We start from the raw sequence: 59,973 nt of genomic DNA on the forward strand, positions 1-59,973 counted from the left end.
CTTATAAAACCAAGCATGTACATCACATCTGTATGGTTAGATTAAAGAAAAAAGAACAAAAAGAACATTAAAATCGTGGTTCACACATTAGTTCTCATATTTTCAGTTCTCATAATCTAGTGACCATATATATATATATATATATTGACATGATAAGGCCCATTATATGCCATATGATTTAGTCTGTGTCCGTATGATCATGCTTGAGTCGATATTGTATCTGCTTTTGAATGTGGATCTAGTTTTAGATCAAGATTCATTTGGATCCTATAATGGAGTCACAATTCTTGATTTACTTTATCATTGGTACACTGGATTGGGTGAAAATTCTATTGGTTGTGTGGACAAGTAAACTAGGTTGGGGTTCAGCCCAATTACAACCCAAACAAGTTTTCTTGAATCTAGATCCAGATCCATATTTGTATGTCTGTTGCCTTATGTTAGGTCACAAAGATACAAATACAACCCAACATGCAATGCAAGTTCAATGCACATACTATAATTTGAATTTTTTTTGACAAAATAAGAAAAGAAGAGAGTTTTTTTATAAAATAAAAATGATTTCTTATACATTATTCCTGAAACATAATTTGAGATCATTAAAAATTTATTTAAAAACATAAAATAATATATGAACATATCATAGCATGTTTGGTCATGTCACGAGGGACGAACGTGCCACCAGAATGGCATCCCAGTGAGGCTGTGACATAGTTGCTACCTGTTCAACATGGTTCGGGTCCACCACCCCTATTAAAGGTATTGAGAGAGAGAGAGAGAGAGAGGCTCCCAAGCACAGAATCACAAAGAGATTAACATGGTTCAGCTATAAGGTGCCAACATCTAGGACCAACTCTCTCTCCTCTCTCACACAATAACCATGAGAGGAAGTTCACTTAATAATAATTGATCATTACAAATGGAGGGAGATTTTAACAAATTTGCTAATCTCCTATTTTCATGGCCCAAGACTTCTTTTTTGTTACTTTTATAATTTAATAAGCAAACAACTTCCTTAATTGAGTCTTTCATCTTATCAACTTTCTTATTATCTTTCTCTTCAACAAGAGGCAACATATCTTGACCACCTCTTTTTATCTTCATGAAGAGACCAGACAGCTGGATGACTTCTGGAGTCTTCTCTTTAGTTTGGATCTGGATGACGTCTGAAGTTAAGATCCACACTACCTTCAACGAGAGAGAGAGCGAGAGAGATGCTATGATATCACAACTATTAAACATAACTGCATTGGCTTAGGCGTCACTCGAACCCTCATTGAGGTTCTCAAGCAAGAACATGCATTATAATCATGTAAATGTATATTAGAATATTGTTCCTCAGAAATAAATGTACATTAGAATAATGTTATGAATTTATGATGATGTAAGATCATATGCTTTTGCAGTATCATAAACGGCATAATGTTCTATGCTGGCCGATGATGTGAACTCCACTAAAAAAAGTGATGACATGGGACCATATAAGGCCATATTGGAACGCCGAGGTGTCTGCCACTATGTGACAGACACTGACACGAACCATGACTCGATGTGACTTAGAAGTGCGAGTTTGCACTTTTTTTGAAAAATGGACACGAGGACATTGACATTGTTCATCGTGTAAATAATCAACACATTTTTTTAACACTTAAATAAATAAAAATATTTATTGTAGAACATATTATTTAAATAATAAAACATTATTTTGTTCATGGCATGCTAGTGTTGTGTTCTTGACACGATTGAAGATTGTGTGTCCATATGGCATAGCCCATCCGAATATTGATGGACTGGGGGTCTCAAGGGATTGCGTATGATCCTATAACCCGTTTTAATAGGATTTAGCTTTGTTAAATAAAAAAAGAAGTTTGACTAGGAACTCGGTTTGAACCCAGATGATCTGATTAATATAGGGGGCCATGTATATAGTTTATGAAATTTCATACAAGAGCAAGGTCCAATCTGAATTCCTATTAAAAAACATAAAAAATAAATAATTTTACCAAGTATTGACCAATTCTAATTTATGTAATCTTTACAGGACCTGGCTATGGTTTTTTCAATGATAAATCTGATTGAACGCATGTGTGAACCCAATATCAAAATCTCATAATTTGATACGGGTTTGTACCCACCCAGGTCTGGTCTGGCATGTTGACATCCCTAATTTGGACAAGCTGGCAAGCCCGACTCAGACCCAGTTCATATTTGGTAAAATAATATTTTCTTTTATAGTGAAAAATCATGGGTCTTAATGGGAGCGTGGGTCAGAACCAAGTCTGGTATGAAATTTCATAAACCAGCTCCATATACTAATCGGATCTTTTGGGTCCAACCCGGTTTCTAATCGGACTTTTTTTTATCACCCAACCCTGATCCTACAGGGTTTGGTACGGGTGGACATACGTCCATAAATGGTGTTCTTATAATTTATCCTTATCCCCCTCTCAGTCTAAGCATAATACGAATCCCAGTAACCGAAAGGGGTCCACATTCCCTTTCAAGCAGCCAACGTGAAATCTCTCTTGTTATCGGTCCACGTGAAAATCACTAAGTCCGAGAAAAATAAATTTATATGCACATATTTACAAATATTTCACTTACGTAACTAACAAGTTTTAAATCTAAATTAAAGCCATCAAGTAGGTTTTAAGAAGGGAATTACGCGCCACGGAGTTGGAGGGAGGTTTTTGCCTCCAGCCGTGCGCGTGAAGTGCCTCTTCTGTCACCACCCTTTTTTTGACGGTTGAAAGTTGAAAACCTCCGAATAAAAAACACGCCAAAGTCCAAACAACGGCACCCTGTTTGAACTCTCTCTCTCTCTCTCTCTCTCTCTCTCGAAGAAGAAGAAGAAGAAGAAGAAGAAGAAGAAGAAGAAGAGATGAGGCCATCGAAGCCGGTGTTGTTGAAATGTGCAGTTCAGAAGTACGAGTGGGGGAAGAGGTGCGAGGAGAGCGTCGTGGGGAGGATTTTCTCTCTCAACTCTGGCTCCCCAATTGAGGACAAGCCATACGCCGAGCTCTGGATCGGTACCCACCCGTCGGGACCCTCTCTGGTTTTGGCTCCCGACGGCCCTTTGCCTCTGAAGGAGTGGTTGTCTCTGAATCCGGAAGTTCTCGGGCAGAGAGTCGTTGAGAGGTGGGGGAACGACCTGCCTTTCTTGTTCAAGGTGGGTGCCCTTATTTCTTCGGTTTTGATGCTCGTTTTTTCCCCCTTCTTCTTCAGTTCTCTCGTTTTTGGTGAATTGGGTACCAAGAAGGATGGTGGCAACAAAAATTTCTTGGTTTTTTTTCCTAGTGGGTTGTTCAAGCTGGGTCTCCCTTTGTTTTTCTTCACAATTCGCTTTTGCTGTTGTTCTCTACCCTCTTGCAGAAACCGTAGCTCGAGAGGTTTTCTGCTGTAGCAATCTTCTCCTTCTACCTCTTCTAGAGAGCCATTTGAAAGCAAATCTTTGGCATATAGAGGGAGAGTTTGATTGTTTTTATTTTTTTCCCTTTCCCTTTTTATATTCGTGCTTTTCTGTTTCTGAACAGAGTCTAACGTCCTCACTTGCTTCCAAACAAAGTCTAAGGCTCAATGTTGTGGCCTGTTAAACGCTATAGTCCAACGTCCCTTCTTTTAGGGTTTGAACTAGTTTATTTAACTGGCATACCAACAGTTTTAGGGAACGAGGTTAAACCACTCTTATTTATGTGCATATTTCTTATATAATCTAATTACACTTTTGAGTCTCACTGAGGTTAAGTCTGGTATGTTTATTGACTGATATTGACCCTTCTTTGAGGCTCATATCTAAATCTGCACTAGGTGGTTGTGTTAGACAGAAATTCTGGATATTTTGTTTGTTTATATTTATCAACAGTTAGAATCTATTGTTGAATCCATTTGTTAAATTGACAATTACTGTTCCTTCCAATATTGTACATTTGAAGGAGTTATCCAACATTGATAAAACATTTTTGAATATGAAATTTCATCAATATGAAACTATCGGTTCTACATTCTTAATACAAAACTATCTGTTACACTGTATTTCCGCATTAATACAAATCATGGACTTCATGTAATGGATAAGACTTCTGTTGATGTCCTGACATGCTCATTCCTAGGAAGTTGGTAGCTGCACATTTTTTTCACACCAAAGACAGCACACCATCATCACATGAATCACATTTGCTACATTTCTATGTCTGTTTGGAAACATGGTAGTTGAAGAGGTAACTATGAAATCCACATATCATCCAAACAGCTCCAAAAGTGGATTTGTAAAGTGCTGGCCAGTATTATGATGATGCTCCCAAACAGGCAGATGGGAAGTAGCAAATCCACAGAAGTTGTTGATTTCATAGCTCCTTCTCCAGCTACCTCTGAATGCCAGATTCCAAACAGGGCCGAAAAGTTTCTACCAAGTTCAGCCTCTATTGCTCTTTATGGATTTCTTTTTTTGGTTTTTAAAATTTCCTTCACTTTTAACTATTTTAGTTGATAAAATTTTTCTTCTTTTATATATAACAAGGGATTTATGTTCTTTCTTCTGCCCGAACTACAGAATGCTCTGCCAGAAAAATATTGTTCCTTTTTGTCTAGAAATCATATGTTCTTCTGTAGAAAAGCGGTTGTTCTTACGGTTTAAGTTTTTTTTTCTACTTAGCTTTGTCCATCTCTTGATATTATGCATTTTGATGTTCATGGATTTCGTATTTTAAATGGTAATTTGTCGGAATTTATTCGTTGCATCTTCATTAGCTTCTTTTGTGCTGCACAATTTTGAAATATCTTGTTGTCCCTTTTCGTGGATGTTATAAGTCCCTTGTTATCTGGCTTGCCTTAGAACTAATAACTTCCTTCTAAAATTTCAATATACCGAATTTTACGATAAGCAGTCTGGAAATTTGCTGATAGATTACCATTTGGCAATTGATATTTGAGAGAGATTTTTCTAGTGTGTAAAAGTAACCTGTTACCAATATTTTTACAATTTTTCATCTAACTGTATGAACATGGTACTTTCCTCTAGAGAAATTTTAACAGTTGAATGCTTAATGAACACAGAAGATTGACCTTCTCATCTGTTGTCCATAATGCTGCAACTCATCATCATCACTCAACATCTATCCACAATATAGCAGCTGTTATAGAAAAATCAATCCATTTATAAAACTGTATCATATTCCATCATTTCCTAACAATCTTTCAGCATTTTTAGTTGCCATGGAACATTGAAAATCGTGCTATCCAGTTGTTCTAGAACCTGCAGAGAACCATAAAAGGATCTTTCTGTAGTTGGATTTCACTGTGATTTAGTTTTTTATGAATCTTCTATTTTCCTCAATTGGATTCAATTTTGTCATCGATTATGGTTTTTAGCTTTCTTCTTTTGAAACTTATTACACTTGCATCCTCTTTCTTACTGCGGTTCTTGAATTTTTTAATATACTGTTTGAGCTGGTCATTTTTTAACTTTGTTTCTATTGATTTTTTTATTTTTCTAAAACCTTCTTCCCAATGGATATTATTCTGGTGTTCTATGTAGTCTTTCTTCTCTGCATGTTTTGTTAGATGGTTGCTTTGCATTTAAGATCTGTTACATCCCTGAAGCTCAGTCTTTTGGTTTTGGAAAAAAGCTGCTTTTTCATTTCTCTTGAATGTTCTTGTAATGAAATGAAGGTGTTCTCACAAAACACAACCCTATAAGGTTTATGCACAAGAGGCAAAAGAGTTACTCACACAACCCAACTATGGGTTGAAGCACAAAAGCCACCAAGGGCCAAGAGAACACATACAAAATGGTAATTTTTCTGTGTAGGGAATGCACACAAAATGCATAACATACAAGGGACCAAAGGTCCCATATTTATACACTTCAAGGGAGTGAGAGACTCCCTTTCTAGTCGTTGGGGAGCTCCCAACGGCTATATTGCCAAGGATTAAAAATCCCTTGACAATATAAACAAAGACAAATAAAAAATAAAAAATAAAGAACAACAAAAATGTAAAAAATCAGTTCTGCCCCTAATGGGCAGTTCCTATTACAAGGGTCAAAAGACCAAAATACCTCAAGAGGGTATATTACCTATTACAACCACAATATATATATATATATATGAACATCATGTACTACATTTTAACAGTTCCTATCATGTATCATGTGCTTCTCGGAAATTTTCCTTTTGCCTGGCACATAAATTTGGGCATCTGCCTTTTCTCATTAGTAGGTTCTTTTCAAACTATCATACCCTATTGATTTTTTTTCCTCTTCTGGTTGTTTTCTTTAGATTCTTTCAGTTTCCAAAGCATTGTCAATTCAAGCTCATCCAGACAAGGAATTGGCTCCTGTTTTGCATAAGGAGAGACCAGATATTTATAGGGACCCAAACCACAAACCTGAGATGGCTCTGGCACTTACAGAGTTTGAAGCCTTGTGTGGGTTTATTAATCTTGAGGTAATTCATCAATCAAATTGATGATTTTTATCTCTTTAGCTTTTTTAAATCAGTATATATGCTTAACTGGATACTGTATAGGGGTATTTTTTTGACAGAGATACTGTATAGGGTCAAAGTTCAATGATTTGTGTGAGTTATGTGGGTATTGTCTAGAAAGCATTTGTTTGCTTCTCTTGATGTTATGGTTCTTATAAAAGTTTAATATGTCTTGCATATTATTTAGTAAGTCCTTGATGCATTGTAATCTTGTCTATGTGTCCTTACACCATTTTAGAGTCCTTTTAGTTGTTTAATATTATGAAACCTGACTAATGTCATTCTATCATGATTAACTAGGAAGGTTGGACTTTGGGTGAATTATCTAACTGAAATAATCTGAGTTGGTAGAGTGACAGTATCCAGGGTTTTATAAAAAGTGCATAAACAGGATGATGCTAATAGCTGTGTTGAATTAATAGAACAAATGTAACCATCTGATAATGTGTATCTGATGCAACACAAATCAATTAACTTTTGCTAAGAAAAGGTGAATGGTGACATATAAGGATTATAAGGTTATAACCAAGAATAACCTTGGCAGTAAATGTGAGACTTAGAGATAGATGGTAAGAAAATGGGTGAACAGAAATTCAATGATTAGGTGGTGGAAACTTAAAAGTTTTGGAAATAACATGGTGTGTTTGGTTGAAATATAGATTAAATAAACTTTGGATTGAAATGTTAAAATATATTATGCAAAACAACAAGTGAGGTTCTTGGATATTCTCAAGGAAAACACTGTATACATAACGAAACATGGTGCTGGTGTCAAGAATTCCAAAATATATTAAAGATAAAGGGCGTATGTAAAGAGTGACAACAGGTAGAAATATGATTGATGTTAAGAAATATAATATTGCAAAATAGGAAATTAAGAAGGTTGTAACTAAAGATAAATACAAAATATATGGTGAACTCATAGACGATAGTATCAGCCTTCCAATATCAGGCAAAGGAAAACTAGGGATCTTGATTGTGATTGGTGTATGAAGGTTAAGGACGAAATGGTCTTGGTGAAAGATGAAGAGATTAAGTATAGTTAAAAAAAAGTGTACCTTATTAGATGAAGAGTAGTGGTAAAGTAAACCGGGAAGGAAATCCTGACCAGGGAATGATAGATAAAGAGAACAGTGAAGAGATTAAACTGCAATATAACGGATGCAGAAAAAAAGGCATTGAGACCAGTTATTATTCTCATACAAGCATAGATTTCATTAGGTAAGATTGGACTGATATGGTTTGTTGGATTATGTTACAAGATTCCAAGGACCTGATGTGACGTGGGGCAGGTTGACGTGGCACAACGACAAGATCCCAAGTTTTCTCAAACTTACCTGAATGGTAGGTTAGGATCTGTTCTCAAATCCTTGGATCTCCCTTGGATTTGAGATTTGAGAGATTGAATCAAGTAAGCATCCTCACCTTCATTATGAGGATCCATCTCCTTGTTAATCATCTTCTTAAAAATAGGAAATCTTTGCTTTTTCTTTGATGAATAAAAATCACATGGAGCTAGTGTCAATGCAAAGATGTTAATCAATTAAGAACGAGTTGCTCTACCCATTCTCAGTGCAGCATAGGCAATTAGCCTATAACCAACAAAAATTGCAGTCAAAGCAGCCACATCTAACCCCGTATTATCAAGCCCCACATGCTTAACTGCTGGGTAGTCTGCAACCCTACGGAGGATGCTCTCTTGTGAGGGTGACCCACTACATGCATAGTACTCTTCACCCGAGTACTGAACTCCAAGCAGCAGTTTGTAGTAGTAGTGGCTAAAGGAGACAAGGTAGCCACCTGGTTAGTGTCCATGAGGACCCCAGAAGATGGAAAAGAAGAAGAGCAGACCCACCTGAGCAATGACACCAAATGGGATTAGTATTTTAACTCATTGATTTAATTAAGTGAAACAATAATAAATTACAAGGGACAAGTACCTGGTCTTGAATATAGGAAACTTTGGAATGCTTCCACGAGGCCAGACAGAACTGAGACAAAGAACACCTGGGAAAGCCTTAGACCGGAGAAAGATTCATGCTTCCTTTCCTTCAAGCTCCTCATTAATAGCACACTGAACTTCAAAGGTAAGAGGCATCCTCATCAATAGCACGCTCATGCTTCCTCTCCCACCAGCTTTTGCTCCAACCGTTCTCCAAACCTGCTTTAGCTCATTCAATTATATGATACATCCCTTTTAACTCCTGCTAATCAGTTTAATGATGGGTGCATGATGCATCCTATGGTTGTACTGTTATATGTTATAACATTAATGGAATGTATCAACTTGATAGGAAAAGTAATTAAAAGAAATGTTAATATACTACTAACTCTAAAGTCAACTTACCCCTACATGTGTGAAAGATGGTGAGTAGATTTTGGTTGCTTCATGAGCGAAGCAGAAGAGTTATGTTGGTCCAACAGTAGTTATTATGACGAAGAAGCTGTCTTTAAGGCAGTGGCTAGGTTTTTGTTATATGACAAGATGACTGACTGCTTAATGTTAGAACCAGCGTGGTGATCAGGCTACTCCATGGCACTGAAGCTTGCCGAAGCCATCTTCAAGTCAGGTGGAACTCCTATGAATTTGACAAAAGCTATTTGATTCTAAGGTGGGGAGGAAGAGAGTGAATTGTGTTTGTGCATAGTTGGTTCCCTTGTAGGGTTTGCTGCCAAAGCATTAATTGGTCAAACAAAACAAATTAGATGTGCTCGTGGTGCTAGAATTGGTGCTTTTAGTGGTGCTGTTCTATCAATTGAGATGCTTGAATCAACAGCTGTTGGTGGACATTGGTCCTTGGTGAGTTTGCCATTAGAAAAAACTATATCTGAGTTGTTTAAACTTCCAAGCTGAACAGAACCGCGTTTACGAACTCCAACACTCCCACTGCTGTAGAAACTAATAGATAAGTTGGAATAATGAAATTGATCGTTAAGGTTCACTACCAAGTAATAGAAATGATTGGTGGCACACATGCTGGAGACACACCTGTGTTGCGAGCTGGTCTCGCAACTGCCCAAGTTCTCATGCCTCGGCTCACCACAAACTGCGCACAACTTGCACTGGTGGCTCACAGTTGGTTAGCTCTGTGCACAGGGAGATTTTACAGTCCTGTGTGAAAAGAAGTCGTCTTTCATATTTTGGGTCTGGATCTGGTTCAGATCTAGATCCAATACATGTTCATTATGCACAGGACTGACGCATATTCACTAATGGCTACATTGTAATTTAGATCTGTTGTAAAAGGGTATTTTAGTACCCTAATCTTTGTATTAAACCATAATATAATATGAAGACTGATGCATCGATTTCTGTGTGAGGAATCGTGGTTTCTACAGCAACATACTTTCTCCCTTTCGTTCCCTTCTCTCTTTGTGTGATTGAATATTGGATTCTCTGAATTCTAACATGGTATCAGAGAAGCAGATTCAGTCTTGGAGATGGTGACTTCTTTATGATCATCAAAATCGAGATTCTTGCTTCTTCCTAAGGTAATCCATTTTCATTCTTTCCCATCCCAACTTTTTCTTCCTCTTGTCGTCTTTGCCAAACTTTTCTTTCTTTTCGTTCTTCTTTAAAATTCCGATCCAGATCTCAATAAGGCTATTTCTAAATCCCGAATTTGTCCAGGTTATCTTCTGAAATCATTTCTTGAAATCGTGACTTTTCTTCTTTTCCTATTTTCGTTATTTCTTTGGATTTATTTCATATTATTTAACCCTAGTCTCGTTTGCAATCTTTGTCCTCCTGGAATAGTTTTTCTTTTCTTCCTTCTTGATCTTATCATTTTGTTGGATCTCTTTTGTCCCATCATGATTCAGATACACAACGTCTTAATCTAAAGTGATGTGCGCAATATTGGTCGAATATTGTTCAGATCTGCTTTTACAGCAAGGTCTGGTTTACTGCCTCTGGTTTAAAGATTGTCAGTGATTATTAAAAAAAAAAGCAAAGGAAGAGAGGCAACAAATTTTATTTGAGATTAAAATTCTGTTATGAATCCCTTTTTCCTTTGTTTTCATTCATTCTTGAATTCTTATTTTCTCTCTCTTTGGAATATGGATTCGTTTCCTTCTCAATGTGGTCTTTCCTCAAGTTTTCTCAGTCAACCCGTGTCTGAGAAGCTGAACAACTCTAATTTCTTACCCTGGAAGAGGCAGATCATCCCGTTCATAAGAAGTCAGGATCTTTCTGGACATCTGGATGGCTCTATTCCAGTTCCTCCAAAGTTCATACCACAGGAAGACAAGAATGGTAAGGGAAAATCTTCTATTTCATATGTCAGAAATCCAGAGTGTGTAACCTGGATGAAATAGGACCAGGCGTTGGTTGATATTACTTCTACACTGTCACAAAAGGTGCTTATGGCAATTCTAGATGACTGTTTGGCTATGCAATTATAGGATAAACTGGTTCAGACATATTCGCAAGTTTCTCAGGCCAGGGTTATGTTTTTAAGGAGAAAATTTTAAATGTTGAAAAAGGACTCCATGACTATCATGGAATACTTGAACAAAATGAAGACTATTATAGATCAACTAGCCATTGTGGGTTGTGCAGTAAGTGACAAACATATGGTGTTGCAGACTTTGAGCGGGCTGGGGCCCGATTATCACATGATTGTTACTTCTTTATTGTGCTTACCTGATTTACCTACATTTGAAGTTCTGTGTGCCAAACTCTTTCAATATGAGATGACCTTAAAAGGATTTTTTGAAGAGTCTCATGTTCACGCTGGAGCACAAGATGTTCTTGCCACAGGGGTTGCTTATGGACGAGGACATGAAAGTTATGATTTTTGAGGAAAGGGAGGTCAAGGAAGGAATGGACAAGGAGGTGGAATATTACCTACACCCGACATACCTCCTAACTCACAGAGGCAAAAGACAATTCCCACCTATTTTCTATGCAACAAAAGGGAGTATATCAAGGCTAACTGTTAGTTTAACCCTCAAAATAGAGGAAAATCAGTGCAGACAGATGCAAGGAAAGGGACAAATAATTCAAAGACCACTAGATATGTAAAGGAATTGTTATTGTCTGCCTTAGCAGAATTAAACCTAAAACAGAATGATCAGGGTACTTGGTATGTTGATTTTGGGGCAACGACTCATGTTACTGGTGATGCTGGTAAGCTCCTAAATCTTGTTCCTTATGTTGGTAGAAATTCACTGGAGATGGATTTCACAATTTTATTTCTCATATTGGAAACTTTGTTATTCCTATGTCAAAATCCCCTCTCAGTCTCAAATATCCTTCACGCTCCTAATATCAAGAAAAACATTGTCTCTGTTTCTAAGCTTGTTGATGATATTAATGCTTCAGTTGAGTTTACTCATTTTTCTATTCATGTCAAGCACCTTCGCACGAGGGAAACGTTCGCTGAAGGAAAATGACAAGGCAATATGTACGTCTACCAAGAGGATCCTTTCACTCACGTTCGCTCTGTTGAGCCCATCTTAAAGCTCACCTCATCGTCCTCTTCAGTGCTTCCTAAAAGTGTTTTTAGTGTTTCTAAATGTATTGAGCCAAATCTTTGGCATGGTTGTCTAGGTCATTGCAGTAGTCGTTTTATTGAAAAGCTTGTCTCAAACAGTCTCATTCTCAAGTCAAGTTTAGGATTAAGTGTCGATGATAAAAAATGTTCTAATTGTCTTTTGTGTAAGAGTCATGTTCTACCTTTTCATTCTATTAATAAAAGAGCTTCAAGACGTTTTAAAATTATCTGTTCTGATGTCTGGGGTCCTGCTCCAGTTACCTCTATGTCTGGAATTAGATATTTTCTTATATTTGTTGACAGTTATTCTCGTTACACATGGATTTTCTTTATTAAATGTAAATCTGAGACTTTTAAGTTGTTTCAGAATTTTCATTCCCTTGTTAAGAATTATTTTTCTAAAAATATTCTCTATTTTCAATGTGATGGAGGGAGGGAGTTCTCTTCAAATGACTTTATTAATTTCCTCTAAACTAATGGAATAAGTAGGCGGGTGTCTTGCCCTCATAAACCTCAACAGAATGGGATTGTTGAACGGAAGCATTGCCATATTGTCGAGAGTGCAATGAGCATGATGCATAATTGTAATCTTCCAGTTACTTTCTAGGCAGAAGCTTTCCATTTGGCAGTTTATGTGATAAACCGATTACCTATGACTATTTTGGAAAACAAATCACTCTACTTTCTTTTGTATAGAGTTCATCCAAATTATTATGATTTGCGTGTGTTCGGTTGTGTATGTTATGTTCATGTTGACAGTTCAATGCGGCATAAGTTTCAGGACAAGGCCTTGAAGTGCAGATTATAAGGGATACAGATGCTATGATCTTGTAAGTGCATCAAGATATCCAAAAATATTGTTTTTGATAAACTAAACTTTGATCATCATGCTAGCACTCCTTCTGGAGTTGAGATTTATCACCCCTGGTTGAATTTTGAACTCTTTTCTAGTACTGATGATGTTTGTCCTTCAGAATGTATTCAAAGGAACAGGGAAACCATGTCCGATACCGAATTGATTGCTCGAGAAAGTATGACATCTGAACCATTCTTGGCACCCGAAAGGTATAAAGGCATCGTTTATTCTCGGCGAGAAAAGGAGGTACCCCCCACTTCTAACCAGGAGATGAATTCCCCTTCTATCCTGCTTCAACCCTTGATGTCAGATCTATTCGCTCTCGACATCCGATTAAAAGATGGGTAAGTTATGAGAATTTCTCGATGGACTTTCAACTCTTTTTAACTTCTTTGGGTAAGGAAGATCAACCCACAATCTTTTATCAAGCCGCAAATTTCAAAAGATGGATCAAAGCCATGAATGAAGAAATGGAGGCTCTTTATGAATGTGGTATTTGGGATATTGTTCCCAGACCACATGATAGGAATGTAGTTGAGTCTAAGTGAGTGTACAAAATAATGTACAAACCGGATGACACTATTGAACAATGCAAGTCGAGACTTGTTGCAAAGGGTTTCACACAAGAGCAAGGACAGGACTATGATGAGACCTTGAGCCCGGTTGTGAAAATGGGCACCATCAGAATTATATTATCCTTAGCTATTGAACATGTCAACTTGATGTAAAAAATGCATTTCTATATGGGGATTTGAAAGAGAAAGTGTACATGGAGCAGCCCACTGGATATGCAGAAGGAGATTCTAAGGAATACATGTGCAGGTTAAAGAGAGCTATATATGGTTTAAAGAAGGTATCTTGCTCTTGGTTTGACAGTTTCTCCCTTGAAATGCAAAAATATGGTTTTAGTCGATCTTTTCTTGACCACTCTTTGTTTATATTCAAATGCTAAGATGTAGTTATCCTGTTATTGATATATGTAGATGACATTATCATTACAGGTAACTCCAATGATCATATTGAGCAGGTTAAAGAGCTCTTGAATCACAAATTTAAAATGAAGGATCTTGGTAAACTACGATATTTTCTTAGAGTTGAAGTTGACAAGACTACTAAAGGAATGACTCTCACCCAACATAATTACACCATTGATGTTCTCAGCAAGGCAGGTATGAACGATTGCAAACCTTTAGGCACACCATGCGTTCTCCATCAGAAACTTAGTTCTCAAGATGGAGAGTTGTACGAGGATCCTATGGGATTTCGCAACATAATTGGGATGTTGCAGTATCTCACTTTTACTCGGCCTGAAATTGTTTACTAAGTTAATCAGGTATCTCAGTTTATGCATGAGCCGCGTGTTGGGCATATAGAAGTTGTTAAACGTATTCTTCGGTATTTGAAGGGAACTATCGGAGATGTTCTTCTGTATAAAAAGAGGATGAATGAACAACATGCACATGAACTTGTTGTTTACGCGAATGCAGACTGGGCAGGAGATCCAAATGAACGCAGGTCAGTCTCAGGCTATTGTGTTTTCATTGGAATGAACCTAGTTTCTTAGAGTAGTAGGAAACAAAAAACCATTGCCAGGTCGAGCACAGAGGCTGAATATAGATTAATGGCAGCTGCCGCAGCCGAGGCAACATGGATTAAGCACTTGTTGACAAAAGTAAGAGAATCGATCTCTTTTCTTGTATGACAATCAAAGCGCCATCAATATGTCTTTTAATTCCATTTATCACAGCCATGCCAAGCACATTGAAATAGATCAACATTTTGTAAGATAGAAGGTGGAAGAGGAGATTGAACCTGAGTTTGTTCTGACTACTGATCAAGTTGCTGACCTTTTTACAAAGGGACTGACCAAGGACAAATTTTGGATGTTAAAAGGCAAGTTGCTCATGGTTCAAAACCATGTACAACTCGAGGGAGGGTGAAAAGAAGTCGTCTTTCATATTTTGGGTCCAGATCTAGTTCGGATCTAGATCCAATACATGTTCATTATGCACAGGACTGACTCATATTCATCAATGGCTACATTGTAATTTAGATATGTTGTAAAAGAATATTTTAGTACCCTAATCTTTGTATTAAACCATAATATAATATAAAGACAGGTGCACCGATTCCTGTGTGAGGAATCATGGCTTCTACAACAGCATAGTTTCTCCCTTTCATTCTCTTCTCTCTTTGTGTGATTGAATACCAGATTCTCTTAATTCTAACACTGTTCTACCTCAAATGCACACAGACACTGGATTAGCACAATTGCCACACACGACTTTTGGCACGACCACAGGCAGCACGTGCAGGTGAAGCGTACACAGGCGTGCACAGGCGTGCACAGGCGCTATCGGTAACACACGCACGTAGGCTCAAGCAGGAGCGCGCACAGGTGCTGCGTCAGTTAGATGCACACGATGCTATACGCGCACAAACGTGCGGGCGGCTGATACTTATAGGCGCGCGTCAAGTCTGGCACAAGAGTAGCTTGGCACTCGCCCGATAATCATATGTCACAAGCATCATACAACATGTATCAAGTGCACTTAAGAACTACAAGTTCTAGCGTCAGTTTGCCGATGCACTTAGCTGATCTTCGCTTAACGGCATGTGAGCTCAGCTCATGCATACGTCGATGAGGCGATCGAAGTCACAACGCGCCTTGCACACAGTCCAGCACAATGACAATCTTTCAGCAACAAGTGACGCCGATGCAACATGTCAGCCTGTCGCAAGCAGCACATAGACTGCACGGTAGTGTCACACAAAAATTAATCACAATGAGCTGTGTGATTGCACTTAGCTGGACGTGGATATTACAATGAACAATGTCCAGATTCGAGAAAACTGTTGATTTTGCCTTTGTTCATGGGTTTTGTTGCTTGGGTTTGTTCTTAATCTGGCTGTGTTTGCCCTAGAGAGTGATTGGAATCAGTGTGAGTGCATATTTTGTGATTTTTGTAGAGTTTTGATGTTGTTTTGGGTGGTTCTTTTCTAGCGGTAAAGTGTTTCATGCTTGAAACTTGGGTCTTGAACTGTGGGTTCTTTGATTTTGCTGCATAGTGGTGTTTTTTTGTTTATGTAATCATATTTGTGCACTGTTGGGTTGAGTAGTTTGGCTAGCACGTTGGGATTTTGCTGTGTGGTGGTGTGCTTTATTTGTGTGAGCATAGTTGTGCACTCTTGGGTTGAAGTATTTCGACTTGCACGTTGGGATATTGTGCTTGTTCTCTTGGTTGGTTGAGGTTTTATTATTGTTTCATATCTATAGAGCTTGTCTTGCATTGATTTCAGACTTGTGAAGCTTTTTAAATTATGAAGAGTAGGTTGTATGTGACATGGAGGAGGGGATTTAGATTGTCCTAGTAAAGGTAGATGAGACTAATTATGCATATTGAGCTGATTTCTTAGGAGCAGTGGTTGTGGGAAAATGTTTGGGAGGTTACTTAAATGGTTCGAAGGTAAAACCCAATGTTTCAGATGAGGGTTTTGATAAGGCTATAGAGGAATGAGTCATGAACAATGCGAGAGTCAAGGCATGGATTCTTGGGTCCATAGAACAGAGAATTGCCATAAATATAAACAAGAGAATTGGGCAAGGCATTATCAACTCACTCAAGAGTCCAGAAGTATGCTCCAAGGAAACAAATCCATTAAGGAATTTTATTCAGATATGCAGAGAACCTGGGATGCTCTTGCACTTGTGGAGGGCCAAAAGAAATATGAGAAATATACAAAGTGTGTGTCTTGTACATCATGTCAAACCTATCTGAAACTTCTTGATTAGCACAGGGAGACTAACAGAGTTGTTGAGTTTCTCGTGGCTTTTAGACCAGAATTTGATGGAATGACGAGTGTCATTTTGCATCGCTCTCACTTACCATCTGTAAATCAAGTCATTGAACAGTTACTTGAAGAAGAGGCTAAGATGAAGTCTCTTAGATCATATCCATTTGGGGATAGTGTCATGGCTGTATCTCGATAGATGGGTGGTAGATTTGGTGGAAGAGGTGGTGGTAGGATTGGGGGACGAGGAGATTTGGGATCTGGTGGAAGAGGTGACCTTAGTTTTGTTCAGTGTCACCATTATAAAAACTTTGGGCATATAAAAAATTATTGTCCTGTTCTCAAGAAAAAGAAAGATGGGGCATATGTAGTTTCTTTCGAGAGTGAGGGTGTAATGCCAAAGGATGAGGAATCAGTTGGTCGATCACTTGCTAGCAGTGAAGTGATAGGTGGTAGGAAGCTTCAGAGGTTAGAAACAAGTTCAACATGAGATCCAGCATCAGATTCAATAATTGCATCTTCTTGCTTAGTTAGTCATAGATCCTTCTTCTTCTGCCGCTCCTGCCTTCTCTTATAGTATTACTTTCTCGGGTATCTTAGGTCATCCTTATGGTTGGCTAATAGACTCTAGAGCTTCATGTCATATGACACCTCATGATTCTGTCCTAGCCAACTGTCGATCCTGCAATGGTATCATTCTCACTGCAAATGGTTTTTCTATGTTTGTTTCAAGTAGGTTCAATTACTTGTGATTCTTATCTTGATAGTAAATTCAATCTTCCTCAAGTTTACCACGTTCCAACTCTTGCTATGAATCTTATTTCTGTTGGTCAAATTACCAAACTTAACTGTAATGTTATCTTCTCTTATGTTGGTTGTGTTGTGTAGGATCAGTTGTCAGGGAAGAAGATTATGATTGGCCATACAAAAAGAGATTTATACTACTTGGACTGGATTGATATGAGGAAGCAAAAGGAAGTTGGAATTGGTTATAGAGTTTCAGTTATAGATGAGCCTGTTTTGTGACACCAGCGACAGGGGTATATTTTGAAATGAAATTGGGATCTTCGAAACACGAGCTTAGATTAACAAGAGCAAGTGTCAAGAATGACACTAAAGCATAACCCTTAAAAAGGGTATAACTGGAAACAAAATAAAAATAAAAATGTATTCTTTATTGATATGAAAAACCAATTGCTTAAGAAGCATTGGAGTAAAATACAAGAGGGGCTGCACCCCTTTATATACACAGCTGAAAGAGGACTCAATAGAGCTGTTGGGCACAGTCCAACAGCTCTATTGCTAGTCAAGTCTGGACAGGACTTGACTAGCAACAGTCATTCTAGTTCAAACTGAACTAGATGACATAAAGACAAAAAATAAAAATAAAGGAAAAAAATTACAGAAAAGAAAGAAATGAAAAATGTATATATATATATAATAATATAATATTATTATATATACATATATGTACAGTTTTACATTTTAACACTCCCCCTCAAACTTACGGTACAATGAGCGAAAGTTTGTCTAAGAGAAAGTGAAATCGGGGAGCAGCGAGAGGCTTTGTAAAGAAGTCTGCTAACTGATATTCTGAAGTGACATATGGCAGATCAATTATCCCGTGTAGATATTCCTCTCTGACGTAGTGACAATCCATTTCGATGTGTTTGGTGCGTTCGTGGAATGTTCTGTTACTGGCAATGTAGATCGCACTTTTGTTGTCACAACACATTTGTGAAGCCTTTGTTGCTTCAACTCCCATGTCAGCAAGCAGTCGTCAGAGCCAAACTACTTCCATGGTTGTGGTTGCCATGGCTCTGTATTCAGCTTCGGTGGATGAGAGAGTTACCTTCTGCTGCTTTTTACACCTCCACGAGATTAATGATTCCCCTAAAAAGACACAAAAGCCAGTGGTTGAGTGTCTGTTATTGGGATCACCTCCCCAATCAGCATCAGTATATGCAATTAAATCAAGAGAAGAGGAGGAAGATAAGAAAAGTCCTCGTGAAAGAGAGGACTTGATGTATCTGATAATACGCATGACTGCTCCCATATGAACAGAAGTAGGAGCATGTTGAAATTGACTTGCTGTATGAACAACATGTGCTATATCTGGTCTGGTAATGGATAGATAGGAAAGTGCCCCGACAAGCTGTCTGTAAGGAGTAGGGTCTGCAAGAAGTTCTCCATCATCAATCTTCATTTTAACATTAACAACTTCTAGAGTGTCGACTTTCTTATCATCAGTAATACCAGACCTGAAAACAATATCAAAAGCAAATTTAGTCTGAGATAATAAATATCCTCTAGGAGAATAAGCAACTTCAATGCCTAAAAAATATCTCAACAAGCCCAAATCAGTCATTTCAAAATGAGATTTAAGAAGTGTTTTGATTGTTTCAACTCCCTGTTTATCGCTTCCGGTGATGATCATATCATCCACATAGAGAAGAAGCACAATGATCCCTGCATCAGAATTCTTAATAAACAAAGCAGTGTCAGTTAAACAGAATTGAAAACCAATATCAATCATAACACGACTAAACCTATCATACCAAGCTTTTGGTGTTTGTTTAAGTCCATAAAGAGCTTTTTCTAAGCGAAGGACTTTACCCTTAGGAATACTTAGACCAGGAGGGGGTTCCATATATACTTCTTCAACTAGCTTTCCATTTAAAAAAGCATTTTTGACATCCATTTGAAAAATAGACCATTTTTTGATAGAAGCTAAGGCAATTAAGGTTCGGACAGTAGTCATACGAGCCACCGGAGCAAAGGTTTCTTCATAATCAATCCCATATTCTTGGGCATAACCTTTGGCTACTAAACGGGCTTTATATCTTTCAAGAGTACCATCACTCTTGGTTTTAATTTTATAAACCCATCGACATCCTATAGTTTTCTTCCCTGGAGGAAGATCTTGAATATTCCATGTAGAAGCCTTTTCAAGTACATCTAATTCAGCTTTCATGGCTTCTATCCATTTGATATCATTTTTTGCTTGAAAATATGTGAATGGTTCTTCATATGAGTGAATTAATGCAATAACTGCCCTATATGTGGGTGAGAAAGACTCGTATGATACAAACTTTCCTGGAGGCCTCGAGATTCGGGTTGATTGTCTAGTTGGAATGTTAGAATATTTCTCAAGTGCACATGGAGGATTAGACTCTTGTCGCCTGGAATATTGAATACTAGTATCTCTATGAACTTCTTCATTTTCAACATTAAGATCAATAATTCTTTGATCATCATCAAAGTTACAGTCAAAGTCATATTCATTAGATGTTGATGTTAGATCTAGCAAAAAGGAGTACTCAATGACGTCTTTTAATTTTCTAAAATCAAAGAAGCTCTCCTTTTCAAGAAAGGAAACATTTCTAGACACATATTGTTTATTATTTTTGAAGTCAAAACATCTATAACCTTTCTGGTTTTCAGCATATCCTAAAAAGGCACAGGGAATCGCACGAGGGGAAAGTTTATCATTTTTGTCAGTAAATATGAAACATTTGCACCTAAATATTCTTAGTCTAGAGTAGTCTGGAGAAATGTTCATAAGTTTTTCAATGGGAGTGATATTTTGTAACGAAGAAGATGACATCCTATTAATGAGATATGTGGCAGTTAAGGCAGCTTCTGCCCAAAAGTCTTTCGGGACTTGATTTGCTATTAATAAAGTCCTAGTGGTTTCTATAATATGGCGATGTTTTCGTTCTGCCAGTCCATTTTGTTGAGGTGTATAAGGACAAGATCTTTGATGTGTGATGCCATGCAATTTAAGATAATTTTGAAAATCTGTGGATAAGAACTCTCCTCCTGAATCTGTGCGAAAAATAGTAATATCATTTTGAAACTTGTTTTTAACCATATTATGAAAAGTTTGAAAGTATGAAAATACTTCAGACTTATATTTGAGAAAGTACATCCATGTATGTCGGGAGAAATCATCGACAAAAATAACATAGTAAACAAATCCTCCTTTAGAAATTACTGGTGCAGGACCCCAAACATCCGAGTGTATTAATTCAAGTGGTCTTGAAGAGAAAAAGGTTCTGTTCTGAAATGGTAATCTTTTCATTTTGCCGAGAATACAATCTTTACAATCAAATGATTCAGAGTTACAAAATTTTCCTAGATTTGGAAAATGTTGGATTTTGGCTATATGTGGGTGACCAAGTCTCTTATGCCACAGTTCCAACTCTATTTTTTGAATATTATAACAAAAAGCTTTCTTTGGCATTTCCAAAAAATCCATGTAATAGAGTCCTCCTTCTCTATGGCCTTCCCCAATCAGCTTGCCTGACTGGCGATCCTGTACCCAACAACCATGAGAAGAAAAAGAAATATTACACCCATAATCAGAAATTTGAGATACAGATAAAAGATTTAAATTTAATTTGGGAACATGTCTAATTTCTGGAATAAAAATTTTTTTTGTTTTATAAATTTTTTCAAAATTTCCTATTCCTTCTATTTCAAGAGAAGTCCCATCAACAGTAAAGACCTTTGACACACTTGTTTTATTTTTAACACATTTGGATAGACTTTGATTATTTGGGGTCATATGAAAAGATGCACCAGAGTCAAGAAGCCAAGAAATTTTACCTAGATCAGAAAAAGATGAGGCTGCTGCGCCGGTTGAAGCTTCAGATGAGGAAGAGGCACCTTTGATGAGAGGCTGAAGAATCTCCATTAGTTGGGCCAGGGAAACTGGTGCATCCTGATCTTTAGGCTCCGATCCAGCAATTGCAGCTCTTTTTTCTCTCAGCTCCTTAAGTTTGGGACATTGTGGCCTGTAGTGTCCCGGTTCATGACAGTGATGACAAATAACTTTCTTCTTATCATAGTCACCATTTTGTCGGTTAAAGTGAGGAGGCCTATATGATCGAACATGATTCCCTGGTCTAGACACGACTAAAACGGAATCATCTTCAATTTTTAAAGAACCTTTCCGGAGACGATTTTCTTCCATTGTTAACTCTTCAATAGTTTCAACAATAGAAGGAATTTTTCCCCGGTGAAGTAGGGCCGATTTAGTGGTTTCAAATTCCGGCCTTAATCCAGTGATAAACTGGTAAAAATGTTCGGCATCGAGTTGTTTCTGACGAAGCTCGATGTCTTCGGCACAATGCTACTTTGGTTCTAAAAGGGAAAGTTCTTCCCAAAGTTCGGACAACCCATTGTAATATTCACGAATAGTTTTGTCTCCTTGTGTCATCATTCGAACTTTTTCTTGGAGGTTGCACACGTGTGCAATATCTTTAAGGGAATACATATTCTTAAGGTATTCCCATGCCTTATCGGCATGATCAAATTTGGCAAGACTTGAGCATTTTTTAATGTCAACGCTATTGATAAGCCATGACATTATCTTCGCATGAGATATTCTCCATTCTTTCCATTTCTTCTCGTATGAGGCAATAACCTTGATTTTCTCTTCTTCCGATAGAGGGACCTCTTTATCTCCCTCCTTTTTAGTAAGAGATAGCTTAGGTTCCGAATCGGAACCATCCACAATCCCCCATAAGCCTTTTCCCCATATATGATGCTTCATGATTGAAGCCCATGTTACATAGTTCGTATCGCTTAGTTTCATAGGCATGATGGTGACTTTATCATTGTCATCCATCGATTACAAGGAGAGAAAGAATAGGGATAGAAGAGAAACAAGAAGGAAAATGAAAAAGAAAGAAAAAAAACAATACAACAAGATGTGAAATCTTCTCCAATGAAGTGATAAAACACTTCTCTTCAAGTGGCGAACACTTTTGCAAACGGGCACAGAAACCGAGGCATCTTTTCCTCAAGATTTAGTACTTCCGCGGCTCTGATACCATGAAATGAAATGGGGATCTTCGAAACACGAGCTTAGATTAACAAGAGCAAGTGTCAAGAATGACACTAAAGCATAACCCTTAAAAAGGGTATAACTGGAAACAAAATAAAAATAAAAATGTATTCTTTATTGATATGAAAAACCAATTGCTTAAGAAGCATTGGAGTAAAATACAAGAGGGGCTGCACCCCTTTATATACACAGCTGAAAGAGGACTCAATAGAGCTGTTGGGCACAGTCCAACAGCTCTATTTAGAGCTGTTGGAATGTGTCAGTCCAACAACTCTATTGCTAGTCAAGTCTGGACAGGACTTGACTAGCAACAGTCATTCTAGTTCAAACTGAACTAGATGACATAAAGACAAAAAATAAAAATAAAGGAAAAAAATTACAGAAAAGAAAGAAATGAAAAATGTATATATATATAATAATATAATATTATTATATATACATATATGTACAGTTTTACATTTTAACATATTTCTAGCTCTAGGTTGCAAAGTTTAGTGTCCTTAGGAAGTTTTGAAAAATCCAAGTTAGTTGTGTCAAATCATGTTAAATTGTGTGAGTTGTAGATTGACTAAGAGGCATGCTTTGTCCTTCTTGTCTAGTGATAAGGAATCTGAGAGTCCTTTTGATCTGGTGCATTCAGATGTATGGGGTTCTCCTATTGTGGCTAAAGGAGAATTATCCTATTTTGTAACTTTCATAGATGACTGTTCAAGATTTACATGGATATATTTTATGAAAAATAAAAGTGACCTTTTTTAAATCTTTAAGAGCTTTTGTACCATGATTGAGAATTAGTTTGCAGCCAAGATTAAAATTCTTCAAACTGACTCTGGTGGTGTATATATTAGTTATATATTTAAAAGGTTCCTGCAAGAGAATGTTGTGGTTCATTAAAAATCTTATTCCTACACTCCTGAGCAAAATGGTGTAGCTGAAAGGAAAAACAGACATATCTTGGAGACAACAAGCGCTCTTCTGTTTGGAGGAGAAGTACCAAAAGTGTTCTGGGTAGATAAATCATATGCCTTCTTGAGTACTTAAAGGCATATCTCTTTTTCAAAAATTATATGAAAAAGCTGAAAACTATGATGTGTTGAAGGTGTTTGGTTGTGTATGTTTTGTTTTATTAGCTGACAGATACTGAGATAAGTTATCTCTTAAGGCTATCACGTGTTGCTTTCTTGGTTTCATCGATGGGTAAAAATGATACAAATGTTATAATCCTGTTGGAATGAAAGTATATCTCGACATGTTTTTCATGAGAATGTGCTATATTTTAGTCAGTATGGAGAAAAAATAGAAAATGTGACTGACTTGTTCTTTTTTGTTCCTTTTGAAGAAAAAGGTGTGTGAGAGAGGATGGAGAGTTGAGGAGAGAAGGGGGAGCAAGTCATGGCTAGAGAAAATAGGTTTGGTCAAATTTACTCAAGGTGACATGAAGATGTGATTGAAATCCCATTTTTAAATCAAGTGGAATAGCAGGGAAGTGAAGAGGCTAATCCCGATCCTATTCCTGCATTAGCTGATCCAGGACAACAAAACTTAAAGTTGTCATCTTTCTTCTCTACTTCTTTCTAGGTACGATAAAAGTTTTAGACCTTCTATGCTCCCATCTCGTTTTGTATCCTATGAGTCTTTTTGCTCCTCATCATCGTGCATTTTTAGCCTTAATCCCATTCCTATGTTGAACCCGAGTCCTATGCAAAGGCAGTAGGAAAGAAGGAGTCACAAATAGCCATGGTTGATGAAATGAATGCAATTGAAATAATGCAGGCATGAAAACTAGTCAAAACTCCTCCAAAGGAAAATGTTATTGGTAGAAAATGGGTGTACAAGGTAAAGACAAAGGCAGATGGGTCGGTGGAGATGTATAAAGCCAAGTTAGTAGCTAAAGGATACAGTTGATGTTTTGAAATTGATTTTGCTAAAACATTTGCTCCTGTGGCTCATATGACCACAATTCGTACACTACTTGCAGTGGTTGCCATGCAATAGTGGGTGTACAAAGTGTTTCTTGTCAGGCTATCGGATTGATAGTTTGAGTGCTTTCACTTTCTGTTGCAAATATTTCCATGTTAATAGGTATCGATTTTCTTGTTGCCCTGCAGTTTAGAATTAACTTTTAATTACAACCTCGTTGTCCTTTTCTATTTAAACAATTACATTTATCGCTTTAGGACAGGTTGATGGTGTAGTCCATATGCTAGTCAGAGCAGCATGTCTAAAGTTTTGTTGCCATATGTAGTGATCTATGTGCCGTATATACATGTTTTTTAATAAAGTTCTTCACTTTATTACATCTTTTCTCAACCGCCCATATTTCAAGTAAAAATTGTCATAGAAAGTTCTTCACTTTATTACATCTTTGCTCAGCAGCTCAAATTTCAAGTAAAAATTGTCATAGATAGTGTTCCTTTTAATTAGTATATGGTAGGATTTTCTATATGAATGATGTGATCAAATTTGATTTTTGGTCTTGCATTTCTGGAAGTTTGTGCAAGCATGCACCTGTTTTGGTACCTATGAACATAACATCGTTAGTGTTCATAGTTTTCTTATCTGGTTCTTGGGGTTTATCAGTGTTCTGCTAAACGGCAGGTTCACCTCCATTTTATCAGACATATCAGATGTATTACTGAATCTCAAGCAATACACACACACACAGACAGACACGCTCACTCTTAAACACACACATGTGCTTGCAAGTACACTTTCTTTTGCACACACATACACACACACACACTCTTCCTTTGTGATGATGCATTCTATTTCTTATTTGCAGGAGCTTAAGAGTGTGCTTAATAGTGTACCTGAGATTGTACATTTGGTTGGCGAGAAGCATGTACTTTTAAGCATTAAATCCACAGACACAGAGAATGTGAAAGCTGTCTTGCGATCAGTCTTTACACAACTAATGTCGGCTAGACAGGATGCAGTTTCAGAAATGGTGACCAAGATGAAAAGCCGCCTGAATGATGAAAAAAAGGTTGCAATGTAATTCCTATAATTTTTATTATTACACACACCACAAAACAACTCCAATATTTTGAACAATCTCATGATATCTTTTTTTTCCATAAAATATTTCAATATAATTTTGTGAAAATCTAAAAATATAACACATTCATATATTATAATATTACTACGAAAAAATTTCTATTCTAAATAGCAATTTTCTTCATTGCTGTTTTTAAATCTTAAAAGATTTTTTTAGTTATATAATGGTATTAAAAAGATCTACACTTTATTTTTTCATTTTATTAGTTTTCCTGTTAAATTTTTTTATGATCTTAATATATATATATATATATATATATATATATATATATATATATATATATATATATATATATATATATGAAAAGTGGTAGCTGCCTAACACTTTTTGAGCCTACCACCCGCCTACCACCAGCGAATAGGGATTTTAGGGTTGTTTTTCGCAAATCTGACCCTGCAGATGTGTTCGGCGTAGTCGATTTGCTAGAAAATGATACTTGGATAATGATTTTTCGATAAGAAAGATGAGTTTTAAGCATTTAATATTTTAAAAAAATTTAGACCGTTGATCTTTAAACATTATAAAAACCTAACTGTGTGTCAGAATCAAACGATCCAATAGTCGATTCTTATAAAATCAAGCATGTTGATCACATCTGTATGGTCAGATTTTAGAAAAATAAAAAAATAAATCATTCCAAAGCCCGGTAGGCTGGCGGTAGGCTCGAAAAGTGTTAGGCAGCTACCACTTGCTATATATATATGGTGTTTCTATGGTGGTGCTGTATAGAGTTACCGAAAGCTTCTTAGATAGGTGGGAAGTTCGCTTCTCGGAAACTTGCTTTGGAAGCACGATACTCGTCGCTTCCAAAACTTGATGAGAATCTCGATTCCCCCACGCTTCTCCTATTCTTTCAACGCGCATCATTTGTTCTTCTTATATGTTTTTTCACTCTACTTTTCATATTTCTTATGTGTTTCTTTCCATGCTTCTCACCCACTTTCATGTGCTTTCTCTAAATTGGCAGTCATCATTTATAGATTTTGTTAAAAATTTAATTCTTACACTAAAAAATCATGAAATTTAAGTGGTCACTTTTATTTTAGTTTTCATTTGCATTCCATTTTAATTCCCATTCAATTCTTATATTGCTTTTTTGTTTTATTCCTCGCTTCCCGCTTCCTATACATTTTAAAATGCATCACTTCTCACTTTTGCTTCCCTTATCGTTTCCTGCTTCCGCTTCCTCATCTGACAACCTTGGTCCTGAGCTTATGGTGCTACACACTTGATTTACATAGATCTAAGCTTCAAAAGCAAAATCTAACCGTTAGATCATGTTTAACATGTTTTATTTATTATATTCAGGTGTTAAAGTTGACTCAAATATGACGTTTTATACCATTTTTAAACCACCCTCATTTTCATGAATTGTTAGCCGTTGATTTTCACCATCTCCAAAATAGAATCTTATAGTGTATTAAACATGATAACACTTTCTAATGTACTAAATAAATTATGTTAAACACGTCTCTGCAGTTAGATTTACCATTTGGTGACTAGATCTGTGCAAACAAGAGTTTGTACCACTATATGGTATCACAGTACAGAATCACCATATATATATATATATATATATATATATATATATATATATATATATATATATATATATATATATATATATATGTGTGTGTGTGTGTGTGTGTGGATTCGATTTTTTTTCACCTTACCTGACTAAATGGGTTCGGGTAGGCCAGTTATTCCAACCCAGACCCATACTATTGACATCCTTATTTGTATTAGCTGGCATTCTGATTGTCCATAGACTAGTAAAAAGTTCACCTAAATTTTTCAAAGGCGCTTTAGTATCCGAATACTGGCAGATGCTACATCTGCTATTTTCCTTTGGGCCCTGTTTGGAAACTAGTAGCTGGGATGGGAAGTGGCATTTCAGGAAGTGACAGTTGGCAGCTACCATGCTTTAGTGTAAATACAATGCCACTTCCCATCCCAAATGCATTAACTCCCATTCCAGCTACCAGTTTCCAAAAAGCCACCAGGTGGTAGTTTGACCAACTTTTTTTGTCAAATGCATCAACTCTTATCCCAGTTCCTAGATTCCAAACATGCCCTTGGTGTTGCCAGTAAATACAATGCTCCATCATGTTTTTTTTCAAAGATTGTCTGGTTAGGCATATAACCTTCTGTTGAGGTTTGAATAAATGTGTGTGTCCTCTCTTTCCTGACTTGGAGCATAGCTTTTTTGCCTTGTAGGTGAGGTTTTTGACAACTAAAGAGCAGCTTGCTTTACGGCTAGAAGAACAATATCCCAACGATGTTGGGGTTTTATCTTCTTTCTTTCTGAATTATGTGAAGCTTAATCCTGGCGAAGCTTTGTACTTGGATGCAAATGAACCTCATGCTTACATTTATGGTGATTGCATTGAATGCATGGCAACATCAGATAATGTTGTTCGAGCAGGACTAACACCCAAATACCGTGACGTTGAAACTCTATGTTCTATGCTTACGTATAAACAGGTGAAGTATTTTATAACATATTAAACGTTAATGTTATCAAAGTTCCTCTGAATAATAAAATATTGGTAATCACCATGATGCATAGATATACACTTCCTCCTGCGTGTAATTGCATGTTTCAGTACATCTTGTATAATTTTCAAATTTGGCGCCATAATCTGACTATGCTGCTAGTGATGAGTTTCTTGGCATCTCCCTTGTGTAATCTGATCATGCAGGGTTACCCTGATATCTTGAAGGGTGATGAAGTAACAGAGTACACAAAGACTTATCAACCACCATTTGATGAGTTTGAAGTCGACCATTGTTGCCTTCCATTTGGAAAGTCTACAACTTTCAACGCGGTCCAGAAACCATCTGTTTTTATTGTTCTGGTTGGCCATGGATCAATGAAGATTGGGTTGAAGGATGAAGTTTTACTACAAGCAGGCAATGTTTTCCTTGTTCCTGCAGACACAGAGATCAGCTTAACTGCTAGTGTTGATAACACAGAGGGCGGTGATAAGTCTGGCGTATTTCAACTGTATAGAGCTGTAGTTAACAGAAGGTTTATATAAGAGGCACATTTCCTTACCCGTCCAATTGTCCTGTGGTCTGTATATGAAATCTGTTTCCAGTCTTTCCATGTAATGAGCTTTTGTAAAATATATATTCAATGAGTTTTGCTGAAAGCCAGATGTATAACTATACTTAAACGTCATATATTGTGACCATAATCTATACTACTTATAAAGGAAGAAAGAGGGGCATTAGGAGACAAATATACTTTTCACCATTTTAACAATTTGTAAACGACAAAGCTATTCACATTGGGTTTCTGGTCATTTTTTATTTGTTTAATTTTAGTTTTATGTAAACTGCCCCCGTCACTAACAAGATCAATGTGTAGTTTAATTAATTTTTATTTGTTTAATTTTAGTTTTATTTGTTTAATTTTCTGATGCAAAACCAACAGATATGGTGCGAGTAGGTCCAAAGTCCAAACCTCTACTTGTTGGTTCATTTAGGTCTCTGTGTTGATATCTGCCATTTTAATTCTCTGGGACGTTAGGATCTGACTCGTTTACTTCTCAAAACGGCATCAACTAATATCATGGTATTGAAAACAGGCTAATGACAAACACTTACCCCATGGTTCAATAATTATTATAATAATTTGTTTATATGTATTATATTGCTTCAAAAGAAATATATGGGTAAATGTTAAAAAAGATGGATAGCAGTACATTTGGATTTAGTAGCCATTTTATGGAAATGAAATTATTGTCCGATTTGTTTACCAATTTGTGCTATTTATATTCACAAGATAGCCAAGTGCATCCAGGGCACACGTCATAAATGCTTCTGCTTTGGTGGGATTCTCATATCCCACATGATGCAATGACAGGATATCGACTTATGCAGGGACCTATGGTTTATCTTTGATTATCAATCTAAACTTTCTAGTAATTTTTTTTCGCCGATGTAGCAATTTGTACTTGAAATTTGTGACCCATCCATTAGGACAGGCCATCTTTTAGGATTAGTGGGAGCGTGATTTTTTTTTTAATCATAGATCTTTGGTACATTGTGAATCTTTAATTACGAGTCCTTTAAAATTATGAAACTTTGTAAGAAACTTCTTGAAAATGGAAAGCTCGCATCCCCTGATAAGAATAAAGCCTCCTTAAAATGTATCTCTCGTGGTGATGTGTGTCGCTGCCCATGACGGCTGTAGTGTATTTTCATTTTTTAATTTTGTTATGATAAAGTGTACATATTTCATTAAAATACTTAAAGTGTATTTTTTCAAGTAAAGATCACAATCTTAACTATATTTTAATGTCATTTTATGCTTGTTTCTGTGTTGTTTCTTACATGCTTCTTAAATGTTTCACGCTTATTTGCATCCAAGCATTTCTTCTTTCTTTTTTTGAGAGAGAGCAATAGGGAAAAATTAGTATTACAGAAGAAGAGAGGTTTCATGATAATAACCAAAGACAAGTGCCAATGCACAATACATACCAATGTTGTCAGTGTCGGTGGGTATCGGCCTGTATGGGCTGATACCAATCGTATCGGCAGAAAATCGATACACATCACCCTTGAATCAGCTATTTTTTAATAAATGTAAAAAAATACTAAAAATTAATTTTTTAAATATTATTTTAATGATTTTACCATGTGTGACGTTAGGATTGACACATTATATTTTTTTTATTATCTTTTTGAACAATACATAACTAAGTACCCAGTCTTCTCACCCCAATCCAGGCAATACTCGAATCCGGCCAGACCAGTTTGGCAGCTAGGAAGACATCCAATTGGATTGCCAGCATCACTGATTTAATCGGCACACTATTACCTCTAAAAAGTATGCTCTTTAGTTCTTTCCAAATCCTCCACCAACCTGACATGAGCCACCACTTGCAAATGTTTTTCCACTTGGGAGAATGCTTCACAAATTCTAGGCCAAGCAGCAATTGCCTTGAACATGATTGCTGGGTCATCTCCCATTTGAGATCACCCCAATCTGATTTAAAGATTAGTTGGAAGGAAGAACAGTGCCAAAGTAAATGGCTTGCTGATTCATTGTCACACAGACCCACATAAAGGGCAGATATTAGCGATGTTGAATCCCATCTGCTGCATCCAAGCATTTCTTCAAACTCACTTTTTGACCAACTTGGGGCTCCGGTTGTTTGTTAGGAGCAGTTAGTGCACATCACCTTGTGTTGGGACATTACAGGTTCCAATCCCAATGGTATGGTTGTATAACTGGTGGGGGTCTAACTAACCCCAGTTTACCTATAAAAAGAAAAAACTTACTACTTCTCTCACCTGCTCCTTACTTAATAACCGTGACTCGTATTCATCAAGCTGATATGACACATCAAGTTATCATGGTCTATATTTTTTTAACTTCTTGCCCCCTATAGAATTGCTTGAGTTTCTATATAGAATTGGTTTTGTCGGTAATCTAGAGTTGAAGGCAAGATGGTTTTTTATTCTCTTTAGAGATCATTACTCTAGTACACAAGTGCCTGTAGCATTCTTTAGATTCGCCAAGGCACTGTCAGGAATCTGGTGTTAGAGCAGAGATGAGAGGTGTGATGAGAGTAGAGATGAAAATGAGTTATGGGAGTAGTGTTGCAAACTGGGTCTTCGCCAGGATGTAGTTGAAATGGAGAGATGGGAGGCCATCTCTGTTCGTGCCTTCGATCCCACCTCCCAAATCCAGTCTCCAAACAGCTGCTTCAGTGAGTCCATGTCTCCCCTCCTCAAATCTGGCACTCAAACACAGCCTAAAAAATGTTAATGATCTTAAGGCTCTGTTTGGGGGCCGTAGTTGAGCGCAATGATGGGGGATTCATGGAATCCCCATCATCTCCATCGATTGGGAACACCGTTTTGGGAGGAGAGAGGTAGTTGAGAGCTGCATTGAGAAGGTGTCCACATTAAAAAACAGCAGATTTGAACATCATTCTTGTATGGATGTTGCTGCCAAATCCACCGATTTGGTAACCCCTGTCATCACTCCTCCCAACTAGGGGTGTCAACGGGTCGGGTTTCGTTCGGACCCAGGTGAAACCAGACTTGGACCAGATTTTTCGATATGGTATTGGGTCCAGACCAGAGTCTTAATCGGGTCTTCTTATTTATCGCCATACCCGAACCCTATAGGGTTTGGTTTCGTGTCAGGTCCGAGTAAACCAGGCCGCTACTCCCAACTACTGCTCCTAAACCAGCCATGACCAAGTGTCCTACAATGCCCTCTGAATGTGATGATGATCCAACGGCTCTGGACATGAACAATGGTAGATGGAGGTATCCATTGACCTGAATTACAGGACCAGTTCAGTTACGAAGTTCCCTCGATGGTCGCAGTGCAGCAGATACCCTCCTACGCTTCACTAGCGATTAAACACACTGAAGATATCCCAAACCTGAAACCATCTTCATATCCCACTAGGAACCCTTTTGTGTATGATGGCTCACAGAGAGACTAAAATGAGACGTTAAACATCATTGACATCATCATGTCTCATAAATGGGTGACGCTCAAATCGAGGGTGGTTGTGATTCATGGGCCTATGCAGCCATCATAACTACCGCCGGTTGAACAGCACACATCTCCAAGATGGATCAAGTTTCACTTCTCCTTCCATAGGAAATAAGCAAACGTAAAGTGCATTCCTCCCACACTCACACCAGCCCTTGGCAAAAATGGTCCATTCTAAGCTCTCTAGTATGGACACGGCATGGACCACATCAGAAAAGTCATAGCTATATATAAGAGGTTCTTTCTGTTTCTGTTTTTTTTTATCTAATTCTGTACGTGTGTATCATAATTTATTTCGTTAAGAACATGTTTTGAATCGAATTGTTTCTATTAAAATACGTAATTTTAATATTGAAAATTTTTGTTGCAAATATAAATCATTGAGCTTTCGATTCTTTTAGAAACTTATCCTAAGAGATTCCCTCTTCAAACAAGTGTTTTCCACTAAATAAACTATAGATATCACATTCAACAAAAGATATTGTTAGTCCATGAGGACAGACCAATTACTCTCTCTCTCTCTGTCTCTCATTTCACCCTTCTTGTTTTTTCGAAGAACACTAGATTAATTAGGCTTTTGAATTAGGGTTTGATGGATGAAGACTTTTAAATTAGGGTTTGATTGATTACAGCATTTGAAATAAAGTTTGATTGATTAGGAATTTTGAATCAGGGATTTTTAATTAAGTTTGATTGATTAGGACTTTTGAATTAGGGTTTGATTTGATTAGGGCTTCTTATATTTAATTTCTTCCAAGATTTTATTGATAATTTATTTATTTATTTATTTATTTTCCAAAAAAAAATCCAATAAAAACCTAACAAAAATAAAAAAGTAAAAAATCTCACGAGAAATCATTTTATGTGTTTGAACTTAGAATGTGATTTTTTAATACACATTTTTTGAATTTCTATTTATGTAAAAATTACTCAATTTTAAGCAATTTTTGGTATTTTGATCAAGTAGAGACCCATATTCGGGGCTAACATACACATTTTTATATAATTTCATAATTGGATCCTATATGATACAAAGCATTTGTATATCAAAAAATAAGAATTCCTATTTTTTTCTAAAATTACCTCTATTTTAAGCATTTTTTGGTATTTGATCCAATCCGAAATTCATATATGGAGCAGTGGTGGATGCCAAAACATTGTCCATGGGACACATCATTTTAACATTCATGCATTGCGTTTGTATGGGTGCACGGATGTGTGTGGGGCCCGCACTCGGTGTATCCGTCAGTTGGGGATTCAAATGCCCCCCTAAAGTTTCATGCTAAACATTATCTTTTAGAAAACTCAATGTGATATTAGATCTCAAGTTCCCTTAGCATTGAATCTTGAATTTGGATCATACAATTGTACTCTAACTTGATTTTCAAGGAAAGATCACACACACATATGGGAATGAAAACCTCCCCACTAGAAAACCTACCAAATCTGCCAATTAAGAAACATTTTATTAGATTTTTTATGTTTTTTCAAAATTCTAACCTTGCAGATGTGATCTATGTGTTTGTTTTTAAAGGAATCAGTTCTTGGAGCATTTGATTCCGATGCATGAATTGGTTTTTATAAAGATTAAAAAATCAATGGCCTATAATTTTCATAAATTTTTGAGATTCCAAATACCATTTTTTTTGGATCCAAAATGCATGATCCAGGTGTCAATTTCTAGTAAATCAATCATTTAAAAAAACATCAAAAATCTGATAAAATATTTCTTAGTGGGTAGATTTTTATTTTCCTATATATATATATATAATAGGGTGTATCATCAGACACATATTATGTGTCACTTTTTTGTGGTGTTTTCAGACCCTTTAGCGGCGGTCCTGGACTGCCTAAAGGTCTGGATTCTGACCAGACCTTAAAGGGGTAAAACCACAAAAAAAAAATACACACGAACGCACCCGACCTTGTCTGATGTTACACCCGCTTGTGTATATATATATATATCCATTTTGTTGACCTTGTTTATAAAATTAAAACTAAATTAAACATGTATAAATTATTTACTGACTTCTATTTTCACTTATTTTTATGTTTTTTTATGCATCCTTTTAAATGCAAAACTTTTTTAATAATGTCTTAATTCTTTGACATATTTAAAGAACGTCACAAGTACGAAACCCACAGATGACGTCTCTTGCCATAAGGCCGAAGCTGGGTGTACTGCCTAGTGGGCAGGGGGGACCTCATGGGTTTTACTAACTGAAATACTGAATGCCTGCCAATGTGCGGTGGAGGTTCCCTTGGACAATCCACAAAAAAATATTGACATATTTTTGCCGTTTCCCTTATTGCTAACGATGGCCAGCAGCATAACCATGTTAAGGGATCCTTTATATGTCAAAACACCTAGGCTGCAGCAATGGATCCTTTATATGTCAAAACACCTAGGCTGCAGCAAAACCCTATGGGTTAAAAATACGGTACTTCTATAATCATAAAAAGAAAGAATCTCGTTTTAGTACTGGATGAATGAGCACTGCTGTGTCAAACTTGGTTAACAGGCTCCAATGGATTATCAAGTTTCCACTGATCAAGCTTCAATTGCATGTCTTTGTGCTTCTCGTTTTGATTTGATCATTTGAAATAGAGAATATTTCTCTCCAGCACTAAGAAGGAACTTTGATTAATTGATGGAAGCCATCTACATGATACACACTCTCGAGCAATCTGAATGACCAGGATTCTCTGCGTCCGTGTTTGAATGCCGTGATTCTCAAATTCGAGGGATCATATTTGAGAACCGAGGATCTCTAGTCCAATCACCTGAGGTGGGGCTAGATCAAGTGGAATCGCATTGCACAAATGCAATGTGCTGTTGCACCTGATCACCCTCCATCTTCTGTCAGGCTTCACATTTGCAAGGGCAGATCAGGTGCAATTACATTGCACACTTTGAGTGTACTGCAACACTTGACTGCCCTCCATCTCTGGGGGTAAAGCCTGTCAGCTGTGGGGTCTAACCGAGGATGGAAGTCTGATCAAGTGCGTGCAGCCAGACTGTACAACAACAAATGGAGAGCACTCAAGTGCAGCGGCACATAGCAATGTGATTGAAGATGTATCATTTGAATGCTTGGGATCTAGGTGTAGGCTCCATGCCACATTACTGGATGCCTAAATCACAGCACATCGATGGAAAGGCACGAGAAATGATGCATTTCTGTGGGCCCCACAGCAGCAACACAAACATGTTGTCTTTCCTCGCGGAACGGATGCCTCAAAATCAACGGAGGACCCTCTCTTTCAGTAAAAACATTTCTCATTGGCCACACTTTGAGTGTTCCCTCTATCTCCGGGGTAAAGCCTGTCAGCTGTGGGGTCCTCCATATGATGGAGGGCAGATCAAGTGCAGCAGCACACTAAAGTGTGCAGTGTGATTGCACCTGATCTGCCGTACATGTCTGCAGGCTGTACAACAGCAGATGGAGAACACTAAGTGCAGCAGCACATTGCATTTTTGCAATGTGATTGAACTGTGTGTTTCTCATGAAATATGTACCTAAGAATTGGAGATACATCATTTGAACGTTTGGGATCTAGGTGGACTCTTTGCTACATTGGTGGATGCCTAAATCGCATCACATCGATGGAAAGGCGCAAGAAACGATGCATTTCTATGAGCCCACAGCAGCTACACAAACATGGCCTCGCAGAAAGGGAGCCTCAGAATCAAAAGAGGACTCTCTTTCAGTAAAAACATTTCCCATATAGAAGAGGGGGGGGGGGGGGGCTGGGGCAATTTGCTTTCCATGGATACACACTCCGTGGCATCCATGCGTCTGCGGTGTGCGTGTATATATACAATTTATTTGTATGTATGTGCATGTTTTTTTGTTGATAAATGTACATTTATCATGTATATATGCATGTATGTTCCATGTGCATCAAACACCATCCAAGAATGGATGAAAACAACCTCTTATGCACATGAAAATAGATGCAAATGATTTCACATAACAGGTAATGAGTAGGGTTTAGATCTGGTTAAATTCGAAATTGGTCTGACGCGTGCCCATAAAATACTAGTGCCAATATCCATGTCAACAGAGGTTGACATCGATTAAGCACCCTTCCGGAAGTACCCATGTTATAATGACATGGCAAAAAACCATTTAGTTTAGCGAGCAGATGACTTTAGGCATCACTCATAGTCATAATCATGTTAAACTTGGCCGTGGCGTTTCTTATGTCAAGTATATTCATATGAGAACTCCACACCCATATTGGACACCACAGAGAAAACGGAATGAGCAAAGGTCCAGAGTACTTGTCCACACCAAATGAATTACATCTAATGAATCTGAAATATTTGAAACGTGGCATTTGCAGATGAATTAATTACTAGGCAGAACAACATAATAGTACACTAGAGAGCCAAGCACAATACAGAAAGTTTTCTTCAAAGTGGTGCAATTATTCTATACATCCTATTAACTATTAAAGACAGATTCATTATTTTGAATAAAAAGGCAGTACCACAATGCCATGGGACTGTTAACAGTGAAAAAACTGAAATCTTTTTCAAATCTTTTATGAAATGCAGATACTGCTCAGACACTTGACAATCAAGTAAAGATCCTCCATTGATGTGTAAACTTCAAGCTTCCACAAAACATTGCTTTCCCTTCTAGTCTTGATTTTTCTTGATTTATACTAACGACATCTCGAAAATAACTTGTCGACGTAAAAATCAACAAGATTCATAAGTTCCATGTACCAACCAGTCTCTTTCACCCTTCATCCTGAGGCGCTAATCTGCATACTGTAGCTCATTATCAGCTGTTACCAATCTTTCCAACATGGTACTGCAAAAGTTGCAACTTTGAGTAACATTCAATGCAGTTCACCTACATGGTGAATTATTCTCCCTTCTAATAAGTAACATCATGAAATAGTCTTCTTTAATTAGACATTCTTTATTTAAAGGCAACCTCTAACTCGAAATGGAATACTAGTATACGAGAATAGCACTCACTTTCCTATTAGTTAGAAGGGAAGCTAGTGCTCACGTGAACGTGTCCAGAAGGAGAAGATGGTGATGTTGCCATAATAGGATCAAGACACTGCATGTTATCTGAGGCCACATGTGGCTCATAGACATCATGGTATGAGCCAGATGTGAAATAAGGGGCATTTATACTGGCTATATTATCAGTACCCTCATTCTGACTTGTTATCATGTTACTGTATTCATCTATGTCCATGATCTCACAAAGCTTTGGCATCAACATAGAGCTAGATGGACAACATAACTGATCAGAAGAAGCCCCAAAAATCTCCGAGTTGTTGTCTTGAACATAGCATGCAGGAATTCCATCATCATAATATATGCTTGACATGTGACTCCCGCAACTGAAAGACCATGTTGATGGTGCAACTACCCATTCTGCACTGTGGTTGGTAGCACAAACTTCATGAGGAACAAGATCTTGATTGATGGATGGTGAGAAATCTGATGCAGTGATACAAATTTGAACATGAGAAGGGATCAAGAGGTTCGATGTGTTCGCCGCCATCGATTGAATCTCATTAGAATTATCCCTAGATTCTGATTTATCACTGTTTGTTAAGGCTACTCCATTTGCAACCAGCTTTTTTTTTATGCAGCAGTTCCAGAAGTTCTTGACCTCGTTGTCCGTCCTTCCGGGCAAATGTTTGGCTATCTTAGCCCATCTGTGAGACAGGAAATGAAAAATGATCTTATAATTTGAATATAATACTCGCAGATAATAGGAGGTGATGTAAATAATTACAAAATGAGGATATTTTGTCTCAGAAAACAAATGTGATGGCAATAATATATGGAAAAAACAGATAAAGTTTGTCAGACAATATGATAAATAACCTATTTCCAAGTGTTCTATGGAGCTCAATGATGAGAGACTCTTCCTGGGGAGAGAAGTTTCCTCTTTTCAGATCAGGTCTGAGGTAATTAATCCATCTTAACCTGCAACTTTTGCCACATCTTTGAAGGCCTTCCATACACAGGCACACAAAAGAAGGATAAGTAAAGATACTAAACACAAAAGATATACAGGTTTGAGAGAGAGAGAGAAGTGGTTCCAATGAGTCATGCACCTGCTTGTTTTGGTACAGAACTCCAGCAACCATGACCATAGGTGGAGATGTAATTAATGAGCTTCTCATCTTCCTCAGGAGACCAGAGTCCTCTCCTGACCTTCTGCTTACTGCAGCAAGAATGGTGGCCCATACTCTTTACAATTCTTTACTTCTGGGCTGCAGTATCCTCACCAGGAAACCTTCCTGAAATTGCCCAACAAAGGAAAAGCTAGAGCAGGATGATACAGCAGTTCATAAGCAACAGGGACCAGCTGGTTGGCAATGGCTAGCAGTATCATAGAAACCAGCCTATCGAAAGAAGTGGGCACCCTCTCTGAATTTAATGAGGGTGTTGCCTCATGATGCCCAGTGAGGGTGAGGGTGAGGGTGAGGGTGAGGGTGGTGAAAGTAACGTTTTAGAGCTATGTAACAGGGACACGCCATTTTAGCTAGGTGTTCATGGTGATTCCGCAGGATATGCTCGGACTCAATGACTTCTTTTTTTTTATAATGACACGTACACCAGCTAGTGTGAATATTATTTTAATAGTTTTCGATAATATTTTGACAAAATTTTATTTTTATATATTAAAATATCAACAAATAACCCTTATTGATTAAAATGTAAAAAATCCGTGTCATTATGTTCTATTTACAAAAAAAAAGTTTGAACTCGCTTTAAAGTGTTATCTTTTTCCAAAAAGGATCCCAACATAGGATGGGTTCGATCCTAGCGATCCAGGTAAGGCATTTGGACTGCTAGGATTCGTCCACATCAAGGTGAAAATGTGGACCCATCGTAGCCGTTGATTGGAATGGCTAGGATCCGTACTCATCTTTTTTCTTATAAAATTATACAAATCCACCAAGAATCTTTTAATTGAGAAAAAGCAACTCTTCATAAAAAAAGAGAGAGAAATAGTAACTGATTTTGTGGTCCCTCGCATGCATTAATTCAGTGGCCCCACAAGGAGCATTGGAAAATAGAAGCTTCAGAGTGACATGCGATGATACTTGGATGGACTGTCATTGATTTTGAGAATAGGTACTGTAGAACTCATTAATTGTTGGAAGAGTCTATTAATTTCAGGTGAATGTAGAGATACATGAATCTTGAATGGTGTCCATGGCATGATGTGATACGTCACCAGCTTCATCTTTCATCACGTATGTTAAAAAAATTCTTGCAAAATTCACCATGTCTCTTTTACTAGTTAACTAGGCATCCTCATGAGGGAATGTGCCATGGCATATTGATGTGATGCCTCACCGGCATCATCTTCATCATGTCACGTTAAAATTAATTTCTTCCAAAATTCACCAAATCCTTCTATTGGTTTTGCAGTAGGCACAGCAAATACGGGAGTTCTTTTTTGTGGCTAAGCCAAGGACAAAACGGTTTCATGAGTGACCACATTTCAGTTAGTAAAACTCTCAAGGTCCCCTTTGCCCATTAGGACTTCACTGAAAATTGTGAACAATACATATATGGAAAAGTGATTAGGAAACTCTTTTCTAAGGACAACAACACACTTGAATTGCTAGCTAGAGTACCTATTGATATATGTGGGTCATTATCATTAAAAACACTTGAAAGAAAATCATATTATTCTAGATATGGTTTTATTTGCCTAGTTTCTAAAAAATCCGAAACTCTAGAATTGTTTAAAGCATATGAACATGAGGTTAAAGAGTTGTTAAGAAGAAATATCTAAGTAATTAGATCTAATAAAGGTGATGAATATAACTCTGATAAGTTTTTTTACTATTATGATAACAATATAATTCCTCATATAATTATGCCTTATACACCACAACTGAATTGTGTAGTCAAAACAAAGAATATGACCCTAATGGATATGACCATATTCTTGTTGGCACATGCAAAGCTTCTCAAAAAAGTCTGAGGAGAAGCTATAAGCACTTCCATGTATATTCTTAATAGAGTACCTTTTAAAGATATAGCGCTTACACCTTATGAGTTGTAAACTGACAAGAAGTCAAATCTAAGTCATCTGCAAAGGTGGGGGTCGCCAACGCATGCATTAATTCATAATTTGTTGAGAGATGAGCTAAATAGTAAGACTATCAAATGCATTTTCATGAAATACCAAAAGCGATAAAAGCATTATAAACTATATAATCCTGATAAAGTATTCATAGAAAGCAGGAAAGTGAAATTCTTAAAAAATAAATAATATAGCTTTGATCCTAAAGAAGATGAAGTCTCTCTTGACATCTTAAATGATTCAGGGGTACCTAATTAAGAGTTTGAGCATTTTAATCCAATTGTGTATGACAAGCAGTCTTCACAACATTAATTGGGCAAAAAAGGTTAAGAAACTCCTCAATTATATTTAAATGATTATTATCTTTTCATGAGTGAAAAGTTATTTTATTTCATGAACTTGGATGAAACTCTTGATAATTTAAGTTATAGTTATGCAAGTGCCTTAAATGATGAATTAAAATAAAAAAATAGTTATGCAACAACCAGAAGCCTTTGGAATTGAAGGTCAAGAGGATAAACTATACAAGTTGAATAAATCCTTGTATGAGCTTAAACAGTCACATAGGCAATGGTATTTGACTTTTTATAAGGTCATAACTAAGTTGGGTTATGAGAAAAATAATTTGGACCACCCTCATACATATTTTTTCATTGTATTAATATTCACATGTCTTAACCTTAAATGACATAAATATGCATCAACATTCATTGCACAGTCAATATAACCATAAGTAGTCATTGCATTATTTATTGAAGGGGTTACATTAAGACGAAAGATACCATGACCTAACATCATAGTGACCCATGAGGTTTACTTTTCTAAGTTTTTCAAATATGACCTTATCGGTATAAAAATGAATTTCGAAACCCTTTTTGACAAAATCTATTGCAGACAAGAGATTCCTTCTCATGTAAGGTTGATACAAAACATTGGTTAATAACAGACTTGTCTCATTTAATTGTAGCCTATAGGTCCTAATCCTGATTACATTAACTGTTAGTTCTCTTATACACTTTTTGGTATCTTGGCTTCAACTCCTTTAATTCCACAAGTCTTTTGTTTTGCCTTTGAGATTATATGTCGTGTTGCCCATGAGTCAATCCACCAACCTCAGAGATCGCCATATGTGATCAATGACTCAAACATCATGTAGATTACTTTACATTTTTTTGCCACCTGCTTTTTTGAATTTTTCTTCTTTGACTTGTTTGGTCAATCCTTGAAATGTGTAGGTTTTTCATAGGAAGGCATGAGCCCTTTGATGTAGCTCATGAATTCTTATTATGCACTTGATGCCCCTTGAAATTCTTTTTGGAATGGACCCTTAGGTTTGAACCCACGATAAGGTTTTAGGAAGGAAGCTTGTATATTCATGAATTCTCCCCTCTTATCTTTATTCTTTTGCTCTTACTCAAGAGCTAACTGCAGTGAAAGCTCGGTGAGGGTGAGGCTCTTCTAGTTTAACCTTATAGATACCAACACTATTTTTCATGATAGAGGGAGACTAATTAGTATGATAGAGATCTGTATCCTTTATGAAATTTCATTTTCAGTTATAGCCAAATCCTTGTCCATCACCAACATACGATTCACATGGTCAAGTATGTTGTAAGACTCATTCATCTTTCACTAGTTGTACTGCTCCAGGAGAAGTTGAATATGAGTCACAAAAGTCGTCATATTTTTTCTTGATTGCTCCATCATCTTTCTGGTGGTGTCATAATCTTTGAATACCCATATGATATCATCTTGCATGAACGTGAAGAGAGTTGGTCATCCTCAACGAATTTATTAAATAATTTTTCTTCTTCTTTTGATGACTTATCAATGAGTGGGGGTTTTGATTCATTTAATACATGCAAGATCTTTTCATGCATTAACAAGTATTTCATCTTCCTTCTCCACATTTCAAAATTTGTTTAATTTAGTTTCTTAATTTTGTATGGTTCAACCATAATTATTATGTTTGTCATATGCCTAAACATAGATAAATACTTAATAAGATGTTATGTCAACTAGTAATTCTTATTAGTGTATCCCATAAAAATAATCAATTTAAATGTTTTATGTCTCTAATATAGTTCAAGAATGTAACATGAACCTCTAAATATGCCAAAAATACAAAAAAAAATGTTAAATTTCATACAATTTCATCAAAATAAAGCATTAGGAGGTTTTCAACAATTTAAAACCACTTTTCTATAATATCAAAAAAGTTAGAAGCCTGTTATGAGCCAAATAATAACAAAAAACCACTAAAACAGAAAATCAAACTCTTTCGGAGTTAAACAAAAAAGTTAAGCCACTTTTCTATAATACTAAAAAATTCAATAGGTTTGATTTTATAAAATTGATAGATAGAGGCTTTGTTACAAAAATTTTCAATGAGCAATTCTATTTCTAGAATTTCTAAAAACAAAACCACTGAACAAAAATACTCAGAGGCCCTTAAAAAAAATCATTCACAATATTGTATATTGAATATGAAAATAGTTATTAACCATAAATAACATAATGTTAAAAAGGACAAATATGAGAGGGGGGTTTCTCGACCCTTCTTCTCCTCAAACAACCGAAAGGTGAAACCCTAGCTACCGTTGTGCCTATTTTTGGTGATGATTTTTTAATGGAGTCAATCCAGTCAGCCAATGTTCTTCACCCAGCCGCTACAAATCAACGAACATTTTGTTTGATGGGGTTTATTCAAGCTGATATCACCTACTCAACAATGAGAGCAGACTTTTCTAGTGGAAGAAGGAGAAAACACGACAACCCGAGCCAGACTGTTATTCAATGGTTATAATCAGGTTCTCTTCTCATGATATCTCAAAACATAATGAGAAGTGTCTTTGACCCTTTTTTTCTTTTCCTTTTTTGTTGTTCATCTTACCTCTTTCAAGGGTTTTCTCTTTTATCAAACAAATGAGTACTATGCCGATATTGGTGGTTCTCAGTGTCTTAGAGCGATTTCTTGGAGGTCTTGCATCCTAGCAACCCTTAACAACTTTTGGTGGCCCATGTAATTTTTCTTTTTTTGTTTATCGTGCTTTCCTTTTTTTGTAGGAAAAGAGCGCACTCTAGTCACTGGGTGGAGACATAAAAAAAATTCGCAAAATTCTTAAGGATGACAAACATAGAGATTTGAGGAAAGAATCCCTACAAAAAGAAGCTTGAAAGCCTCATTTCAATAATGAGACTACACACCCAGTCGGTGGTCCCACACGAGACTACACACACAAAGTGTAGTCCCACAATCCCACATACAAGATGCCACCTCATATAATGCAGAAGATCATATTCGATGAGGATCTTGAAGAGAAGACCCATACCAAAATGAATTGAAGGATGACCAGTAAAAAAAAAACCCAATGTTTTTCGAGTCCAACTTATATTGGTACCCTCATCGGTCTCATAAAGGTCTTCAAGCAGGTTACGAGACAGACAACTCTAGCACGAATGAGTCTACTAGATGTTGAATTCTCAAAACCTCACATTTCAAAGTCGGGTCTAAAGAAAGAGAAGTGTTAGAATATCGATATCATCATCAATCTCGTAAAGGTTCTCACACGGGTTACAAGATGGGCATCTCTAGCATGGATGAGTCTACTCGAAGACAAATCCCCAAGACCTTGCATTTCAAAGCTCGATCTAAAGAAAGAAAAGTGTTAGAACATCATTATCTTCACGGGTCTCGTAAAGGTCCCCATAGGGTTACAAAAAAGATAGCTCCAGCACAAATGAGTCTACTAGAAGATGAATCCCTAGGACCTCACATTTTAAAGCTCGATCCACATAAAGGAATGTGTTAGTGTAGGCAAGAAAGAACATAAAGATGATGGAGGAGAGAATGAGAGAGATCCAAGAAAGTTTGGAGTATGAAGAGGCATGAGCCAACAGAAGGGCCAGGAGAGCCCAAGAGTCAGATTATAAGAAGGTTTATAGCCAATGGAGTGAGTCTTAGGTGTCTAAATGAGAGAGAAAAGTACACAAACCCTAATTAGATCGCTCAATCCAGACCACATCATCAAAATCAGACAAGAAGATCAGGTCTTTGGAAGGTTGGCTAAACAAGAAAAGCCTCCAAAGTGGCGTGTTTCAGTCATGCTGAAGCTCCTTCTGGGCAATTTTATGTGAGACCCTTCTGGATGAGTCTTACCCCCCTTGAGGATAAAACCAAATCTATTTAGGTTGGATTAAAGTCCAAAAAATCCTAGATCCATATCCCATGCAGAATTCATATAAATGAGGGTCCCCTAAAGTCTGGATATGAACATTTAGAAATCTCCTGTATGAGTGCTAGCCTAGAGAGAACGTCTATCTAAGCCTTGCCTGCACTCTGTCTCTCTCAGTCTGAGCTATAAATTATCATACCTAAGCAAAAGTGTTGTTGAAGCCAATATAAGAATTCTTAAACCTACACGAAAGTGCGACAGAATTGAGGAGGAGCATAAAAGAACTAAACAGACCTCAATGTCCAAAAAAGGTATTTTCTAGATCAATCTATCTATTCCTTTTGATTTAATATCATTTGTTAATTAATACTCATACATGTTTAATATCTTTGCATATCTAAATCTGTCGTGGTGAGTTTCGAACTGCGAAAATTGAAAGAACTGCCTTTGTTTTACCTTTTTCTTGAAAAAATGATGGCCAAAGCTTGAAATGAGGGTCCCCACATCTTTTAAAAGCTTTAAAAATGGATTTTATGAAATTTGGGTAAGTCAAGTCTTTCTCCTATAAATTTTTTATCAACATCGAGAAACACTCCAACTGGGTACCTATCGTACCCTACCCCTTTAAGTTTTCACAAATAGAAACTTGTTCTTTGTTTGTCAAAAAACAGATTTTCAACTAACCTTTTTCATTAATTTCCTCCATGTTTTCTAATTTTTGATGGAGATTAATTTTAATTGCTATGCAGGGACACCGAAACTGTTACGAGCACTAACAAGGGAAACTGCTTTGCTCTGATGCCACTATAAAGTCTGATAGGCATGCAGAAAGGACAAACTTGGGGTTGAACTTATGTATTATTACACAACAAATCAGCACAAACAAATACTCAATCTCTTGCCTTTAAGACGATTCCTCTATTGTCCAAAAATTAGTAACTTATAAATTTGTTATAACTTACTTTCATTGTTCTTTAAATCCGGCCCCAAGAGCCATTTTGTATACCTAGAAGGGGGTTGAATTGAGACATGTCCAATGAAGTGTCCCTTCAACCTCAAGGGTCACAGCCCTTGAAACAAACATGTAGAATGTAGTTTTTGTAACTTGTTTTATCTTTAATCTTAATGAATGTTAGTGTTTGTATTCTATTAATTGTATTATGCCTTGTTGGCCTTACCGTTGGGTGGCCCTCCCAACAACGGTCTTATGGACGCAATATCCTACATTGTCTACATCCGGTCCAATCCAAGGTTAAGGACAAATATTTAACTAAACCTCTCAAATGATTGCTTTTATATTGCTTCACTAATGTCGGATTCTCATTTTTTTATAAAAAAAAAAGATGAGCTCTCATTTTTAATATAGAAGTAAAATGCTTTCATTGGAAATGTTAAGAAGATAAAATGAATTTGTCATAGTTGTCAATGGTTTCATATACAAACTAACAATAGCTATGTTCATAAGATATTAGTATAACAAACAATATGGTTACCTTGGGGCCTTAGTTTCATTGTGTACCGTCTTTTTATTGAAATGTCTAGTTTTGGTACATTCCTCATATTCTTTTATTTTTTTATTGATATTTATAAAAAAAACTCTGATTCAGGTGGTGAGACTCAAGAGAGATTGATGCTTTGCAATAGACCACCCCAAGTGGTTAAAAATCTGCGACCTTCTTTTTGCCCACCAGGGAGCCTGTTGCTTTGGCCTTAAGGCAAGAAATGTGTACCTCAGGTATTGAAATGACATCCTTCAACTTGAATGCCTTAAGCCAACTCACCAAACCAGAAGTGAAGAGCTCTTGTGAGCACTACTCATTCTCATAATTAGTCTATTTAAAATTAAAAGCTACTAATATGTTTCCTTATCACCCTACTGAATTGCCTTTGAAGAGAGACATACATTGGCATGGAAAGTAAAAGATGGGAGCAAATGTAGCATTCAGCTTGCATATGATAAAGCTACGATTATCAAGGAGCAAATGTAGCATTCGGTTTCTACATTCAAGCCCACGGATTATCATACTCCAGCTCATATGATAAAGCCCACGACTATCATAAACCTCAAGCAGATGCAGACCTCCTTAGCAGCATACTATACAAAAATGAAAAGCCTATGGGATGAGCCATCCACATACATGACTAGTTCGTAATGTACATGCGGAGCAGGAAAAACCATTTACAAGCAACAGAATCTGGAAAGACTAATGCAGTTTCTCATGAGACTAAATGAAAGCTATAGTGCCATAAGGAGTCAATTGTTATCAATGACACCATTGTTAAACATATCAAAGGCTTTTGCACTGCTAGTGCAAGAAGAAAGGCAATGTGACCTTAGGGTCACGGTTAACCAAGAATCAGTGGCAACTATTGTAAATGGATCCAATACCCAGATCAACATGGATCCAAACAAGAATCAACAAAATTGGATATGTCCAAAATATGATCATTGCAAAAAACTTGGCCATATAAAGGCCAATTGCTTTTATCTCCATGGGTTTCTTAATCGATCTGGCACACCCTCCAATGCTCGTCAATAGAATCAAGCTAGCGCTAACTCTGTATCTTCTGAGAGCAACAAATCTTGCCTTGTTCAAACCTCTCAACAACTTACCCAGGAACAACTCGACCAAATAGTTGTTGCAATAAATTTAGGTAATTCCAAACTAGCACCTGTGGTCAATCTAACAGGTAATCTCAATACTCCTTTTATCGGTTCCATATCATCCAAAAGTTGGATCATAAACACGGGTGCAATAAACTATATTACAAATTCCTTATCAAACCTAATTGTTCCTGCACCTACCATTTTTTCCATTGGATTACCAAACAGATCTTCTACCCATGCGACTCACGTGGGTAGTGTTCAATTGGCACCAAACTTTCTTCTTTCAAGCGTTCTTTTTGTTCCAGACTTCAAGTTCAACCTTATTTCTATGAGTAAATTAATTCACGAACTAAAATGTGACATTTCTTTTTATGATGATCATTGTGTTTTTCAGGACCATCTCTCTTGAAGAAGATTGGTGTGGGTAAGCGACATGGTGGAATCTATGTGTTTGAGATCGGTGATAACTTTTCTCTGAATAGTTCATCTTTTGACCCCAATATTTGGCACTTGAGACTTGAACATCTTTCCATTTTTAAATTGCAAACTCTTATAGATTTTAATAATTTACATAGTTGTGTTCCCCATAACCATTGCGATATTTGTCATATGGCCAAGCAAACCTGCCTTCCCTTTCCTAGCAGGTCAATTTCCTTGTCAAAACTTTTTCAAATTATTCATTGCAATATATGAGACAGATACCAAACTACCTCTTTATCCAGAGCATAATATTTTTTGACCATAGTGGATGACTATTCTAGAACCACATGGGTTCATCATATGTAGCATAAATCAGAAACTATAGTCCAGATAAAAAAAAATTCTCGTTAGTTGAAAATCAATTCAATAGTAAAATTGTAAGTTTTAGATCTGACAATGAAACTAAATTTTTTTCAAATGACACAAAGTCTTTTTAAGAAAAAGAGGGTTGACCAACAACATAGTTGCGTTGCAACCCCTTAACAAAATGAAGTGGTTGAACACAAGCATAGAAACTTACTCAATGTTGCAAGAGCTTTGAGATTTTAAGCCTCTTTGCCCCTTAAGTTTTAGGGAGATGTGTCCTTACAATTGTGTATATCATTCATCGCATTTCCTCCAAACCTTTAATGGGCAAAACACCATACGAGTTACTCTATAGGAAGAACCTCGTTTATGATTATTTTTGCATTTTTTGATGTTTCTGTTATGCTCATAACATACATCATTCACATAAATTTGATAATCGAGCATGCAAAGGGGTTTTCATAGGATATCCATATGGTTAAGTCGGTTATCGCGTGTATGATCTTGAAACAAAAAAAAAAATTGTTAGTCAAGATGTAAAGTTTTATGAAAATATTTTTCCTTTTCAAGATCATAACACTCTAGATAAAGAGAAAGACTGTGTTCTACCCATATCCATATTCGAGTCTCAACCTTATGAGAATCAAGAACTCATTGGTGTTCAAGGCAATGAGATCAATAATTCTAGTCTCCATAATCCCAATCATGAACCTCTCAACCATGGAATCCTTGAACCTCCCCAAGTCCATATCCTAATATCTGAAAGAATCTGCCAACCACCACCGCATCTCAAAGACTATAGCTATTACATAGTTGCCCCCATACTACAATCAATCGATACGAGAAAAAAGGTTCACAACACGGATCATGAACTATCCCAAGTCCTAGGTTATGAACATTTTTTAAAACAACATCATTTTTTTCTAAGTGTCATTTCTCAACATTTAGAACCCAAAACCTTCTCTCATGCTATGAAGCATCAATGTTGGTGTGATGCTATGACTTCAGAGATTAGGGTTTTGGAAGAAAACCGTACTTGGTCGATTGTGGACCTACCTATGGATAAACACCCCATTGGTTGCAAATGGGTGTATAAAATCGAATATCACTCTGATGGATCCATTGAAAGATATAAAACTCATCTTGTGGCAAAGGGCTACACTCAGATTGAAAGACTCGATTATAACGAGACATTTACTCCTGTTGCCAAATTGGTAACTGTACGTTGCTTGATAGACATTGCAACGATAAAAAATTGGCATCTATATCAAATCGATGTCAACAATGCTTTTCTTCATGAAGACCTAGATGAAGAGGTGTATATGGACTTACCACCAGAGTTTTCCATTAAGAGGGAGCATAAAGTTGGTAAGTTGCACAAGTCATTATATGATCTCAAGCAATCCTTTAGAAACTGGTTTGCCAAGTTGTCCACTCATCTTATTCAAGAAGGATTCTCACAATCTAAAGTTGATCATTCATTTTTTTTAAAGGCTACTAATGGGGGCACACATTTTTTTCTCATTTACATGAATGACATTATCATTGTAGGAGATGATGTTACATACATCGAGAAATTTAAATCCTATATTAATAAAAAAATTTAATTGAAGGACCTTGGATGACTCAAATATTTCCTCAACATTGAAATTGAAAGATCCAAAAGTAGTATTTTTTTATCCTAACAAAAATATGTTCTTGATATTTTACAAGATATAGGTTATCTTGGGGTCAAGCCAAGCCAGTTTCCCATGAAGCCACATATCAAACTCAATAATAAAGGTGGAGCATTGTTGGAAGATCCAGGATCGTATCGACACCTCATGGGTCACCTTTTGTATTTGACTATCACCCAACCCAACATCATATTTGCGGTCAACATTCTCAACCAGTTCAATAGCAATCCACGACAACCTCACATGGATGTTTCCATGTGAGTCCTTTGTTATATTAAGAGTTCTCCAGAGCAAGGAATTCTGATGCCATCCACCAGTAAGATTCAAGTCATTGGTTATTGTGATTCTGATTGAGCCTCTTGCCCAATGACTTGTAGATCAACATCTGGGTATTGCATCATGATTGGAGACAACCTCGTTTCTTGGAAAACAAAAAAACAATCCACGGTGTCTAGATCATCGGCTGAAACTGAGTATCGATCCATGGCTCTAGCATGTTGTGAACTTACATGGATTAAATATCTTATGTTAGACTTCGAAATTGATCATTCTCAACCCATGACACTGCATTGTGACAACCAAGCATCACTTCATATTGTCGTCAATCCAGTGTATCATGAGTGTACTAAGAATATTGAAATTGATTGCCACCTCGTGCGAGAAAAAATTCAAAGCGAACTAATTCAAACACAATTTATTCCTACACATTCTTAATATGCAGATCTTTTCACTATGGTGCTTGGCAACGAGCATTTCTCTCAACTCAAGACCAAGTTGGGAGTGCTCAATCCTCACACTCCAACTTAAGGGGGAGTAAAAGACGGGAGCAAATGTAGCATTCAGTTTGCATATGATAAAGCTACGATTATCAAGGAGCAAATATAGCATTCAGTTTTATATTCAAGCCCATGGATTATCATACTCCAGCGCATATGATAAAGCCCATGACTATCAAGGAGCAAATGTCACCCAACTCATATGATCAGCCATCGAGAATCAAGGAGCAAATGAAGTCCACGATTTTCATTTGCTCCAGCGCATATGATAAACCGACGAGAATCAAGGAGTCAAATAAAACAGTTACTATCATTTCTTCCTTTATTCTTTGAACAAACTAGAGAGATAAAATTCCATTTTCCACATTCTCGTTTTCTTTCCAAAAGATTTGAATGCACTTTAAAAGCTAGACAAGTTTATGAGTAAATGGTAACTTATATGGCAAAACACATTTTCAGGTAGTTAAGAAAGAAAAGAAAAAAATAAAGTCACAATTGGTTTGTTTCTCTGCGACCTACTTTGTATAGTTGTGTCTAGAGTTTGTTTTGCTTTGGTTGAGTCTTGATATAAAGTGTCTAGTCACTTGTAGCTTTCTCCGAGCTACCCATGTACTTTGGTTCAGGTTGATAAATACCTTGAAGGGTCAACCCGTAGATCTGAACTGTAATGAGCCCTCGGGCAAAAATGTGAATGAATGCAAATGCGTAGAGCTTTCTTTTGTTCTCCCTCGTTGTAATTGATTTCAAGTGATTATAATTTCTCTCCCTCTCTATTCTCTTGCTTTCTTGCACTCTCAGTTATCAAAGCTTTAACAATGACAAATGAGTGATCGGAAGGCTTGCGGCAGTAAGGAAGGACCGTTGCACTGCACTGACCTATTGAAGTAGGCCCATGACAAGTGGGGTTAAGAGCGAACCTTAACACTCCTCGAGCATGGTTACTATTGGCCGCAAATGAGAGACAATATGGAGAAATATGTGCAAACGTGCCTCGTCTGCCAACAAGACAAGGGGACCAACCAGAAGCCTGTTAGCCTCCTTGAGCCTCTACCTATCCCAGAACGTCCTTGGGAAAGCATTTTCATGGACTTCATTGTTAGCTTGCCAAAGGTAGATGGCTTCAACTCCATTCTGGTGGTGGTTAACCGTTTCTCTAAATATGCTACCTTCATCCCAGCTTCTAAAGAGTACCTTGTAGAGAAGATGGCAAAACTGTTTGTCAAGCATGTGGTGAAGCACTAGAGTGTATCAAGAAGCATTATGAGCAATCACGATGCTCGCTTCATGGGCAAATTCTGGCATGAAGTGTTTCAGCTACTCAGTTCTGATTTGCTATTTTTAATAAGTTTTTACCTATATACTGATGGTCGGATGAAGCACATTAATAAAATATTAGAGCAATACCTTAAGCACTTTGTTAGCGCCAATAAGAAGGGTTGGGTAAAGCTCTTGGATGTGACCCAATTCTGCTATAATCTTCAGAAGAGCGAGTCTTCATGCTATAGCCCGTTCGAGATAGCCATAGGACAACAACCACTGACCCCTCATACTCTAGTCGTGCAAGAGAAGGGAATGCTATCATTTGCCTATCAGTTTGTTTGAGATTGGCACGAGCAGGCCGAGCTGGAGAAGACATTTTTGCACAAAGCAGACAAAAGGATGAAGAAGTAGGCAGACAAGCATCGACGTCCTGCTGGGTTCCGTGTTGGGGACTAGGTGTTGGTGAAATTCTACTTGGACCGTACATGCATCTTTCATGGATGACACCGCGGACTAATCAAGAAGTACACAGGATCATTCACCATCACCAAGAAAGTGGGCAACCTAGCATACAAGTTGGACCTGCCCCCAAACTTTAAAGTGCACCCGGTGTTCCACGTGTACAACCTGAAACTATTCCATACAGACGAGGGGGATCTGGAACGTAGTGTGCCACAACGCGCTCCTATCTTGTAGATGGCCCCAACAATACAACGGACCAAGAAGCATCTCAGCAAGATCCTTCTCTACAAGGTCAACTACTTGGGTGAAACAAAAAAGTATCTAGTGCAGTAGGAGGAAACAACGAAGTTGACGTGAGAGCCAGCATTCCAAATGAAGAGCCACTATTCAGCCGAAGTCAGGGATTACCACAAAACAAATGGCGTTGAGGGCGGTGCATGACTTGAAGGGGGGAGTTTGTTCCCCTGCGACCTACTTTGTATAGTTGTGTCTAGAGTCTATTTTACTTTGATTGATTCATGATGTAAAGTGTCGAGTCACTTGTAACTCTCTCCGGGCCACCCATGTACTTTGGTTCAGGTCATAAATACCCTAAAGGGTCATCCCATAGATTTGAACTGTAACAAGCCATCGGGCAAAAATGTGAATGAATGCAAATGCGTAGAGCTTTCTTTTGTTCACCCTCGTTGTGATTGCTTTCGAGTGATTGCGATTTCTCGCCCTCTCTATTCTCTCGCTTTCTTGCACTCTCAATTATCAAAGCTTTCGCAGTGGCAAGTGAGCGATTGAAAGACTTGCGATGGTAAGAAATGATCGTCACGCTGCACTGACCTATTGAAGAAGTAGGCCTGTGACATGGTTGCTGCAATTATAAAATATCATTGGAGCTATCACAGGCTGAGAAGCGAAGGCCCCCGTGACGTAGCTTCGGGCAATCACACACCGAAGGCAGGCCTTTTAAGCGCACAAGCAACGCACAACACACGCGCACGATGCACAAGCACAAGAGAGAGAGAGAGAGAGAGATGCAAAATGCTTCTTTATAGATACTTGAAAGCAAAGTACATCAAGAGGGGAAGAGAGGGTCCGAATACACGGGGTTCTTAGGCCATAAGGCCTTGTGGGGCACTCTAGAGTGCCAAAGAGGTATACACATCAGAGCAAAAAGGTGAAAAACATGGCGGTCCGGAACACGCTCCCCCGCCAAAGTTGGCACCGTCCTCGACGCCAATTGTTCATGGTAGCCTTTTACAAGCTGTCGATGCTGAAACATGCTGCTGGCTTTCTCCCAGGTGGCTTCACATTCTGGCAATCCCTTCCACTGCACTAAGTACTTTTTGACTTCCCCTAGATAGTTGTTGGAATGGTTGAGGATGATATCTGGATCTCTGCCTGGTACACTAACTGTTGAAGGAGCTCGCTGTGGAATCGGAGCACGTTGAGGCATGCTCCGTTGAGGATCGCCTTCATCTTCGTGGAATGGCTTCAGGTTGCATATATGGAATACCGGGTGCACTTGAAAGTTTGCTGGCAAGTCCAGCCGGTACGCCAAGTTTCCCACATGTTTGATAATGGTGAAGGGGCCATCATACTTGCGAATAAGGCCTCGGTGGTGGCCCCGAAATATAGCTGTGCGGTTCGGAAAGAGCTTGGCCAACACTTTGTCTCCAACTCGAAATTCTGCTGAGCGACGCTTCTCATCTGCCCATTTCTTCATGCGCTTGGTTGCCTTGTTTAGATATGCCTTCGCCAACTCTGTCTGATCTTGCCAGTTCCTGACAAACTGGTATGCATAAGGTGCTTTTCCACGTCCTCGCACAGCAAGGGAGTGCGGAGTCTGCGGCTGTTGTCCAGTTGCAACTTCAAATGGACTATGGCCGAATGACTCGCTCTTTTGAAGGTTGTAGCAGAATTGAGCCGCATCAAGTAAATCAACCAAATCCCTTTGGTTGGCACTGACAAAGTGCCACAGGTATTCCTCCAGCATGCTGTTTATTCTCTCTGTCTGTCCGTCGGTTTGGGGGTGGAAACTTGTGCTGAAATGCAAGTTCGTCCCCATTAAGCGAAACACTTCTCGCCAAAACTTGCCAGTGAAGCGTGCATCACGATCACTGACGATGCTCTCTGGAATTCCCCAATGCTTAATTATGTTTCGCACGAATAACTTTGCAGTATCCGTGGCTGAGCAGGTGGCCGGGGCAGACACGAAGATAGCATACTTCGAGAACCTATCCACAACCACATAAATCGAACTGCAACCTTGTGCTTTCGGCAAGCTTACAATGAAGTCCATGGTTATGCACTCCCACGGGCGACTCGACACAGGTAGGGGCTCCAGTAGTCCACCGGGTCTCTGATTGATGGGCTTGTCTTGTTGGCAAATCAAGCAAGTCCGCACATAGTCATCTACGTCATCGCGCATCTGCAGCTAGTAAAATGCACGTTCCAACAATGCCAAGGTCCTCTGTTGTCCTGGGTGACCCGCCCAAGTAGTATCATGGCACTCGTGCATCAAGCACCTCCTCAAGGTATCTTGTCGCGGAATATATAGACGATCGCCCGCAGCGCTGAGCAAACCATCCTCTAGCCAGAATCTCCGCGTCTTTCCTTCCTTTACCAATGCAATCAATTGTTGAGCCATTGGGTCACTTTTCGAAGCTTCTCGCACTTGTTCAAGGAGATCGCTCGTCGGTTGGCTCACACTGCCCTCCCAAGCGAGCAAAGCTGCAAGTTCCACCTTTCGACTCAAGGCGTCGGCCACAACATTGGTCATGCCTGGCTTGTACTCGAGGACCATATCGAATTCTGCCAAGAAATCCTGCCAACGTGCTTGCCTTGGACTCAGCTTCTTCTGAGTTTAGAAGTAGCTTGTCGCAACATTGTCAGTGCGCACAACGAATTGTGATCCCAAGAGATAGTGTCTCCATGTGCGGAGACAATGCACGACTGCCAACATCTCGCACTCGTGCACTGTGTATCGACGTTCAGCGTCGTTCAACTTCCTACTTTCAAATACGACGGGATGTCCTTCTTGGAGCAACACCCCACCAATAGCAAAGTCAGACGCATCTGTCTGCACTTCAAAGGGTTGCCGACAGTCAGGCAACTTCAGCACTGGCTCCCTTGTCAAGGCATGCTTTAACCCATCAAAAGCCTTCTGGCAGGCATCAGACCATAGCCATGGTCTATCTTTCTTCAACAGATCTGTGAGCGCAGCCGCAATCTGTGAGTATCCCTTGATGAAGCGTCGGTAATAATTTGCAAGCCCCAAGAAAGAGCGCAACTCAGGAACCTTAGAGGGCGGCTCCCATGCTTGAATAACTTCAATCTTCTTGTGGTCCATTTTGAGAGTGCCTCCTCCAACAATATGCCCCAGAAAATGGACTTCCTTTTGACCGAATAGGCACTTCTCTCGCTTGACATACAATTCGTGGTCCTTCAAAGTCTGAAACACAATCTGAAGGTGCTGAACATGCTGCTCCATCGAGTCGCTATACACCACTATGTCATCCAAGTAGACGACGACAAACTTGTTGAGGTGCGGGTAGAAGATCTTATTCATTAGGGTCGAAAAGGTAGCGGGCGCGTTCGTCAAGCCAAAGGGCATGACAAGGAATTCGAACGCCCCATATCGCGTTACACAAGTAGTCTTTGCCTCATCCCCTTCTGCAACTCTCACTTGCCAGTAGCCCGATCTCAAATCCAACTTAGAGAAGACCTTCGCCTTTCCAAGTTGATCAAACAAGTCTGCGATCAAAGGAAGCGGGTACTTGTTCTTCACCGTCATTTTGTTCAGTGCTCTATTGTCGACGCACAACCGCTTCGACCCATCGTGCTTTGCTTGAAAGAGCACGGGCGCTCCAAAAGGAGCTTTGGATGGTTGGATGATTCCTGCTTCGAGCATATCATCCAATTGTCTGCGTAATTCCTGCAACTCAGGAATTGCCATGCGATAAGGAGCCATTGCGGGTGGCCGTGCACCCGGTATTAATTCAATCTGATGATCTACCTCTCGCCTCAGAGGTAGCTTCTTCGGCATCTCGGCGGGCATAACATCACCGAACTCCTTTAATATTGGCGCTAAGGACTCTAGGACATCCGCGACTTTTTCTACCTCACTTGTAGCCCAGATTGTGACAAGAAAAGTCTCGTCACCACTTTTCATGCCTCTCTTCAACTAGAGCGCAGACACCAAACACTCACAAGGCTTTTCTGTCATCGCAATAACCATACAGGGCTGACTCTCATTCTCAAAGCTAACAACGTTGAGGTGGGGCATCGGCACTGCCTTGTTGCTTCTCAAGAATTCCATCCCGATGATGACTTTAAAATCATTCATGGGTGTTACTGATAGCGCGATCCTTCCTGACCAGTTGTGGATCCGCACTAGTACATCCCGAGCAACGCCATAGATGGCTTTAGCCTCTGAATTAACCGCTTTCATGCGGCTCTCTTTTTGTTTCCACTGTAATCCCAACCGTTCTGCTTCTTCACGCGAGATGAAATTGTGCGTGGCACCCGTGTCAACCAATGCCTTGGTAAGTCTTCCGTTGAGCAAAAGTTCCAAATACATCAATTCTTTGCATACCATCGGTTCCACACTGGTTGCGACCTTTACTGCATTCATCATCTGCATTGCGCCAACTGTTGGCGCTTCTGCAAGTTGATCCTCTTCCTCACCCTGAACAGCATTCGCAACTCGGGGTGCACGATTATCTCCATTCCCTTGACCGCGGTTTCTATTGGGACATGTATCCTGCCAATGATCCCCATGGCAGATAAGACTGTCGCGGCGACGATAATTACCACCTTGGAAGTTATTCCAATTCTGATTATTATTTTGGCCATCTTGACGGCCATGATTCTGCTGGTTTCCCCGACCAGCATTTTGTCCTTGATAATTTCTTCGATTGTCCCTTCGGTTGTTGCGTTCATTTCCCTGCTGTCTGCCTTGAAATGCAGGGTCATTCCTATCCAGCTCGGCAAGTTTCTCTGCAACCGCAAGCGCCTCAGCTAGTATTGCGGGGTCATGCCGGATAAGTTCTTGGTTTGCCCATCCTTGCAACCCGTTGTCAAAGTAAAACAACCGATCCTCATCATCCATTCTCTCCACTTCCAACATTATCGAAGAGAATGCCTTGACATAGTCATGTATTTGACCCTGTCTGTTTCAATGCCAATAACCTTTTGCGGGCCATTTTCTCTTGATTTTTAGGTAGAAAGTAGTCTCGCATTTCCTTCTGGAGGTCTTCCCATGAGGTTATAGCAACCAATCCCCGTCGAACATCACCTAAGCGACGTCTCCACCAAAGGGTCGCTTCATCCGCAAAGTACATTGTTGCGGTGCGCAGCCTATCTGCGTCCTCTTCTATCCTCGCAGCTTCTAGAAATTGGTCCATCTCGTAGATAAAATTCTCGAGATCCTTTGAGTCCCGCGTGCCTTTATACTTTGCGGGCTCAGGTAGCCTGTAACGTGGTCTCTCCACATATGTCGCAACACCGCCAGCTGGGGCAGTTCTCAACTGCCGCTCTAACTGTTTATTCTTTCGTCGAACAACATCCAATTCAGCAGCCATGATGTTGAACCGACCCAAAAAATCATCAAATCTGGTGGAAAAGTCCTCCACCGAGTAGTTAAGTTTAGTGGCAAGACTTTCCACCGAGTCTTCCACTCCCTCTACTGCTGTCTTGATCTCTGCAATGAGATCTCTGAAAGCAACACAAGTTCCATTAACCAACTTCTCCATTTTGGTCACTGACCCAGTCAGCTCCGCCACATCGCGCGAGATGGCTGACACCCGATTATCGGCCATGAAGTCCTCTTCAGCAGGAACCACACTGCTTGAAGGAGTCATGGCAATCTTCTTCGGCGCCATTGTCACTCCCAATGTCGACAAGGCTCTGGTACCAACTTGTCACGGGTTGAGAAGCGAAGGCCCTCGTGACGTAGCTTCGAGCAATCACACACCGAAGGCAGGCCTTTTAAGCGCATAAGCAACGCACAACACACGCGCACGAGCGGAAGCAAGAGTACGCGTATGCACAAGCACAAGAGAGAGAGAGAGAGATGCAAAATGCTTCTTTATAGATACTTGAAAGCAAAGTACATCAAGAGGGGAAGATAGGGTCCGAATACACGGGGTTCTTAGGTCGTAAGGCCTTGTGGGGCACTCTTAAGTGCCAAAGAGGTATACACATCAGAGCAAAAAGGTGAAAAACATGGCGGTCCAGAACATGAGCAATGTTTTATGTAATATGCTTTCTAAAAACCCAACATGACCCTATGTAGTGCTATACCAAAATAAGAACTAAACAAATATATTATCAGCAATTGTTTAGTGTTTTTTCAACTAAACAAAAGAAGGGACCGGAATACCACAAATATATTATCAGCAATGCTTCATCAGCTTATAAATCAGTGTCCTTTTAAGTAAAAAGATGTTTCTACAAGACTATTGGGTATTATATTCAAAAGCGACAAGAGAGTAAATGCTGCATGCATATAAGAAATTATAAAAAGGAATAAGTTCAAAGTTGGATATATCAGAAAAAATTTAAGAGTTGTACCAATAAATAAAAAGATTAAAAACCGCTTAAGATGGTTTGAACATATTAGGAAGAGAAATATCCTTAGGCTAATAAAGAAAGAAGTATAATGCAAATAAAAAAATTTATAAAAAGCTGTTACAATTGAAAAACTTGGAGGAACGCAATAAGAAGTGCAATAACAAATTTTAACATGAATAAGGTACCATTTGGATGACATTCAAAACCAAGTTGGTGTCAAGGTTTTTTTTCTTTTCTTTTGAATGAGTGTCCTGCTCTTGAGAGCCTCGACCATGAGAGTCTCCCATCCTCCTTCACGCCCTCAGCCTCCTTTTCGTCCTTATTTTCATTGTTTTTCTTCCCCTCATTTCCCTGCCCTTTCTTGTGCATCTCACTATCAAAACCTATATGGGGATGAACTTACTCTTACTCTTGCCCTGCCCCGTCCTCATCCCCATCCACGATCCCTGTTATTGAAATTATTAATATACCTTTATATATTATAAAATCTTTATTGAAATTATTAATCCACCCGAGAGCCTGGTACTCCTTATTGGTGGCTCTGTTCACCGGATAAGAGCGTCTCGGTGTCATCATTTTACTTCTCTCTATCGGACCATTCCCATCAAAATGCATATCGGGTCAGGACTCAGGATCCATCTCTCGGGCTCGATGCTTTGCTTGGTTGGTGTTCATTAAAGGCATCCTCACTCATGATAACTTTTTTTTTTTGAAAGGCAAGCTAGGGTTAGGCAGACCTCCTACCAGTTATGCAACGATACCATTGGGATTTGAACTTACAATGTCCCAATACAAGGTGACATGCACAAGCTGCTCCTACCAGACAAGTGGAGCCCCCGGGGGTCACTCATGATAACTTGCAAAAGAGGGAGGACACCAGCTTGCAAGCATTTGTTACTTGTGCAGGGACGATCACGAATCTGCCCCCCATCTTTTTAGGACATTTTTTAAATTCTCTTCGCAGATTTCTGATATTAGGGTTGCAGATTCATCCTTTACCCTTTACTAGGATGCTTCTCATTGGACCTACGTCTCTACAACGGTCCAGCAGGTGGAGGTGCTGGCTGTTAACAGCAAGTCCGGATCAGGTGCAATCACATGGCACATTTTTTGTGCCTTAGGCATCTAATCACCCTCCATCAGGTCATGGGCCCCACACCTGACAGGCCCTATCCCCAAGATGGAGGGTGATCAGTTGCATAAGGCACAAAAAATTGTGCCATGTGATGGCACCTGATTAACAGCATGGTAGATCGTTTAAAAGGAGAGGAATGCAAGAATTTTCAAGGGCACCGCGTCCTCAAGTATTCTTGTGGCAAGGCGTATCGTATCACACGTGTACTTCATGGTGGCCTAACTAAGATCTTGCATGGCTTTAGCTTCTTTTTTTTCGTAGCTATGATGTCTTTCGTAGATTGTCTGTCCATCTCTCATTGGCTCAATCGCTATCTACGTAATTACCTAATTAACTAGATTAATAAAATAACTTTTTCCTCTAAAAGAACGA

General features: G+C 38.3%; 2 protein-coding genes across 2 annotated transcripts; one reads left to right on the top strand and one right to left on the bottom strand.

Annotated features, from left to right (window-relative positions):
* Positions 1-2,881: 2,881 nt before the first annotated feature.
* LOC149834196 (mannose-6-phosphate isomerase 2-like) lies at positions 2,882-28,785 on the top strand. Its single transcript, XM_090009303.1, has 5 exons — positions 2,882-3,169; positions 6,276-6,443; positions 25,265-25,468; positions 27,758-28,024; positions 28,243-28,785. The coding sequence occupies exons 1-5, from the start codon at positions 2,882-2,884 to the stop codon at positions 28,579-28,581; spliced, it is 1,266 nt and encodes a 421-aa protein (XP_089865429.1). The 3' UTR covers positions 28,582-28,785.
* An 8,284-nt stretch (positions 28,786-37,069) lies between these two features.
* LOC149834197 (uncharacterized) lies at positions 37,070-38,298 on the bottom strand. Its single transcript, XM_090010017.1, has 3 exons — positions 38,166-38,298; positions 37,933-38,062; positions 37,070-37,760 (listed from the first exon to the last, which is right to left on the bottom strand). Exons 1-3 carry the CDS (start codon positions 38,296-38,298, stop codon positions 37,070-37,072), a joined length of 954 nt encoding a protein of 317 aa, XP_089866143.1.
* Between the last annotated feature and the right edge of the window lie 21,675 nt (positions 38,299-59,973).

The sequence above is a fragment of the Nuphar pumila genome, chromosome 6, assembly GCF_984573655.1.
Source record: "Nuphar pumila chromosome 6, dmNupPumi1.hap1.1, whole genome shotgun sequence".
NCBI classification, from domain to species: Eukaryota; Viridiplantae; Streptophyta; class Magnoliopsida; order Nymphaeales; family Nymphaeaceae; genus Nuphar; species Nuphar pumila.

Excerpts from the sequence above, each read along its gene's own strand:
- LOC149834196 (XM_090009303.1), top strand. The coding sequence starts at position 2,882 with ATGAGGCCATCGAAGCCGGTGTTGTTGAAATGTGCAGTTCAGAAGTAC. Across the intron at positions 3,170-6,275 it reads ACCTGCCTTTCTTGTTCAAG|ATTCTTTCAGTTTCCAAAGC; the intron begins GTGGGTGCCCTT and ends TGTTTTCTTTAG. Across the intron at positions 28,025-28,242 it reads CTATGCTTACGTATAAACAG|GGTTACCCTGATATCTTGAA; the intron begins GTGAAGTATTTT and ends CTGATCATGCAG.
- LOC149834197 (XM_090010017.1), bottom strand. The coding sequence starts at position 38,298 with ATGGGCCACCATTCTTGCTGCAGTAAGCAGAAGGTCAGGAGAGGACTC. Across the intron at positions 38,063-38,165 it reads TTCTGTACCAAAACAAGCAG|GCCTTCAAAGATGTGGCAAA; the intron begins GTGCATGACTCA and ends TGTGTATGGAAG. Across the intron at positions 37,761-37,932 it reads CATAGAACACTTGGAAATAG|ATGGGCTAAGATAGCCAAAC; the intron begins GTTATTTATCAT and ends CCTGTCTCACAG.